Source organism: Strongylocentrotus purpuratus, unplaced genomic scaffold (genome assembly GCF_000002235.5).
Source record: "Strongylocentrotus purpuratus isolate Spur 01 unplaced genomic scaffold, Spur_5.0 spur5_scaffold_20, whole genome shotgun sequence".
NCBI lineage: Eukaryota > Metazoa > Echinodermata > Echinoidea > Camarodonta > Strongylocentrotidae > Strongylocentrotus > Strongylocentrotus purpuratus.
The window spans coordinates 48,893,158-48,965,246 of record NW_022145606.1 but is presented as its reverse complement, the minus strand read 5'-3'; the positions used below and the strand labels follow the sequence as shown (position 1 = coordinate 48,965,246).

General features: G+C 38.0%; 1 protein-coding gene and 1 long non-coding RNA gene across 2 annotated transcripts; both read left to right on the top strand.

The window, feature by feature from the left end:
- The first annotated feature begins 20,488 nt into the window (after positions 1-20,488).
- On the top strand, positions 20,489-36,680 carry LOC105439103. Its single transcript, XM_030994030.1, has 4 exons — positions 20,489-20,561; positions 30,613-30,918; positions 31,376-32,964; positions 36,429-36,680. Exons 1-4 carry the CDS (start codon positions 20,489-20,491, stop codon positions 36,678-36,680), a joined length of 2,220 nt encoding a protein of 739 aa, XP_030849890.1.
- Positions 36,681-40,200: 3,520 nt separating this feature from the next.
- LOC115927513 lies at positions 40,201-40,955 on the top strand. Its single transcript, XR_004065694.1, has 2 exons — positions 40,201-40,447; positions 40,848-40,955. It is a non-coding gene; the product is annotated as an uncharacterized LOC115927513 (long non-coding RNA).
- Positions 40,956-72,089: the final 31,134 nt, after the last annotated feature.

Sequence of the window (72,089 nt, the reverse complement as noted above, 5' to 3'; positions counted from 1 at the left end):
GGGCATTAAATAACTGTCAGATGAGCATATTTGTACACATTATTTGTGACACTGGCAGGAAACAAAATTGGTGTTTGGTCCAGGGGCGGAGCCTCCGGAAACTCAGGGGTTTGGGACAATACATAACCGTCAGATGAGCATATTTGTATACCTTATTTGTGACACTGGCAGTAAACAAATTGGTGTTTGGTCCATGGGGCGGAGCCCCAAGAAGCTCAGGGGTTTTATACATTAAATTATCGTCAGATGAGCATATTTTGATACCTTATTTGTGTCACTGGCAGGAAACAAATTGGCGTTGGTTCCATGGGGCGGAGCCCATGGAAGCTCAGGGGTTTCGGGCAATACATTACGGTCAGATGAGCATATTTGTATACCTTATTTGTGACACTGGCAGGAAACAAATTGGTGTTTGGTCCAGGGGGCGGAGCCCCCGGAAGCTCTGGAGTTTCAGGAAATAAATTACGGTTAGATGAGCATCTAGGGGCCCGCCTTAGGGCCATTGGTTGGGTTCGGGGGCAGAGCCCCAAAAGCTCAGGGCTTAAGGCATTTAATCACGTCAGATTAGCATAATTATAGCTTAATTGTGACACTGGCAGGTAACTGATTTGCGTGGGGTCCAGGGGGCGGAGCCCCTAGAAGCTCAGGGGTTTTAGGGATTGTATAGCGGTCAGACAAGCATGCAGGGGCCCGTCTTAGGGCCACTTGTGGGGTCGAGGGGGTGGAGCCCTGGAAACTTAGGGGTTGTAGGCATTTAATTACGGTCAGATGAACATATTTTGATACCTTATTTGTGACAATGGCAGGACACTAATTTGGCGTGGGGTCCAGGGGGCCGAGACACCAGAAGCTGAGGGGTTTTAAACATTAAATTTCCGTCAAATTAGCCTCCAGCCGTCCGCCTTAGGGCCCTAGGTGGGGTCCAGGGGGCAAAGCCACCGGAAGTCAAGGAGTTTTAGGCATTTAATAACGGTCAGATGAGCATATGTTGATACCTTTGATATCTTTCCTCTTTTATTTCCTTTTTTTCCTTCTTTTTTTTCCTTCTTTTTTTTGTTGCTTCTTTTTTTCCCCTTCTTTTCCTTTCCTTTTTTTCCCTTCTTGTTTTGTTTCCTTCTTTTTTTTCCATTACATTTAAGGTGAATGTAAATCGTCGCAATCGCAATAGATTTGGCTCTACATACCATTCCAGACATTTAAGTGTTAACATATTTTCAATAGCCTGTCTTAGGTCTTTTTTACCATGGAAAACGGTTGGGAAATTTCAAAAATGGTTTGGAGAATTTACTGTTGATCACTGTAATGAGGGTGTTGACCAGTGACGCCTTCAAAGAAAACCATAGATATCTTCGTGGTTTAAGAATTTGTTTCAGAATTGTTTGCATGTCACAGGCTAAGTTTAGTAGAAGGAATATAAAAACTAATATTTTATACAAAAATTAAGCATTTTTTTCATCAACCTTCAATATTTTTACCGAGTCACTTTAACAATGTTAAATCTGAGATTCGTGTTATCAGTCTTTGATATGGTGTAATTTTGAAGCCCTAAGAGCTTAAAATGAGCATGAAGTGCCTCAAGAAAGTAAAACAATTGATTGACCAGTTTTACCATACTTGTTTTTCCCAATGGACTGTAGTGTTAGGAAAACCGTTAGGAAAACGCGAAATTTGATTTCGATTTCCAATCATAAATATCTTGATAATCAGACAGGCGATCTGCTAGTAAAAGTCACGGGGTTTCTGACTGACCTAAAGGTTTATAATCATCATTGCAGCATGAGATAATTCCAGAATGTGGTTTCAGAATCATAGACAAATACCCTATCCTTTTTCACAATATTCATGAATGATTGTCTTCAAGTAAACCCTAATTTGCATCTTTCTTAAGATTTATTTGGTTATTTGGTACAGAATGATTAACATATACAAATCAAATATTTAAATCTAGCTTGATGTCCCATAGTAAATTTTAGCTGAATTTTAGCAGCAATCGTTCACAATTTAATACAACCATGACGTGGCAATTTATTCTTTCAGGTAGTACTCATAATAATTTATTTTACAGTTGAGTCCGCTTGGTTGATTTTACTGTTCGTAGTGCACGACGATGTGTGTTTTTTTCTTCTTATTTGTTCATCGTCTATCTACAAGGCTATTTGAATATTTTGATGACAATAAACGTTGCGGTACTATTCATAAGAAACCGTCCCATGGTTGTCACATGGCAGATAAAATCACCAGTACCAGGCTTAATAATTTGACAGATACCTGAACCATACACCCCCCCCCCTCTCCGATTTCTCTCTCTCTCTCTTGCAATGATGGCAAATTCAATTCAAAAGTTCTTGATTAAATTCCAATCAGATAGGATCATTCCCAATGTTGTATAACATTTGATATACAATTTAAAAATGACAGTGCAACATAAGTCATTAAGTGCGAAAGTCAAAATTACAATAACCAGGAATCACAAAGATTAACGAAATACTGCATGTCTATTCTGGAATATAATATAGAGATCAAAATAATGTTTCTTTCTTAAATAAACAGGAAAAAATACAACATAATAGTAAAACAATGTAGGCCTATGTTTTATGTTTACCAACCCCTCCCCACGGGAAGACACCAAAAATACGACCCTATTCCGAATTCAACCACGCGGGAGACAGTGAGCATGGGTTGACAATAAATAATGTTTTTTTTTTACTATACTAAATGTCAGCGAAATTATTGATATGGTAATAATTAATATTTTATATAAATAGAAAGAAAATAAAACATCAACAATAAAACAACGACAAAACAATCAATGTTCTACTAATCTCATATTGGTCGTATCTCTATTTTATTTTAGACTTGATATTGCAAAGTAAAAATATAGTTATAGTACAACGATAAACAGCAATGTAAATAAGAAAAAAAAAATCGTCCGGTTTCCGGTAGGATGGCGCTATTCATTGCTGCTGGTCTGTTGGTACCAATGAGAGCTTTTAATGTTTCCAATTGTAGGGATTCGGATAGGAATGTTTTGTAGCATTTTTCTATTGTTTTCATATCATTTATCCAGTATACAAGCACCTAAATTTTTTGATTATAAATAATTCGTGTCATATTTGAATCAGCTCTGTTAATTCCACTGTTGAGAGGATTTAGCAGAGAGATTTACAAGAATATTTTCACGATTATCCATGATGTATTATTATTCGTATTTGTTCATCGTTTTTTCAATAATATTTGAACATTTTAATGACAATACACATTATTGTGCTACTATTTTGACGTAGTCACATGGCAATCGCGTGACAAATAAATTCATCAGTACCATGTTGAATAATTTGAAAGAAAAATCAATTTGAACCCCGGGCCGACCCGCCCACCCCCTCTCCCCTTCTCTTGCGCAATACAATTGGAGAAATGCACGTACCCTCCCCCCCCCCCAATAGCTACGCCACTGACTTACAACAAGTTTGATCTAGCTTATTCCAAATAGTAAGTCTTTATAAAGCCCCTCTAAAATGTTGGGAGCCCCAAAAATTTGAGGGCAACATTTCACTTAAATTGTATCATAATGTGCAATGTGAAATCCTTGCATAGTTGTTGCGAATATTAATGAAAGAATACATAAATGTAAACCCAAATGATGTGTTATTTTATCGATATTTTGTCTTCAAACAAATTCGGGTGAAATATGTGCAGAAGAGTGTCTTAAATGACATCCTCTTTCGCATTATGATACAATTTAAGTAAAATTTTGCCATCAAATTCTCGGCGAATTTGGGGCTCCTAACACTTTAGAAAGGCTTTATAATAAAATAACAAAATTATCCTGGAAAAAAGGATGATTGAGTAAATACTTTTTTATGGTTACCTTTTCACATGATTTGCCACAGTGTTGATGAAAATAAGATATTTTCAACACGGATGTTTGCATAATTCAAGTACCTGTATATAATGATGATAATAACTAAGAATGTTTGGTTTACACACGGTAGCGTCAACGTTGTTAATATTGTTCTCTCCTTAAGGGCCCTACAATCCTTTTATTATCTTCTGGGCTTAGCTTTTTGTTTATTTAAATTAAATGTCTTCAACTGTACCCTTATAATACTAATGTACCGTTATTGTTCATCTAGGACCGAGTTTCACTTGGTTAGTTAGTGCTTAAGAATTTACGTGAAAACAAATATTTTGCTTACATGATCACATTTCTGTCTTATTCATTCTATTTCTATTTTTTTCTGAATGTTTTCAATTGCCATTGCTGCTTATTAATAAAACCATGACGTGGCACTTTACTCTTGGCAGCCGGGACTCACAATATTTCTTCTTTTTCCTTGCTTTCGCTTTCTCTCTATTACTTCTTATATGGACACAGTAGGCGGATAGTTTAACGACAATATGTTGACTTTTGTTATAAACAGTGAAATGTGCCCCTTAGTTTGGTGCCGGGCAATTAACATGGGAAGGAAACAAAAGGAAAACGCTCTCATAAAAGTATGCTTTATTCTATTCCTTATGTTTGTATTTAATATTTTTTTATGATGAAGTGCGAAATTTTAATTGCCGATTACAGTTTCAAATTACGTGGTCATTGCATCGTAATCTCAGCTAATTTACCTGCACGAAAAAAATAATTGTTTCTAATACATGTAAGTGCCCATTCAAATATGATAAATTCTCCTTTTGTGTTGTTATTGAAAAGTGTCCCTTTTTCTTTCTTTATGACTACCCTTTGATAAGGACCCTTTTTGACCTGTATATCAAATTGTTATTTACACAGTGTGCAGCATGTATACGTGCTTTGACGAGATTTTTTTTTATAACCCTTCATAACCCCTCATCTCCCCCAAAACAACGGAGAAATCATAGCCTCTTTAACATGTCCGTGTAATATAAAGCGACTGAGAGTAATTTTTCCCTAAATTTCCTACACATTTTGTCAGATTTGCAACCCCATATAATTTTTTTTTAAAGAACGATTTATGTCTTTCATTGTTTTGCGAGTTTTGTTCTAGAAGTGAAAGCAATAAATGATTCAAATTTGGTACCACCAAAGTGTTAACTACAGTTATTTCCCTAAGAAGAGTTAAGACTCTTTACATCATGACAACATTTGGCCTTTTTATGTCTTTTTTAGTTTTTTTTCTCCAAATAATTATGATCAACCATTCTTCAAGTCAACTGAAAATGTATTCTTAAAAGTATCTCGAGTAATCTTCGGATAAATAATTTGGGAAACAATTAAAGTAGTTTATCTCAACCCTGTGAAATATTTTGCTTTCTTGAAGTGATTGTGACTATTTTAAGTACCTGTTTAACAATTGTTTGATCGCCTAGCAACTCCTTGGTTGGATTTATTCACCATGATGACCCGTGTAATGCATTTATGTTATGCCCTTCACAGGACAATGGAGCCAATACCATGCTTACAGCAAATCGAGCTTATACGTCTGTCCAGAAACATACCTCATACCAGATACTCAGAACTGTGCGTCGCTCTAGGGTACTCCTTTGAACTTAGTCAATCAATTCTCTCAACTCATCTCAAAGAATACAACGAGGCTATGGTGGATATCCTGATCAAGTGGAATACTAAACAAGATACAAGTCAATCACGATCGACCCTGGCGAGGAAGCTTCATGATGTGGAGCTTGGTGGATTGGGACAGAAATTGATCGAAGGTAAAAAGTAATCTAGATGTAACTGAATGAACTATATCTATAATTATTGTATGATTGTTTATGATATTCAAAGTAAATTTGATCAGTCTAGCTGTATTTAGGTTTATTGTTTGATTTCTGAATTTATTAATATTATTCGTTTCAAAATATAAAATATTTTTTGATGTTGATCCTCTCGAGCCATGGATACATAAATCAAATTATAAATGACTTTGTGTACATTTCCCGTAGGTGAATATCTTCCAAAGCAGCTGCAGGACCCATATGATCAAAAGGCGACTCCACTGCAAAGTAGCTCAGGTATGATTGCATTGAAACAGTGATTCCTCTTAGTGGAAAGGGGGGGGGGGGTAATAAAAGAATAAGCCATCTAGACAATAACTAAATCATAGTCCCTAGGTTCTTTTGAAGAGAAAGGAATATTAATCATATATTAGTTATATTTTAATGTCTAATTCGAATGACAAATTCGCCGATTTGAGATTCACATATATCAGGCCTACAGATGTAATATAAGCTTGCGAAAGTTCAAATGACTTTTGCGATTTCTGTCAGACTTCTGTAAAAAAAGAGTTTCATTTTTTTTCTCCATTTATGCTATTAAACATTTTGCACTTGTTTTTGATTGGCTTATAAAAACAAATGTCATATTAAACAGATCATTAATTCAAAATTATTTCAAAACGATGATAAGAAAACTGCCTTGAGCATTTCCGTATAAAAAAGAAGACAATAGAAGGACAGCCATCCCCCCCCCCCCCGATGACAACTCCCCCCCGGACAATTTCCCCTATGACAATTAACCCCAAGGACAATTACCCCCTAAAACGATTGCCAAAAGACAATATATTATGACTCCTCCCTACACAACACACACATACACACGCACACACACACACACACACACACACACAGGGGGGGGGATTATCCTAGAGGGTAATTTCCGGAGGGTAATTGTCATATGGGCTAATTTTCCGGGTGGGATAGTCTTCGGGGGGGGGGATGGACGGTTGTCCTAGAGGGTAATTTTTCGGGGGTATTGTCCTTGGGGGTAATTGCCTCGCTGGTAGTTGGCAGGGGGGGGGTTAAATGTTCATGGAGTAACTGCCCTAGAACCGCACCTTCTCCCTTGGGGCACTACTCAAAATGTATTAAGGGTAGCATATAATTATATATCCTTTAGAAACGGGAATATCCGTGTGTAATTCCGTGCGTTGGAACAAATGGGAGTGTTGTCCTCCACTATACATTATAGTAACATTGCCGATTCGGCCAATTTGAAATTCCATTACGTTATGTAAATGGACATTCTAAAAACTAAAAAAAGGCTTTTATTGTTTGTCCGATTCTTTTTAAACTTGTACCAATCGGTTTCTCTATTTTAGTCTGCTTTGTGTCAGAGCAACTTCAAGTGGAAGGTGAAAAACGTTGAAACAATGAAACTTGATGTATTTGAACAAGAAAGAAGTTACGGAACCCTATTAGGTCGGAGTGGGAAGGGCTTAGTGAGAAGATCTCGGAATCCTTGACTGTTCAGCAATGTCGCGAAAAGTTGGAAAACAAGTACTTAAATCCCAATAAAGGCAACATGTGTTAGTTAATACAGTTCTCGAAGGAATGAATTTATAGAAACGATTGCTACTTATATCAGTAACATGTTTTGCCTTATTTGCCACAGATATGGAACTTTGTTTGCTTTTTCTTGTCTAGTATAATCATGCTTAAATTCTTCTTTTAAACTATTGACCCATACAGGTGGTATCGCTCGTTTAAGTCTTGCATAGTCAAACATTGCATTGCATTTTCGTTTGGAATGCACCTGCGATTTAATATATTCTGTTGACCGAAAGCCATCTGTCGTAAAAAGATCTCCTAAAAATTCTAAACCACTGTCGTACCAGCGTTTATAAAAGAGCGACTGTTTATCAGACACCACATGTTTGTTGTGCCAAATAATCTGATCTGAAACTTTAACTGGTTCATGTATAGACTAGCTGTTTGCGCCCGTTAAACGGGCGCTCTTTGCTGTGGCAGCCATTTTGCGTTTGTCTCAGCCACAGATCCATGGGGCGCTGCTACAAAAAATTTGAACATGTTTAATTGTTTGCGTCCATCTTGCGTACGCTCAGCGTAGTTGGTACGCAACTCTACCCCCGTGGACCCCACGCATACACTCAACTCGCTTCGAGCTACCGATCCCCCCCCCCGTCCCCCCCCCCAACCCGTGGACCCCACGCCTACACTCAACTCGCTTCGATCTACCTGATCCCACTCGCCCCCCCCCCCCACAACCCGTGGACCCCACGCCTACACTCAACTCGCTTCGAACTACCTGACCCCCCCCCCCCCACACACACTTTGAAAAATGTTTTGTGGGGTCTGCATGTAACATGTAAGATGCCGATTTTTTTTTTGTAACATGTAAGATGCAAACAAATATATTTTGCCCCCCCCCCCAACGATCTTATGGCACTTCGGCCTGCCCGCTGTTGTGTTCACGTGTAGGCCTACTTCAATGAATGGATAGACATAAATAGTCGCATGGATGGATACATAATAGTTGTCGAATATTGGCATGTTTGGCCCTTCATAGTCTCTTCGACTCTAAATAGCTTACTCACTCACTCAGTCGAGCAGCCAGCGCAGCTAGAGTGCATTGCACTACACACTGTATGCGTACGGCAGAGCTCTTGAAACTGAACGATGTTTTTCTCTGATTTTCTTGTGAAAACTTTCCTTTAATAAATGATAATCAAAACTCAGTAAACATGGCATGAATAATCTCAAAATAAGCTTTGATTTCATACCTCCACTCACGAAAACTATATCAAAATCCCGGCAATAATAATGGAAATAGGTCTCTAAGTTTGGACGTGGATGGGAAGACATCTGTTGCGCTGATTTTATTTATATAGGCCTAGATCTAGATCTAATTGATTTCATCATGAAATAAGCTAACAAATATCAAATAAAGACTTAACTCATTTAAATTTTAAATATTAGGTCTACATTTTAATTAAAATTAAAAAAATGGTAAAGATTACAAAATCTAAAATATATAAAACAAACACAGGGAAGAAAAAAAAACCTGTGACGGAGGCGGGATCGAACCCGTGCGTGCAAAAAGTGCAAAAGCTGCCAGTGAATCGAACGCAACCAGCGCCTCAGACCGCTCGGCCATTTTTATTTTATGCTAAAGCATGAAGTTCGTGACGGATAAGTAGGACGTGCGGACGCATCGACGACGTCGACGACGACCGGGACGTCGCACCGCGCTGGGACGTGGTCGAGCAGCTGGATTAAAATGCCCTCTGTCCGCTCGACCGCCCGGCGGCGCCAGGGGGCGGGCGGGAGGGGAGATTTGGGCGCTGTAAAATGGACCCCAGATACCCCCCTCGACGCCTTAGAGTATTATTATATAGAACTAGCAGGACCCGCGGAAATCCGCAGGATTCTAGAGGGGTGCGGGGGGTGTAAATAGATATTTAAAGACTGTCTAAATTAAAACCACCAAGAACTTTATTTGCCATTCAGGCCATTAAAAAAATATACATGTTTAGCGTCCCCGCCCGCTTTTTTTAAAAATATTTTTTTTTATTATTTTTTTTTTTTTGAAAGAAAAAAAACATGAAAAGCACTGCTAAAATGTATTTCTGATTTAAAAAAAAAAAAAAAAAATTGTCGGCCGCCATCTTGAAAAATAGCCTGAATGTCAGGGAAAATGTACGGAGCGGCCATTTTGAAAGAAAAAAAGAAAGAAAAAAAGGGCCTCCTTCCCATTTTTCGAAAAAACAGGACGCTAGACATGTTTTTTTTATTAATTTGGACTTATATAAAAAAACAAAAACGATCCAACTATACCGGTAGTTATTCTTTAAGCCACTGGAACTGCGTAGAGTTCCGTAGTGTGGCGTACCGACTACGCAGAAATTAGGCTGCGTATTAATGGGAAAATAGTCCCTGCGTAGGTTATGCGTAGGCTGGCGTACAGGTTTGCTTATGGTTGCTTACTGTGTGGAAAGCTTTTACTGCTTTGTCAATCTGGCGTAGGGTAGCGTACTGTTGCGTAGTCATGTAGCGTAGTGTTGCGTAAAAAGGCGTACTTTCTGCGTCAAGTTTCTACGCCGAAAGTACGCGAAAAAAATTAAACATGTTGAATTGTTTTCGTTCATCTTGCGTACCCCTTTCCGTCCCCCAGCATATAGTAACGTAGGTTAGCGTAGTTGGTACGCAACACTACGCAACTCTACGTATTGACCCCACGCCAAATAAAGTATTGAAAATATGCTCATCTGACCCTAATTAAACGCCTAAACCCCCCGAGCTTTCGGGGGTTTATGGCCCCTTGAAACCCGTGGACCCCACGCCTACACTCAACTCGCTTCGATCTACCTGATCCCCCTCACCCCCCCCCCCCCACACTTTGAAAAATGTTTTGTTGGGTCTGCATGTAACATGTAAGATGCAGATTTTTTTTGTAACATGTAAGATGCAAAAAAAAATATTTTGCCCCCCCCCCCCTCCCCCCAACGATCTTATGGCACTTCGGCCTGCCCGCTGTTGTGTTCACGTGTAGGCCTACTTCAATGAATGGATAGACATAAATAGTCGCATATGGATGGATACATAATATAGCGTATAGTTAACGAATATTGGCATGTTTGGCCCTTCATAGTCTCTTCGACTCTGTATAGCTAGCTCACTCACTCACTCAGCTCAGTCGAGCAGCCAGCGCAGCTGCACTGCACTACACACTGTATGCGTACGGCAGAGCTCTTGAAACTGAACGATGTTTTTCTCTGATTTTCTTGTGAAAACTTTCCTTTAATAAATGATAATCAAAACTGCAGAGTAAACATGGCCAGAATAATCACAAAATAAGCTTTGATTTCATACCTCCACTCACGAAAACTATATAAAAATCCCGGCAATAATGATGGAAATAGGTCTCTAAGTTTGGACGTGGATGGGAAGACATCTGTTGCGCTGATCATGAAATAAGCTAATAAATATCAAATAAAGACTCGACTCATTTAAATTTTAAATATGAGGTCTACATTTTAATCAAAATTAAAAAAATGGTAAAGATTACAACATCTAAAATATACAAAACAAACACGGGGAAGAAAAAAAAAACACTTGAGACGGAGGCGGGATCGAACCCGTGCGTGCAAAAAGTGCAAGAGCTGCCGGCGAATCGAACGCAACCGGCGCCTCAGACCGCTCGTCCACTTCCGTTTCATGCTAAAGCATGAAATTCGCGACGGATAAGTGGGACGTGCGGACGCATCGACGACGTCGACGACGACCGGGACGTCGCACCGGGCCGGGACGTGGCCAATTCCGTAGATTGAAACCCCGTCCGTCCGCGGGACCCCCCGGCGGCGCCCGGGGGCGGGCGGGAGGGGAGATTTGGGCGCCGTAAAATGGACCCCGGATACCCCCCTCGACGCCTTAGCGTATTATTATATGGATATACAAACATCTTTCACTGTAGTGCAGTATCTAATCATTTTCCATGCCTTTAAGATTTCTACGTAAAATGACAGAATTTTCTTTTGAACTAGAATATCATTAAGTGTGGTTATATTATAAGAGCAGTTCAACAGTAGCTTGCACTATGAACATGACTGACAAAGAAAGCGGACAAAATATACAGTTCCTCATGTAGACAAAGGAACATCCCTTCACTGCTATTATGTAAAAATTTGTAGAACAGGTGTCACATGCATATTCACCTGTTCTACACATTTTTACATAATAGCAATGAAGGGATGTTCCTTTGTCTACCTGGGGAACTGTATATTTTGTCCGCTTTCTTTGTCCGTCATGTTCATAGTGTTGATGCCTCCCAATAAGTTGAACCAGTAAGAAAACAATGTTTTCCACGCTCCATTACTCTCATAGAAAAATCTACCCAATCATTTCAGTCGGAAGCTGAACAATTGCCTTTTTATTCTCAAGTATTTTTATAACACCTTTACTGTAGTCTTCCATAAGAGAAACCCTTTTGATTGTTTTTGTTTTCCCACTCCAAATAAATTTGAATATAATGCCTTCTATCATTTTCAAAAAGTTTGGAGGGATGGAATCAACCATGATCAAGTGAGTAACTTGGCTAAGTGCTAGACTTTTCAGTACCGTGACTTTTCCAAAAATGGTTAAGCTTCTTTTTGTCCAGCTATCAAGAATTTTTCTCAATTATATCAACTTCTGCTCCCAGTCCATCTTTAGAGCTTCATTATTATTAAAATATATGTAGTGACCTTAATATCTTATAGGCTTGTGGGACCATTTCAGATCATGATTCTCTAAATTCCAACTTCTATCAGTGTCCCCTAGCCATATCATGGCTGTCTTTTCTTTATTTATTATTGGACCTGCTTCCACTTAATGAAGTTTTATCCGGAACAAAAAATGATGTATCGTCGGAATATTGCAACAACTTTAGTTTAAGGTCATACCCAACCATTTCTATTGGTTTAATAATATTATTTTTCTCACTTTGTTTGCAATGAGCTAGGCAGCTAAGATAAACAGCAGTGCTGACAATGGACATCCTTGTCGTATGCCTCTTTCAACATCAAAATTTTTGGAAATCCAACCATTAACCGATACCGAACTTGAAATATTTTTATATAGGGCAGAGATCCATTTGCGAAATGACTCACCAAAGTTAAACTTTTCTAGACATGAGTTAATAAATTGTATATCTAGGACATCGAATGCTTTAGAAAAATCTACTAGCATAATTGCTCCAGTTTGACCATTTTTAGTAAAATATTCAATGATATCTTTTGTCAACCTTACATTACTGGCTGCCAGACGACCTTTTATATAACCTGTCTGATTTCCATGTACAATCTCTCCAATGACTTTCTGTACCCTTGCAGCTAAAACCGCTGCCATTATTTTATAGTCATAATTAAGCAAAGTGATTGGTCTCCAGTTTTTTAAATCATGAGCATCACCTTTCTTAAACAACAATGTAATTAGACCTTTGGTTGTGTGTCCGACATCATTCCTGTTACATAACACTCATTCAACGCTTCAACCACCAATGTTTTTACCTGTGGCCAAAACACCTGATAGAATTCAATAGAGGTTCCATTCGATCCCGGTGTCTTATTTTTCTGCATTGCAAATACTGCACGTTTACATTCCTCTTCGGTAATCAATCCATCACACAATTCTTTGTTTTCGTTAAATTGATTAATGTTTTGATATTAATATTATGTTCATGAAAATGTATGATGAAAAAAGAAAGAAGATGCAGAAACCAATAAATCAAATCAAAATAAATCAAATCAATATAATTGCTCATATTCTTGGAATCATGCTTTTCTTTTTTATACAAATTTGAATAGTACTTTACAACCTCTTCCATAATCTCTTCATTTTTGCTAACGATTCGACTACCATTTCCACGTTTTAATTGTGAAATTTCCTTTTTCTTTGCATTACTCTCTTCTAAACCCAAAAAATATTTCGTACTTTTCTCTCCTTCTTCCATCCACCTAATACGAGCTCTGATTCTAGCTCCTCTAGATTCATGTCTATAAATCTTCTCTAACCTCTCCTTTGTGTCGGTGTACTTTTTTTCTATTTCTTCATCAGATATACTGACATCAATTTGTTTTCAAGTTCACACAATTTCTTGTCTAATGAAAATGTATCATTTTTTCCTATCGAGTGCTTTTGTTCTACAGAATTGTTGTGAAAATTCACGAATTCTAATCTTGAACATTTCCCACCTTTTTTGTGAGGAAGGGTATTCATCTTCACAAAAGGAATAGATAATTTAGGAAACTTTCATTTTGTAATTTACATCATCTAAGATATCGGTATTCATTTTCCAATACCCTGGTCCTCTTTCATTTTGTTTGATACAAAGTTTAAGTGTTATAGCATTGTCATTAGTTCTGATGGCAGGTCGGATATCAGTACATAATGTGTTTATCTTCATTTGTTTAGATGCAAGCCAAAAATGCAATCTCGAAGCCCTCTTGAGAGATATGTTTCTCCATGTGTATTGCTTGATATCTAAATGCATTAGTATCCAGACATCGCATAGAGCATATCTTTTAACACACTTTTTGAGATGTGTGCATGTGTAGCACACAGTTCCAATCACCCCCTATAATTAATTCACGGTCATGATTATAATGTTTATTCATTTCAGAATTTAACTTTTGAAAGAAGCCTTCCCTATGTTGCTTTTGGGTGGGCGCATACACGTTTATTAGCATTAAATACATATCATGAACTTTGGCTTGTAGCATCAAAAGTTGACCATTTAGCATACATTTTACTGCAATATTTTGTACATTTAATTTAAGCCATTCACTTCTTACAATTGTTTCAATATCTCTAGACCAGTAGGTTTCTTGAAGGAAGAGAATACCTGATTTCTGAAATATCGAAATATCTGGTTTCTTTTATCCTTATTTCTCAAACATCGTACATTTAAAATAAAAACATGACAATTTACCATTATAGAAAATAAGAGATAAACAAAATTACTACACACGATACTAATCGTAGATCTGCTCTATATTTTCTTTGGCATTTTTTTAAAAAAATGTCTTTTGCTTTCGTTTGTTTTGTTTCACGTTCTTTCTTTTCAGGGGATGTTTCAATATCTCTGGTGATTAGACTGATATTTCTGACATATCGTCCACTCCTTCTTTATCGCTCAATAATTGTGATTCCTCGCTTGACGTGTCATTGTGTGCGCGAGAATCGCTCAATGCCAGGCTATCAGCTGATTGATGAGTGGTGTTGACGTGTGCCGGTGCTGGAGTCGGGGTGCTGACATTAGACTGTCGTTGTGCGATGCATCCTGATCTTCAGCCAAGTACTGCGTAATCTTGGGTTGCGCAAGAGCTCGCGACATGGTGCGGTGTGTTTACAATCACTGCTTCCGCTGCTTTGCGACCTGCAGAAATGATTGATCGCTGTGCCGAAGGGGCGTCGGCGGCTGCTAGCGATGAAACAGCTCCGCTGGTATGAGCTCTGTACGGCGAGGTGGGCGGGGTCACAGAGGAGCGGCTGCAGTCCAGTTGCATGTGGCCTGGTTTTTTACAGCGCCGACAGACTACTGGGCCGCTACACTGTGATCGATGATGGCCTTCAGCAAGACATTTGGAGCATACAACGGCCGATCTGGTGAACGAGTCCGTCTGACCAAAATGGCGGATTTTGGCTCTGAAGATGCCAAAGGTCATGTCACGTTGGAGGGGCTAAGAGGGTTGCTCGATGTAAACAATTCTGTCTCCAGTAAGACAGTATGTAAGCCTCCCGCCCACCTGAAGTCGCTGGTAGGTCACAGTTCCAATGACCTTGTACTTGAGTTTTTCGAGTTCGTCAATGATTAGCGACTCATGAACAGACAGAGAAATGTTCCTAATGAAGACACGGAGACTGTTTTCTCTCTCACCTGGGATGAACGGGTTTTTGTCGTAGACGACTACAGTTACATTCCTTACATTCATGCCGTTTGAAAATGAGTTTGATTCCACTTTCTTGGGTCTCTACGTAAATTCTCCATAGACCGCCGATCTTTTGGATTCCTTTAATTTCTCGTCCATTAACGGCACCTAATACAAATGTGTACATTTCTTCGTTTGACATTTGTGTTTCTCGCACTGACGGGATTTCTTTATTTCTGATAAATACGGGCTTACCTCCAATAGCGTTCTGAGAAGGAAATTCCTTGCCCGCTTTCGCGGCGTATGTCGCTTCTGCTGACGCCGCCATTTTTCAAGTCAGAGTTAGGGCGTGGTTTCCTAAAACGCAGTCCAAAATATTCACCAAATAAATGTCCAGTCCGATAGATTCGTTACCAAAAGCTCCACTTTAATAAAACAATGTCTTCCTCAATATTCCTCTATAGCCCTCTACCTACATATATAATGCGCTTTTAGTTGTGCTGCCACAAAGCTTTGGAACCACCTAAAACAAGATATAATAAAAATCTCATCTGAAGCCGTCTTAACAACTTTGAGAATGACCAAATTTGTTCAGGAGCTTTTGAGCAATTTATAAGTCCGTAAAATGGCACTGTTGGGAGAATTTTTTCCCCCATCATTGTGTTATTTTTTATTACAGCGCAGTAGAGTTTACTAGAAAGTTATATAATAGATGCAACGTTGTAATTGATTCGAAGTTCGTCACGTGATATTGATTACGATGTTCGTAATTAGCATATTCGACTCATGGTAAATCTTTTCATGTGATATTGACCTTCCGGTCAAATGAGTATATATTGGTGTCAAACCGTATCCAAGCAACCCTGCAACCACCAGCTGAGCGGGGGAAGGGAAGAGGGGGGGGGGGGGGAGGTGTAGTTTATTGTAGGGTTCCTCTTGCCAGGTGCGTACACAGGGGGGGGGGGGGGTGTGGGATGGAACCCCCCCCCCCTCACATTTATTTTTGGTGTTTTGGAGGGAAAAAAAACCTTATTGTTTTTTGTATAAATTTTTTATTAAAAAATAATAATCCAATACAAACAAAAATATGCTAATCGGTGTCCTTAAAATGGTAACCTTACCCCCCCCCCCCCTCCAAACGGAACGAAATGTCGATCGGTCAAATTTTCAACAACAACAAAATGTGTCATCTTTTTTCGATAAAGAGGAAACAAATAAACTTGAAACTTGAAAACTAAAATACATTCACAAAATTGTAGTTTGATACCTAAAATGAACTTTGAAATATTTATCAAAATTATCGATATTATACCTTTTTTTTCTTCAATTTTTTTTACCACTTATCCTAGAATATCACAGAATTAATTTGTTACCAAATAAAAAAAAAAGGAGGTGGGCGCCCAAAAATGCTTGCGGGGGCAAGAAACAAGGAGTTATAAGAATACGAAAGCTGCAATGTCCCCTGAAAAGAATAGCTCTTCAAAGTGGTCACATATAATTGATTTCCTTGTTCAGTGTAGTGAGGTAGCGACAATATCGTTATATTGACACTCATTTGATAACTATTCGAAACATGACATATTTAGATTTCTTTCGCTTTAGGCATAAATAATAACTGGAACCCAATGACAGTTTAACTATTTCTTTATCCCTCCTTCAGCCATCCAATCATTCATTATTTTCTCTTTTTTTTCTCTCTCTCTCTCTTCCCCTCTTTTTCATTTATTATTTTTAATTTCCATCATAGTAACTATCCCTCTCTCTAACTCACATTCGCTCAAACACTGTTATCACTTAATCACTCTCTCGCTCTCACCCACTCACTTATTCATTTTGTTTTTGCTCTCCCACTCGCTTATGAAATTTCTATCTCACTATATCACTATCTCTCTTTCTCAATTGATCTCTTTCTTATATTGATACCTACTAATTCGACAAACTCGCTCCTGTTTTGGATGCAGCGGAAAAGATCTATGGATAATGACGTCATGGCCGTGGTTGAGAATATCAGTTATTGTCCGTTAGTTTTTAAATATTGCTTTATGTGTAATGGTACATTCTAGGGGAAAGCAATCTTAGCAACATGTATTGCTGAATTTAAGCAGCAATTGTTTAGCCATTTGATACAACTATCAACCATGACGTGGCAATTTCCTCTTTCAAGTAGGACTCACAATTCGTTTTACAGCTGATTGTGCTTGGTTAACTCCACTGTTCAGAGGATGTAGCAGAGAGGGATAGAAGTGAATGACGATGTGTTATTTCTTTTATTTGTTCATCGTCTCTTAATGCTATTTGAATATTTTGATGACAATAAACATGGCGGTACTATTTATATGGAACCGTCACCTGGCAGATAAATAAATCAGTTCCTGGCTAAATAATTTGAAAGACAACTGCATTTGAACCCCGGGTCAAACACCCCCACCCCCCTCTCACCCCTCTCGCTCTCTCTTTATCTCTTTCTTTCTCCCTCTCTTTCTCTCTCAAAGTACGATCGGAGAAATAAACGTGCGCTCCTACTTCTCCCCTAAAGCTACGCCACTAATTAACAACATTATCTAGCTTATTCCAGACAGTAAGTCTTACAATAAACAAAATAATAATACAAAACCCTGGACACAATTATAAAGAAGGAAACTCTATTTATATATATTTAATGAAGCAAATGCATACTTATGCTGATTACTTGGGGCAGAATATAGAGCAAACTCTACTTTGGTAACCAATAACTGCAGTTAAAATTAGAACCTAAGTTTTGCTTCAAAGAATTGTGGTCACGATAACCTTCTGGTGTAATTCATTAAAGATAGTGCGATTTCACATTCACTTGCAAATATGTCTAACTGGTCATTAGAAACAAGGCAAGGTTGCTGAATGTTAGCAACAGTCGGTCACAATTGCTACTCTTTAATAAAACCATGATGTGGCAATTTACTCTTTTAGCTATGACTCACAGTGATTCGGGTCACAGTTGATTCTACTCGGTTGATTTTACTGTTCGGGTGATTTAGCAGAGAGATAGAGATTGAAGAATATTCTCACGATTACCCACGATGTATTATTATTCTTATTTGTTCATCGTCATTTCAATGCTATTTGAAAATATTTTGATGACGATAACCGAAATTGTGGAACTATTTGTACGTACCATCACATGACAATCACATGACGAACAAATTCATCAGAACCAGGTTGAATAATTTGAAAGAAACTAGAAATTGAACCCCGGGCAAACCCGTCCATTCCTCTCTCTCTCTCTCTCTCTCTCAATACAATTGGAGAAATAATCGTGCCCTTTACCATCTCTCCCTTTGGAGCTGCGCCACTGATTTACTACAAACTTTATCTAGTTTATTCCAGAAAGTAGGTCTTACAATACCAGAAATGGAAACAAGAATGATGAAGTACAATGTAAATACCTCTTACTGCTACCTTTTCCAAGGTTTGTAATTGGCCGGACGTTTGAAGTGCATGATTTACCCCTGGCCAGTCAAGATGGAAATCAGATATATCTAATATGGATGTTTGTATCATTAGTTTGCATAATGATGATGGGGTCAACATTATTCATGTTGTTTTCTCCGTGAGGGTGCCCTGCGATCCTATTAGTATACGCATTATTTGATATGACCTCCCACAAATTGCAACAGAAAGTCTGTCAACTGTTATATACACAGAAATATGTCCTCTGTAGCATATCAAAACTCTTAAAGAATAAGACCAGTTATGGGCATGCGATTGCATTGTGAAAGAAACGTTGTGGAATCGATCAGAAAAGGTTGATCATCTAGCATATAAGTATTGGTGTTTACTGCAAGGTTATGGAATTATCAAAATTATAAGAAATTTGGCCCAGTCTTGGTAAAGTTTCAATTCAGCAAATATATCAATTAGTAGGCGGTTTCTCGGCAAAATTTGTATGCTCACATATTAGTAAAAACATATTCTTTCACATGATTGGTAATAAGAGCTTCCATTTCATTTTTTGAGATGGGGGCGTTTCCAAAACTGGTCTTTACCTTTAAGGAATCATGGTGGGAGAAAGTTCTTCAAATATTTCCCTATGTATCTGCTTTTAAAGAACATAGAGCTTTGATTTTAAGTGCTAAACATACATTTTAGGGACAAGGAATCTAATGGAAAAAATTCAAGAAGCTAAACCTAGCCAAAAAGCCGAAACGGCAGCCATTTTCCAAAATGGTTGCCATAAACCTGATATTTCCCAATATCTTCGCTTCTAAATGACGTAAGGGGTTTTATTTTCATTGCTAAGTATACATTTTCGGGGGCCAGGAATAAAATCAAACCTTTTTTAATGAGCTAAACCAGACCAAAAAACCTAAATGGCAGCCATTTTCCAAAATGTTCCAAAAAGGCTGCCATAAACCTGATATTTCCCAATATTTCCGCTTCTTGATGACCAAGGGCTGAGTTTTAGCGCTAAACATACAGTTTTGTTCAGTTAAAAATACGATGGCATACTGTATGCCTGATGGACGACGTACATGCCGATGCTCTACAGTTGCCACATGCAGCTGAACATTTTATGTCATGCTTGTTACATGTACACTTCAGACTGCTGCAGTCTGTCTGGCAGTTGCATCGGATAATCTTGAGGAGCTCTTCCGGAGCTGGTGGCACTACAGTCTGTCTGCACGGGCTCGAGTCATCCCATGCTTTCCCGCTCATCAGCTGCAATGCCTTTCCACTGCTGGACCTAGCAGTCGACACGAAGGCTATGGTGCTTCGCGGCTGCTGATGTGATCGGTAGACTTTGGGGTTGCACATAGGAAGTGCAGGAGGCAACCTTCTGGCAGAACCACTTATGTCACACCACGTTGAGTGACTATGCGGGCTTCTTATTGTACAGACATGCCAGAGCTTTCTCTCCTGCTTCCACAACATCATCGATCGGTGGACGCTGCCGGTCTGTCAAACACCTGGCTTGTTGAGGAAGCTCCCTTGCCATACCAATGTCAATGGCATACATGCGGGAAGTAGTATCGCATCCCAGGAGAGTGTGCATGAAGAAAATGCGCTGTGAAACATCTGGGCCTAACTGCTGTATGACAGACCTCATGTTCCAGACACGCGGTATCTTCACTCTTCTTTGGCTCGGGTTGGAAGAACAGGTCACATGACTCGAGGTTGGTGTGGTAGATGAGCAGGATGAGTAGATATGTGTCATCTCCGATCAGCACAGTATCAGTGGTGGCTGCAGACTTCACTGCCTTGTGCACTATGAGAAGATCAGCGTCACCTGCAGCATATGATGTGTCTGGCAGTTATGTGCCCGTAATTTGGGGCTGAGCATGTTGATGAAGTGCTGCTTGTTTGCCAAGAATTGTTCTTTCTTCATTGTGGCCTGCATAATGTCACCGTTGCCCCAGCATTCCCTCTCGTACGTCTTTGATGTGTTGTGTCCTTTGGTGATGTACCTTCATAGTAATCAAAGACGACTGCTGATGACCTTGACCTTCCTCTTGAATGTGTAGTCAGCAGCAATTCGTCCATTCATGTTGGTCAGGATTGCTGTTCCAACATTGCTTGGAAAATTGCAATACTGTGAGGTAAATAATGTTGAACTGGCTTGATTTGAGGATTACTTGATGAATGGAAGCCAGAGAACTGGCATAGGGGAAAATAGATCTGAATGGGGTCGAGTAAAGTCAGGGGTCCCTCAGGTATCTATCATAGGTCCCCTTCCCTTTACTATCATGGTCAACGATCTCCCTCAAGTTATAACTAAATCTCAAATCATGCTTTATGCTGTTGATGCAACAGTTTTCTGCAGTAGCAGAAGCCCGCTAGAAATTGAGAGTATCCTAAACTCAGAACTCAAAAAGATACAAGACTGGGTACAGACGAACAAATTACTATAAATCTGGTTAAAACACAGCTCATGCTCTTTGGATCATCACATAAACTAGCTCTTCTCTCAAAACAAATAAAATTATTTTTCGACGATCAACAACTTTTTCAAGTATATACCTACATATATCTGGGTGTCTGGTTAGACCCAACTTTCAGTTGGAAAGAGCATGTTAGACATACAAGCAAGAAGATTCCATTAAGGATAGCACTTTTACGTCGCGCTAAAAGATGTGTTTGCATCTAGACAGTTTGAAGGTACTTGCGAACTCATTAATATTGCCTCTGTTTGATTACTGCTCCACTGATTGGTCAACCTGTCCACACAATACAAAAGTCATATTTATAAACCAACATAAAAGGATGGCCAGAATTGTTCTTGGGGAAAATCAACTCACACCAAAAGTTCAAGTCTCGCCTCACTCAATCTCTCTCTCTCTCTCTCTCTCTCTCTATTTCTATCTCTCTCTATCTCTCTCTATCTCTTTTTTTGTTGTCACAATACAATTGGATAAAATAATGCACGTGCCTTTATGCACCCTCCTCCCTTTGGAGCTACGTCACTGACTTTATCTAGTTTATCCCAAAGAGTGTGTCTTACCATAAAAACACCCTGGAAACTAGGATGAAGAAAATAATACTTCTCATAGCTACCTTTTTCCATGTTTGTAATTTGCTGGTCGACTTACAATAGTGATGAAGAAAACGAGCTAAGTTCAACATGTATTTTAGTCATGTACATAATGATGATGACAAACGTTGGTTTATATACATACGGTAGCATCAAGAGTATTGTAGTTCTCTTCATCAGGCCCCTACAATACTATTATTATGCCTCAGGTTTATTTTTTAAAGGTTTTTGTATTAAATGTCTTAAAATCATCGTTTAACCATGTTAGATATGAGATGCAGCGCCCTCCGTGTCATCAGTGATTTTGAAATGTTTTAATATAGAAGCCCTAAAAAATGAGCTTAAAGATAAACTTGACTTCTGGTAATGCGATTGCATTGTGAAAAAAAGGTGTGGAATGGATCAGAAAAGTTGATTATATAGCATGTAAGTAATGGTGTGTAATGCAAGGTTCTGGAGTCATCAAAATCATCATAAATTTGGCAGAGTCTTGGTAAAGTAACGATCACTTACACAGAAAGATGTATATGGGGCAACACACATGGTATCGGGGCGAGTACTACCCTGATTTCCATATCTTTCTATGCTCATTACTCAGCCAGTATACATTTTCTTCCAAAATTGTTTGGCACATGACATTTATTTGTAATCTTGAACATTCAGTGTAACTTCCGTTAGATTCTGTGAGAATTCATTTTCTTTTTTTACCAGAACTCAAGTTTATCTTTAAAATGATCATGAAGTGCCTCAAAAAAGTAAAACAAATCGTTTCCCCAATGGACTGTACTGTTAGGAAAACCGTTAGGAAAACCCGAAATTTGATTTTGATTTCCAATCATAAATATATTGATTCAGACATGAGATCGGCTTGTAATAGTCATGGGTTTCCTGAGTGACCTAAAGGTTTATAATTATCATTGCACCATGAGCTAAATCCAGAATTTGGTTTCAGAATCTGAGACAAAGTTACCGAATCTTTTAACAATATTTTATGAATTATTATATTCAAGTATACCCTAATTTGCATCATTCCCAAAATGTATTTGGTTATTTGGTACAGAATGAATAACATGTACAAATAAAATGTTAACATTAAAGGTAAAGCAATCTCAGCAACATTCCTAGCTGAATTTTAGCAGCAATCGTTCACCATTTAATAAAACCATGACGTGGCAATTTATTTTTTTCAGGTAGTACTCATACTAATTCATTTTACAGTTGGGTCCGCTTGGTTGATTCCACTGTTCCGAGTGCACGTTCATCGTCGCTATACTATTTGAATATTTTGATGACAATAAACATTGCGGTACTATTCATTAGAAACCGTCCCATGGTTGTCGCATGGCAGATAAAAGTACCAGTACAATGCTTTAAATGATAGGGACTTTTAGATTCTGCACGACGAGAACGTGGACTGCCCTTTTAAGGCACTGGCAGTAACGTCACATTGCCTTAAAAGGGCAGTCCGCATAATCTAAAAGTCCCTACTATGACAGATAGCTGAATCTTAACCGCGGGCCATACCGCAAACCTCCCTCCCGTATCTCTCTCTCTCTCTCTCTCTCTCTCTCTCGCAATAAATTCGAATTCGTCTGGTTTGAGCTAGGATGGCGCCATTCATTTCTGATCTGTTGGTACCAATGGGAGCTTTACACAAATTAATTGTACGGATATGGGGTGAAGTATTTTGTGGCATTTTTAAAAAATTCTTTCGTATCATTTATCAAGTATTCGAGAGCCCATATTTCAGAATTATAAAGAGGTATTGGTTTTATACAGTTATTGAAAAGTTTTAGGTTGGGTAATAACGATATTTGGTCTATGGGGGAAATGTTTCGTTGTCTAAATAGGGCGGCTTTTCGATTTGTTTATTAGGTCTTTTATAGCGTAAACGTGCCTCATTCTTTGAAAATATTTCCTAAATATTTGTTTTCCTTACTTGTTTCTTTGTCGGTGCTATCAAATAAAAACACCTTTCTATTCAACATTCTTCCTGTCTTATTAAACAAATTTGATTTGTTTTTCCTGTTTTAATGTGTTTAATATTAAAGTGATTTAATGCTTTTTAAAGTCCAAACCCCGTTTCAGATACAAAATACATTCATTTTGTTTAATTAATTTTGTGACAATGAATCTATAGTATCTTAATACACAACTACCGAAGTGGGGAAAGATTGGGTTATTTTGTTTTGCAGTAAAACAGAAAGTCGTGCATCTGCGTATATATTTTTGATAATAACGTAGAATGGACTAGTTATATTATGAGTATTTTTTTTTAAGAGAAGAGCGTTTCTGTTCAAAAAATCAAACGCTTTAAAGAAGTCCACAAAGCACACGTACACATATTTCTTATTTTTAAACATTTATCTACCGTTTTTTTTTTTGGAGTGAATAAATGTTCACTAGTCCTGCAACCTTTTTCTAAACTTATCTGATCAGCGGTCATTATGTTGTTTTCTTAAAAGTATGTTTGAAATGTATTGTAGAGTATTCTTGAACAAAAAATTTGCAAAGGAGCTTGTTAGGGTTATCCCTAAATAATTGGAGGGGTCCTTACCGTCTCCTTCTTTGGGTATTGGTTTTATGAGATTAATTATAAATAGAGCCCGATTTCCTTCTTCTGAGAGTATTAATCGCATGCAAGACTTCTTTCACTGTGAAAGTAGAATTAAGTTGTTGTGTATCCAAGCTTGTTTGTTTTGAGTCTTTTTCAGTATCAAATTTAAGTTTGTAATCTGTATTCATTAGTTTTTTTAGATGAACGTACCATTATTTCGCTGTAATATCAATGGACGCATTATCTGTGTATTTTTCTTTTATTCTGTCTACAAGTTTCCCAAAAGATGGAAAGTCTCTGTTATCTAGCGAGAGTAATTTATCACGGGCATGTTTTTTTGTGTACGCTCTGTGGTTATTATTTGTTATTCTCCGAAGGAATTTTTGTTCGCATGAACTTTTTAGCCATAATACGTTTTTATCAGTTATCAAAATCAATTGTAGCTTGAATCTATATATCGAATAAAACAATGATTTTGTCCCTTTTTCTTGACCTTAAATCTCACCTTTTGTTTTACGAAATCGCCAGCAGCGACCTTTGCGTATAGGTGTCGACTGTTTTGTTTATTCTTCTTTTGTTATCCCTTTTTTGTTTAATTCATTTAATAAGATTTTTGACAAATCTAAATTGATTTGTTCAACATTTTTGTTTGTTTAATTTTGTTAAGAATCGACCTTCAAACGTTCGGGTGCATTTGCATGGCTGTATGTCATGTAATTCCCTATCGGCATAGGCAAATACAAATGATTGAAGGGTCAACGTCATTTGGCAATGATCGGATAATGGAGGGAAGAACTATCCAAATTCAATAAATAAAGCATTATTTACTAGTGAGGCACTACATACACAGTAATCATCGATTGAGATACCTCTTGTATTATAGAGAGTTGCTGTTTCCATTGTCTAACCGAATAATCTTCAGAGTTGAGCAGTTATGTGGATAGATCCAGATTTTGTTTTCCGTAATTAGTAGTGACTTGCTGTATCGACAAGTTTCGACGTTGAGGGGGTTGTCTCTGAAATGTAAGCATTATGTAGAGAGTGTACTAATGGATCAAATTAATCAAGTCTGATGTAGTCACATTTATCTTGATTATAGGGGACATTGAGGTATCCCATAATAATAACTGTTCCTTTTGCGTTGCATATTTATTTCTTTTATTTCGAGGTTTCCCAATATCTCTATATTTATTCCAGTTCTCAATGTGTGTGATGAATTAACAGTTTGAAATGTATATATTAGGCATTTCTGAAGCCGAAAATGTATGACTGAGCTTTAGCCACATAATATTCACTGCAGCAGGGGCGTAAATCCCGGGGGGATGGGGGCTGCATCCCCCCTGGCTTGAAGTAGGGGGGGATGGCCTGTACAATCATCCCCCCTAATATTACCCAAAAAAAGAGAGGAAAAAAAAAAGGAAGAAGAAGAAAAAAAAAATGTGATTGTTTCAATTTCAGCATAATGCATTAGAAATGAGTTCTTTTTTATGTATGTATAACTGTATAGCCTACACGTATACAGTATGTCACTATCATTAAGAATAGTTGCGCGACGTGCTCGAACAAGCACTTTATAAACTTCAGAATAATAAGAATCCCACTATATACACAAAATGCTTTGGGCCGCGCCCCGGCCGGCCACGCAGTCTTCTGCATATTGCACCGCATGCATGCTCCGCTCTCTCGCGCTAGCAATGCAGAATTTTTTTTCCCGCCCGCGCGATCTAGGGGAGGCAGGATGACAGTAGGTTACCGTGACGCAGGGGCGTAAATCCCCGGGAGGGGGTGGGGATGCATCCCCCTGGCTCGAAGGAGGGCGGAATGGCCTGTACAAATATCCCCCCCCCCCTGAGATTTCCAGAAAAAGAGAGGAAAAAAAAGGAAGCAGAAGAAGAAGAAAAAAGGGATTGTTTCAATTTCAGCATAATGCATGAGAAATGTGTTATTTTTTGAATGTATGTATAACTGTATAGCCTACACGTATACAGTATGTCACGATTATTAAGAGTAGTTGTGCGACGTGCGCGAACAAGCACTTCATAAATTTCAGAATAGTTTTTCGTTATTTTGAAAGGTATTATTATAGCCCAGACGTAAAGTGCGCCAGCGCGCGAGCGCTTAAAAAGTGCAATCATGTACAATAGATGCCCGACCCCCCCCCCCATTAAGTGTTATTTAGGGTACGCGTATGCTCGTTCCCTCCCTCTGAGAGCACGCCCCCCCCCCGCCCCACCCTATCTCAGGACTGCCAACATTTCTGAATCCCCCTTTCGCCGGCTTTTCGCTGGCTTTTCCTGCCTTGGAGACCCACCCCCCCCCCCCCGAATCCGGAACACTGCTAAATGTACCACACCCCCCCCCCCCACAAAAAAACAAAACAAAACAAATCAGGTGAGCTCTAGTCGATCGAGGGGGACTAGGGGCCGATGTTTTTACTTTTTAAAAATGAAATAATCCTGAATGAGCTTTCAACATTTCACCTTTTAACATTTCTCAGGATTCCAAAGAGAGAGAGAAAAAAAAGCACCCCCTTTTTAAAGAAACTAAGAGTCGAGAACGGTACAACGAATCGTCTTCTTTCTCTAATGATTTAATGAAAAGTAAAAGCTTCCTGGGGGAAGGGAAAAACTGAATTCAGATGAGGATCAAAAGTCGAGAACAGTACAACGAATCGTCTTCTTTCTCTAATTATTTAATGAAACGTAAAAGCTTCCTCGCTTCCCGAGGGAGGGTGGAGGGGGGGGGGGAAGGAAAACTGAATTCAGATGAGGATTAAAAGTCAAGATCGGTACAACAAATCGTCTTCTTTCTCTAATGATTTAATGAAACGGAAAAGCTTCAGCACTTCGCGCGGGAGGTGGGTAAGGGAAAAAACTGAATTCAGATGAGGATTATTTTCGAGAACGGTACAACGAATCGTTTTCTTTTTCTAATAATTTAATGAAACTTCAAAACTTCGACGCTTTACGTAGGAGGGAGGGGGACATCGCCACTCCCTGCCCCCCTAAGAAATCCTTGATCTGTGTATATATGCATGTACATGTATAAATTTATGTACATGTGTTTGGGTATATGTGTGTGTTTGTTGTTTGTTCGTCTGTGTGTGTATGCGTGCGTGTGTGTGTGCGTGTGTGTGTGTGTGTGTGTGTGTTGTGTGTTGTGTGTTTGTGCGTGCGCGAACGGGCGCGCTTGCTTAAATTAGTGTGGGCGAGTGCTCGTGCTAGTATGTGATGGCTATCGCCGATCCTCCCCCCCCCCCCTCCCCCACTCCTCGGTACGGATTTACGCCCCTGCACTGCAGGTTCTTTCAATAATGGTAGTTCCCTTTACAAGAGGTTGTTTAACGAGGACTCCTAATCCTCATCTCAGTCTGCTACATGTAGCTTCGTTTGATCAACGTACTATTTATATAGAGGAGGCGCGATGGCTCAGTCGGTAGAGCAGTGGTTTCGTTTTCCGGTGACCCGGGTTCAAAACCAAGTCGATGCGCTAGTGCCCTTTGGTAAGGCATTAATCATCATTAACAGGTCCCTCGGAGAGGACCTAAAGCCGTCAGCCGTCTGGTTGCTTACTAACAAGTATTTATGTTTTTTAACAGTCAGGTAAAATAACACCAACATCATATCGTTTATATGAGATGTGTTCACTATAAATGCGTCTCACTTATATTTGAAATACAATATATGTGATAAGTTTCTCCCCAAATATAGGAACACCCAGTTTACATTGTCTTGTTCCGTTCAGTCTTTCAAAAAGTCCATTTATATTCCATGAGCTTATGGATATTTGCTTAGATAATTTGGGTCGGGTAGGGTATGGTGCCAGGATTTCCATTGTCTATTCAAATAAGGTTGGAAACATGTACTTGCCCCCCCCCTACACCACTAATTAACAACATTGTATAGCTTATTCCAGACAGTAATTACTACATTAACCAAAATAATTAAATGAAGAAAAGAACAAAGATGATAAAGTAAACAGTACGTATAGCTATGTAATGAAGAAACAAATGGTGATTATTTGGGGCAGAATTTAGAGCAATCTCTTTTTTGAAAACCAATAACTCCAGCTGAAGTCAAGTTTTGCTAATTGATACCAAAAGGCTTGAAGTCACAATAACATTCCAGTGCATTTTTTGTACAGATAGTGCTCCCTATACTTAATAGTTACTGGCCAATATATTAAACAGGTCATGAGAAGCTGGCAAGGTTTCTTAATTTCAGCAACAGTCGTTCCCCATTTTGATTCTCTACATGTAATACAACCATGACGTGGCAATTCTCTCTTTCAGCTATATATGACTCATAATAATTCTTGTCACGTTTGATTCCGCTCTGTTGATTCCCCTGTTCGGTGGGTTTAGCAGATAGAGAGAGGGAGAGAGAAATAAAAGAATATTTTCAAAGCGATGTATTATTATCATTTGTTCATCGTTTTTTAAATGCTATTTGAATATGTTGATGGCGATACACGACATTGTGGCACTATTTGCATGTACCGTCACATGGCAATCTCCCTCTCTCTCTCTCTCTCTCTATGTCTGAATACGAATCAATGACACATGCTCCGCCGACGATTGCTCCGCCGACAAATGCTACGCAGAAAGCGACCATTGCTACGCGACATTTGCTCCGCGACATTTGCTCCGACGTCAATTGCTCCGCCGACATTTGCTTCGACGACATTTGCTCCGCCGGCATTTGCTCCGCCGACATTGCTCCGCTGACAATTGCTCCGCCGACAGCTCCTCTGACAGCTCCGCCCCAAAAGTGCCCTGTAAAATTCCGCCGACGTAGCAGGAGTGCCTCGTAATCGACAAATGCTCCCTTATACAGCGGAAAAAAAAAGATAGGCAGAAAGGAAAAGAAAAGAAAAGAAAAAAAAAAAAAAAAAAGATAAGGACAAGAAAACATGGAAAAGAAAAGGTCAAGAGAAGAAAAAGAAAAAGGTAAAGACAAGGGAAAAGGGATACAAAATAGAATATAGGAAGATTTAATTTCCATATTTTTGCGTTGGCCTATAACTTTGTGTCGGGACGGTGTCGATATAATTAATGACGGTAAATCCGCGACACATCAGGGAAAATGAGAAATGAAATGGAGTATTAAATATGAAAAGAAAGGAAGAAAAATTGCTTGATCGCTACGCTATAGCTTATACATTTTGTGATTCAGTGATCAGGGGCGGATATGGCGCGCCATTTGACCAATAACTCAGATAAACACTGTTTATCGCCGAAAAACATTGTTTATCGAGCGATAAAAACAGTTTATCGAAAGAAACTATGTTTATCTGAAATATTGGTCAAACGGCGCGGCGATAAACTCTGTAAACTCTGTATTTAGTTACTTTAAATGAGAAGAACATGTGACGGAGGTTATGATATATAATTTGTTTTAAAGAGAAGAGCGTGGCAAAACAACTTGGCTTGGCATGAATTGTGATTTTGTACGCAATTTGTAAAAGTCTCTCATTGCGTACACCTGTACGTTCTTTAATAAACAAAAGGAAAAACGATTGCCTTGACATTCTTTAAAGTTTAAAAAGGGCAAAGGAATTTAAGGATGATATTTGTTTGGTTGGAAGATGCCTCTTTTAGCAAAATTAGTAGACTGATAGTTTAAAGGAGCTATTAAACGTTTGAGCGTGAAAAGAAAATATAAATTAAGTTACCAAGATTTAACAATAGAAGGGGAACTTTATATCAATAAAAATAAGCACGTTCATATTGTTAAATGCGGAGCAATTCATTCCTATGAAATTTGGCATCGTGGCCCCCTGCCCCGGCTAACAGGAAGGGTACCTGTTAGTACACATATACCCAAAAATTTCGAAGCCTCCTCCCTCGCACACACACTGAGAGCGATGACTGCAGACCTGCCGTATCAACAAACAGAGTTGACAAAAGACTTAACTCCATTTTGTTGCCAATCAGCCGTGCGAAAGACTTCATGCATGGCTGATTGTCAACGAAACGGAGTCAATTATGCATGTCGTTATGGCAGGCACCCAGTGAAAACGAATTTGTTTGATAAAATTATGGAAATGCAAGCACTACTTTAAACAAACAGAACTTTGTCATTCCTTGCTCATTTTTCCTGATTGAGTTGTCATATGAGAGGCCAGAACCTCAACTTTATAGAAATGTGATTTTCTCTTTGAAATTCAGATACCGTCCGCCAAATGACTTTTGTTTTCTCTCATCAAATTCATTGTAATCACTCATGCGTAAAATGAAAGAGGAGGATCTAAGCTGTCCAAATATGTGTCATTTAGTAATCATAATGTGACTAAGTTATGATAGAACATCGATAATTCTCCGTTTCGTTTTTTTTTATGGGACGCACTGTATACAGCATTTATTTACTTTCCATTATAACAAAAGCTATATTTATAATAAGTTTCTTAATCTTTTCTTTTGTTTATTTTCCCCATAGGTATGGCGGCTCATGAAGGTATTGCCGATGATCTTCTCTCCAAGCTGGCTGAAGACATCGAGACGGGTGAGCAGATGGAGGCCTTAGGACGAACACTCGGATTCAGGGTCGAAGACATCAATATATACACGGAGACCAATAGGATAGAAGGACGGGTGACTTCTAAGGGAACACGTGACATGCTGTTTGACTGGAGACAGACCGTGGAGCCTTGCGACCAGCACCTCAGACTGGAACAAGCTCTCATTGACGCTAAGCTAGTAATGCTTGCTGATTCACATCTCAAGGGGACACTAAGGGATCCAGGTGGGTTTATCAGTGCTAGGTTCCTAACAATCACTTCCTTCACCCATTAATTGTTTTAAGAACGTAACATTTAGGGCAATATCCATTAATTCCTTTGGTAGTGAGCCTCCGGGTACTGACTAGGCATTGGCACTAAATTTCAAGATGATATATGACAGGGTAGGCCTAGTATTATTTCACCCGGCGTGCCTCTTTCTCCCTCAATTTTTGCTTGAAAAAGTCCTTTAATAAAAAGGAAAAAATATACCAAAGATTTTCAATATCGATTTGGAGAGAAAGTTTTCCTGACAAATAAGTGCGTTTCTAAGCCTTTACTCATGGCAAAGAGGCAAATCGTCGGAATTCATGTACATTGTCTTTCAACGATAACCCCCCCCCCCTAAACCCTTGCGAAGGGGTGATATATCATGTGAGTATAATAATATATTTGGTGTTATATATGCTTGTATCATTACAGGTATATACAGTAAGAAGATCTCGGCATCATTAACTGTTCAGCGATGTCGCGAAAAGTTGGAGAAAAAGTACCGACATCAATTGTGCAAAATTCAAATGAAACCGTGGGATCAAAGTGATTATGCTGAGTTCAAAGATATGCACACGGTTGTCACAATGGTGAAGAAGGATGCTCGTGGACAAGATACGACAAAGAAGGAAATACTCCAGGGTTCAGTTGCTGAAATATTTTCAACGAAAGTAAACGGAGAACTGCCAGCTCGAATCCTCATTTCGGCCCCGGCTGGACGAGGAAAGACCACGGCTGTCGCCAAGATGGCTTATGACTGGGTTCACAGAGAAAAGGGGTCAGCATTAGAACACCTGCCACTTCTGTTTGTTGTGAAATTCCGAAACACAACGCAGCTTACATCGATCGGAGAAGCCATCAAATCCCAGCTTTTGAGTGATGTTGATGATCTGACACCAGAGGGTCTGGAGAGTTTCATTAGAGAGAATCAGGGAATCTGTCACATCATACTAGACGGGCTAGATGAGTATGCCGGTATTTCTTCTTCAAACCGGAGCTTAGGGAGCAACATTGTCAGTGTCATCCGCTGGGAGGAATTTCCAGAGTGTAGAGTCCTTATAACAACGCGCCCTCACCTCGAGAACTTCTTCAATCAAGCGGAGCTTCCAAGGGTATACACTAAGATGTGGGTCGAAGGATTCTCGCAAGAGAGCTCACGAGAGTACATCGACAAGTTCTTTGCTTCGACTTCGAATCCTTGTCGCGGACATGGTCTGAAGGTTTACCTTGATGACCAACCACTGATTAATGAACTTGTTAAAACGCCTTTATTTTGTCTCATGGTCTGTCACTTATGGAGCAAAGAGCGTTTGAACACTGAAACTACAACGCAAACAGAATTATTAGACAGCGTGAATGTTTTTCTGATGCACCATGCCAATGCCCGAGCAAAATCAAAAGACAAAATAACAAAAGGAGAACTAATCAAAATCATTCGGAAACTGGGTAAGGTTGCTCTAGCTGGTCTAATCGACGACTCTAAAAAACTAGTCTTCACGCCCCATGATTTCCGAAGAGTTCCCGCTATCCTTGATAGGGCATGTGAGCTTGGGATTTTATCTAAGACGACGATTCCAACGACAATGCTCCCACTATCCCACAATACCACATCCACGACCATTGAGTTTTATCATAAACTCGTTCAGGAACACTCCGCTGGGAAATACCTTGCTGCTAAAACGAAGAAATATATGTTACGACTGAAGAGTTCTAAGTTAGACAGACTGCTGCGAAACATCAACGCAAACATCGGTGACTATGAGAATCTCATCCGATTTGCTGCTGGCACAGATAACAGCCTTTGCATACGAATAATGCAGATGCTCCTTAACAACTTCGGTTTGGATAAGAGCGAGCGATATCGAATTCTCCTTGACTGTTCATCAGAGACCAAGGGTACTCAACAAAAAGTGTCTTCGTTGGTTCAAAGATGTGTGAATGCAGAGAGTATTGTTCTAAAGTCACCGACTGTCTACACCGTCGTTGGGATGCAAAATCTTCCAAAGCAACTTAAACTTCAGGTATGCACGTTTTCATTTGACAAAATAACAATAATAATTTCATACAGATTGATTAAATTTTCATCCCTCTGCTATAACTATAAGTCGAAGGGGTAAGATTGATTTAATAGATTAATGATTATTAATTGACGGCATCTTCATAAAAATTAATGCAAGATAAAATGATCAAGACGTATAATTCATTATCATAATTTTCCATCTTTGCCCAATTACGACCTTGATCAAGGTACTGCATTCCAGAAACGAGAAAAATAATGCAAAAATAATACTAAGTCCTATTCATATAGGGAAATTGAAGAGACTAAGTCAACAATAGCAAGTAGCCTATGTAAAACATATGATCTGTAGATTTCACATGGAAGAAAAGGATCTATAACTTAGGAATGTAAAGAAGTAGAGAAGGGAGCTTTCTTTACTTAAGCGAATAATATTATCAGATAAGATCAGGCCGCAGTCTCGTTTGCTTGAATGATTACCACCGAAACAAGACACTAGATAGTTCATAATCTGGCCGATTTAATTGAAAGGGTGTATTTCTCTATGGGTGTACTAGTTCATTGATAACGCCATCTTTATAGGCAGCTCGAAGTGTGTGTAGTATAGAGATGAAATATAAGAACTGTCCCAGCTTCTGAAATAGATATCTTCATCAAATTTTCGATGTTCTGACTATTTGTCTCTATCTCTTTCTTTCTTCACCCTCTCTCTCTCTCTCTCTCTCTATATATATATATATTTATATATATGAACATCAGGTAAGGGCAGTAAAGCTTGAGGGGTCTACTTTATCCACCGACGTGACGATTAGACTATGGTCCTGCCTCAAAGCCTTTCCGATGCTACGTACTCTCTTCATCTCAGACTCGTCTCTCTCTTTCCCTCCATCTCCTCCGGAGCTTCGATCAGTCACAAAACTATTAGCTGAGAGAGTGACGTCACAAAGCTATGAAGATATTCTCTCATTGCTTCCTGGCTTGGAAGAGATCGATATCACTATCGGAGATGCAAGGATAGAAGACATATCTCAGATCCAGACTAGTCTACGTCGACATCTGACAGGACAATATCTCACACACATCGACCTTTCTTCTCTCCAATCAGAGGAGAATGTATCAAGGAAGGAAGGACTTGGTCTCCGTATCACAGAATGTCAGGCGATGTTGTCCGGAATACTTTTCGGACCCGAGAATGCAGTGATCGATCTTGTCCAGTCTTCAATGCGTTTAATGTCAGCAAGTCTGTTTATAGAACAGTGAGTAACAAGTAATATTGATTATTTGTTCTATTCTTCTATCCACTCATTTGTCAGTCACACACAACTTATACAAACCACGTCTAGAAAGGTACTCTTCAAACAGCAAACAACGCACTGTGGGTGCATATTATGCGCGCAGTCTGTACGTAGACAAGAATTTCTGATGCAGATAAATTATGTACAGTGATGTGCTGTTAAAAAGTAGCTAAGCTTGTCTGCATGTTAGGCGGTGCCGTCCTTCAATCGATTCCGCGTTAAAGCATCGAGTCAAACAAACTCTCTCGGGTCTTTTTTCAGAGATTTCTATTCTTTGCTGGTGCTATGAAAAAAGGAGAAAGTATTACATTATTGGATTTTGTTGTCTACAGAAATAATGCTGTGGATATATTTATTTCATATGTTTGAGATTTGGAAGGATGTTTGCATGACTTATCCTTCATGGATTTTGAAGATGAACCAAAATATTATTTTACAAATAATATATATATTTTTGTTATTCATTTATTTATTTATTTATTTATTTTATTTATTCATTTATTTTATTTTATTTTTTATTTTTATTTATTTATTTATTTTTTTTTTTATTTTTTATTTATTTTTTTTTTTTGGGGGGGGGGGGGGGGAGGAATTTATTTCTGCATTTGTTTCGTATAAAATATAACTGAATGACAAAGAATATATAAATGTAAGGTATAATACAACATAAACAAACAATAATTTCTTAATGTCAAAATGTTTTTTTTTACATAATATATATACATATAATAACGAAACTTAATATTTCCATAACATATAATCATAAATATAAAGTATTATCCGAACTATCATAAGCCTCGACACTAGGTTGACTTCGAAAATTATTATCATGTTTTGTGTACACAATGCCTAGCACTGAAAGTTGAGGGCCATGTATTCACTAAGCGGTATTCGTTGATTTCCAAGTAATCGCCTGTACTTGGTTTTCCAAAGCTTTTGCTGACTGTTTGTTATTGAAGTTGGTATCGATAGATCTTTTATTTCACTTGCTAGGCTCACGTGTTAAACCAGTCGATTAATTACCCCCTGAAGTCGATTAAACTTGGATAAAAGAGTCATTGAGTACCAAAGATGATATTAAAGTTAAGTTAAGGAAAAAGTAATGTAAGGTAATTTTCCCAAAGTTTTGAAGAAGCTGTCAAAACAGGAAATATATTTTGTTGCAATGTTCTAGAAAAAACAAAACGTTAATCATCTGATCTTCGAGAAAAATTGGTAGAATTTGTATAAACAAAAATTAGTTATGTAAGCTCATATTTCCGTGGTAATTACTCAAACAATCTTATGAAATATGATATCAAACTTCCAAATTTAGGACTGCTCTCTGCGAATGGATATAATCTTAAGGAAGAAGAAATGGCTTTCACATCCTTATTTGTCGGATCGAAATATTTAAAACTTTTTACGAAATAATATTCGTATCGTACAAGATTTGGTGTAAAAGATTTAAGGTGAAATAAGACTAGATCTGTCATTATTTGGAAACATTTTGGTCGTAATGTGTTATTCTCAAATGTTTAAAGTGACTTAATGTGTTTTCCCTTTACTCCTTGATCTCTCTTTGAAATGATATAGGTTTTTGGGGTCACTAAACTCTGATGCACGTGCATTGAATGTAAGTATGCTCTAATTGTACATGTCCATATATACGACTTATTTTTCTCTTAATATTTAAGAAAGCAATTCTCACCTCCTGCCGAACAGAAAAAAAGTATCATACACATAACACAGATTTCTACATCAGGTTTTGTTGATGTTGTTTCTTATTCTCCTTTCCTCTCAAAATCATCGATATATATTTCTCTTAAGATATATATTCCTACTTGTAGTTTTTACTCTAAAAAACAATCTTTGTTTAAATGTTGTAAAAATGACGAATCTTCCTTTCTGTATGTCATCATAGATTGAAAATATGACAATCAAGGACTGCCAGCTATCTACTGAGATGACCACAAAGTTGTGGTCCTGTCTCAGATCCTTCACCTCACTGAACCATCTCACCATCTCAGACTCCTCTCTCAATTTCCCTCCATCTCCTCCTGAGCTTCCATCCGTCACAAAGCTATCAGCTGTGCGTGTGACGTCACAAAGCTATGAAGGTCTGCTCTCATCGCTTCCTGGCTTGAGAAATATCGATATCACTATCGATGATGCAGAGAGAGACATACCTCAGATCACGGCTGGTCTTCGTCGGACCGGAGGACAGCAGCTCAAAGACATCAAGCTTATAGCACCGTTATCACTCCCATCAGAGAAGAAGAGTGTATCGAGAGAGATGATGAGAGGACTGGGCCTTCTGATCAGAGAACAAACCAAGAACCTGCAGCGGTTTTGGCTGTATGGAGTGAAGTGCACAGACAAGGAAGAACTTGTTTACCTCATCGAGAGCTGCAGACATGTGAATACGATGTCAGAGCTGTTGTAGGTTCTTTTTCAAATCTTGTATAAAATAGATTAAAATCCTACTAGATGATCCTGTTTAGTTAGTCTGCCGTGAAAAAGCATAATGATACGAATGCTTGAAGGGATGCAAAGGTTAAAACATGGGTGTAACTTCCAAGTGTTTGACTGAAAGTTAGGATGGGTTTTGTTTGATTATCGCTGTCAATTGTTATTTTAGAATTTTAATGTACAATCGCAATGAATAGATTGAATTTGAATACCTGTATTGAAAATCCACAATTTTGATATACAGTTACATGTTTTATTATAAACCGTCGGAAGGTAAAATAATGTAAGTCCATTTTGACTTTAAAAAAAATCATATCCTGATAATATTAATTATCATTATCATAAATTGTCATTATTATTATTATTAATATTATTAGGTCTATTATTATTGTTATTTTGCCACTACTATCATCATTATCATCATTTATTATTATTGCGTTTACTACTGTTAATATCATCATCATGTTATCATTGTCGCTATCTTATTAATTATCATTAGTATCAAATTAAAATATTAAAAAGTTTTGTGCTCTAGCTGCAATGAACCGTTAAAGGCAAACTGTCCTTTTTTAAATCATTCTACATAGTTTTTTTTGGATGCATCGTCTAAAGAACATCAAGTTCCATGAGGTGGCAGGTATGCCCCCCCCCCCCTCCTACCGACGTCAGCTCTTACTCTTCGACTCAGAATTTGTGAATTGTGAAGCTTAAGCAATGCCAAGATAGGGGCAGGGGCGGATCTAGCTTTTTTGCTAAGGGGGGGGGGGTAACCAAAATAATGACGAGCCGCGAAGCGGCGAGCCGATTTTTTCTGGGGTGTTTATTTGAACCCCGTAAGTGATGTTTTCCTGGCATCTATTAACACAATGGAGACCATAAAAAGCAGTGCATGATAACGTCTTGTTTTAAATCAAGTAACAGTTTAATACACAGTTATATCCAGAGTTATCATGTGTTTGGTTAAGTTACCAGATGAGTTGAATATCTTCTCACAATATTTGCACTTGAAAGGGTTTCTCTCCAGCGTGCGTTCTTTGTTCCTTTTTTTTTTTTTTTTTTTTTTTTGGGGGGGGGGCGCCCAAGGGGGATTTAAACCCCCTAAACCTCCCCCCGTAGATCCGCGCCCGAAGGGAAATGACTAATTTTCCCTTTTTCTCCCCCTGGAGGGTTTTTCATCAACTACAATCAATTTCGATTTAAAAAATCAACTTTTAAGGATAAATCACTTTTGGCTTAAAACTGATGCTCGTGAGCTGTTTCATCGACTCAAATTTAAACTAGAATTGATTTTGATAAATATTAGGTTAAATGTAATAGGGCTCTGTAATCAAGGCTAGTCGGTTTTGGGTCAATAAACCACAACATTGCGTCGCTAAACTACTGCAAGAAAGGTCCTCGAAAAGTAAGTAAATTACGTTCTGTTGACACAAAAATTGTTATTTTGGTAGAAGGAAAGTATTTCTCTCATTTGTAACCGAACGATATTTGAAATGAATATCAACTAAAAGCATTCCCCAACTGAGCGAAACTTAAGTTAACTCTTCGAATTGCACCGGTTCATGCATTTCCGTCCCATTCATATAGCCTACATTCATGCATATTTAAATGTAGCCTACTTGTGTAACGATGTTGAATATTTGGTTAGGACATGTATGTAAGAGATAGGCCTATAGTTTATTCTTGCCTTTGATAACAAAATAAGTCTACCACGGCTTTAGAAATCATCGTGTTGTATGGTCTTGCCGATAAGTCTAGTGCTTATAATTGTAGATTTAGGCTTACATTCCGAATCTAGGCCTAGATCCAGGCTAGATTACTTTTTGTTTTGCCGGTATGCAGTACGGTAGCCCTTGTTTTGTGTTAATAACATTAACAATCAACGGGATCATTGCTTTAACTTCAACATTTTATGCAAGAAAATTCGACTCCACAGTGTCAGACCAAAGACCAAGTTAGATCTTGAATACGATTTTGGTGTAGATTTATTCTTCATGATACTAGATCTAGGGTAGATGTAGACCTAGTCTTCACACTGCAACCATTGTGCAGGACTAACAGTTAGAGCTAGTCCCTTAGTCCTTGATCTTGACAACTTGTATTTTTGTGACATCTAAATTGACAGGAGTTAAATCTAGTCTACATCTGACATTAAAAAGTTAGATTTTAGACTAGATGTAGAATGTTATGTAGGTCTAGTACTAATAGGCTCATGTATCAAGCTCTCCTATTTTGTTTTTCTTTCAGAGTCAGAGATGGAGTGGACCTGGACATTTGAGTCATATCCAAGAAATAGACCTCTAGTCTAAGACTTTTCTCACCGTGTCTTCAACGTCTTGGACTAACTTCTCATCCTACCTCGGACCCGCTGAAAGGGTTTGGATCTGCATAATGTAATCTAGTTCAAGGTTCTGCATATTCTACCGTGCTAAGTGGCCTTTTGATGTAATTTTGTTTGCAGAGTTTGAACCCCGAAATTAAAACGGTGAGGTTTGTTTTTCTTCTTCTTCTTCTAGACCTACATAAATATGAATTACTAACTTGTTGTTGAGTTTATAGTCCTGATATTCATTTATGATAAAGAGTTAAAGATAAAGACCGGTTATGGTCATGCGATTGCATGGTGAAAGAAACGTTGTGGAATCGATCAGTAAAGGTTAATCATCTAGCATTAGTGTGTACTGCAAGGTTCTGGAATCATCAAAATGATAAGACATTTGACCCAGTCTTCGTAAAGTTACAAGCACTGTAGACATAAAGATGTATATGGGACTACGCACAGGTGCGCGACACGTGCGTTTATCTCTCACAGTCCAATAGATAAACTAATTTACCAAATATATCAATTAGTATGCGGTTTCCCGGCAAAATTGTTATTATCATGTATTATGTAATAAGAGCTTCCATTACATTTTTTGAAATTGGTGCGTTTCCTATACTGGTCTTTACCTTTAAGATACCGGATTTCGGATTTTACAATAACAAACTGAAAAGTATGTGTTCTTAATTTAAGAGGAAGCCAACCATGACAGGTAAAACACAAAGATAAATTACTAGCCAGACTTTTGATCAATAGTGTACATAGCATAGGGCAGCAGTTAAAGTATAAAGATGTGGTTGAACAAACTCTATGCATGATGTAAGTTTCAAACTGTTTGTTATGTACCAGTTTAGGTGTCTCTTTCTCTTCTATTCACTAGAGGGTATTTTTTTATCAATTCTCTGTACAATGGGGTTTGGTTCAAGATCAGATTATCTAAGATTAAGATTAGACTGCTGTAGAGTCAGATTAAAAATGAAAGCTAAAGTTTAAGATTAACACATTCAAGATCAATATTTTAAAGAAATGTTTCGGATCAAAATCAAAATCAAGATGAATCCAAAATGTGTATTATAAAAAAAAAGGTTCCACGTTTCATAGTCCAATTGATACAAATATCACATTTTCAAAAACTTTAAATGTGGTTAGTTACGTGACATAGTGGTTTGACTCAAATACATTTAAATTACAATTGATCAGTGATGAAAATGTACTTTTGTTCAGTTGAACACATTAAAGTGAAAACTATTTTTCTGTGAAATATATTTTCTGTGAAATATATTTGCTCTGTTTATGGTATATGTATATCTCTGTTTTAAATCTTAGGTTGCAAAGTAAAGATCTGTGGCATCTACATGAACTGCAAACTCATGGCATCTGGATTTTCATACCTAAGGTCTTGTCCATCTCTTCAAGTTGAAAAGGTAAGCGGTATCAGTTTACATAATTCATCTTATTATGTTTTGCCACGCCCCCTAAATCAATTAATAAGAAAGAAGAAAAAAAATAAGTACAGTTCTCATAATCTTTGTTAGAGGTCTAATTACGATTTTACCCAAACTATTGTATAAAACATACACAAAATGATTATGATTTTTTAAATTTTGTTTCCAAAGCCTAAAAATAAATTATTTATTATCTTTTCTAACTAAAACAGCTTTCGTATCAATATTTTAAAAATAATATTTATTATCCTTCTACTTGACGTATTTTCCAATCAAAGAAATTGACATGATTATAAATACAAAGTTTGTAGATAGATTGAAAAATTACACTAGTATTTATTAATATTTGTATTACATAACTTTCAATTTCAAATTCTAGACTGCAGAGCTTGAATCCCCTGCAACATTATGCTTCATATGAAACATCAGCCAGCCTACAGATTCAAGCTCCCTTTTCCAGCTCTAAGCAAGAGGGACCACAATGCTATTAGATGATGGACTAGTCGCTTTCTCATTTAACCACGACTACCAGTGAAACAGATTTTCAAATAAATTCATCTGAAGATATTAAAAGTGCTCCAGTCTGTGTACTAAAAGTTGCCATCGAGTATGGAGTATATTGGTTTGATAAGTTGAAGTAATTACAGTTGAAAGATAAAACTAAAGTAATAATCCATATTCAGTTTAATAGCTCTGCAACTTAAGCATGCACTTTCGAGAAATATCTTGCTAAGTGTTGTTGCTTATCTAAAAAGTTATGATTCTGTCATGGAGGCTGTTGTTTCTAAACTTACATTACATAGATAAATCTTAAAATATCAAATTGGAAATTTTAAAGTAGCAATTCATCTGAGCAACAGTGGACCAATTTGAGGGCCTTTTTGGAAATCTTAGTAGAGTTTATGTTGGCATAAATATGTGTCGATAATTACCTGTTGATACCTGAATTGGATATTCTTAGCAATTACACAATAACAAATACAAAAGAAATAACTAAACATTGTAATAGCAGTAAAAACAAATTTGTCCGGCAGGACATAATATATCAACTCGGATTCATGTTGTCCTTAACAAATTTTCAAAGCTGATAAAACAAAAGATTATTAACTTCATATAGACAAACTGTTGTATCAAGAAAAACACATTTTCATCAACTGCATTACCTTACATGACAAAGTGTATTAACCTTAGATTAACAACCATATTACTAGTTACAGCAATCCTTACCACAAATGTTACTCTTTTAATCTCCACCAATGTATCTCGACTACACAGTGGCAGATATTAGCTGCAATAGTTTTAACAACCGGTTGTCACTTAAAGAGCAGTACTTTCATCTGTGTCATTGAACACGTTTTTATTTTATCCCTTGAAATAAATTGTTATTGCTCATCAGTCATAAAATGTAGATTTTCATGCATTAAAGCATAAGAATAGCTATAAGACTTTAAAGCTTGACAAAATTGTGTAAATGTTTTTTGTGTTTGAGCAATGTATAGTTTGTCATTTAATAAGAAAAAATGAGTTATGCAAAAATTGAATGGATGAGATTGTGCGCTAACGCATAATTAGTAATTATGAAATGATGATAAAGGGCAATGATATATGATTCAATGATGGTGTGTTTGTTTGAGTGATCAGATAACCTAGCAATGCTTTTGTTAGAAGCCAGTGGTTATTATTTGTATTTTTTAAAACTTTATTTATTTATTATTATTTTAATCATTATAACTGTTTTGTTATTGGGGGAGGGGGACGTGGAAGAACAAAACAATCACTTTGAAGGGGACAGAAAGCAAAGAGTTATGATAGCAGTGTGGTTGTGTGTTAATGAGAGAGAGAGAGAGAGAGAGAGAGAGAGTATGAATGGAATAAGGGCACACATTTATAAACAAATAGATAATTAATGGCACAAAACTTGCCTTTAATTTTGTATAAAATTGTAGATTCGCCGATACATAAGAACACTGTTAGCCTTCATTTACGACTTGCAAGCAAATCAATGCTTGAACATATCGGATTAATAATGGGATGATTTTTGTTTTAATTCTTTTTATTTAGGGTTACTCTTTCAGTATTAAGACTGTTTCCTGGAAAACCCTGTACAAATACGCTGAAAGGAAATTGAACAAAGTTTAAATACATATCATTTAAATCACATATCATATCATGGATTATTTGTTTATGTTTTTGTTTTTAAATGTTATAAACCAGAATATAAACACGAAAGAAGATTAGATATTTGACCAGCTTATTAAATATAATATACTTCCTTTCAAAACGAAAATTAAAGCAGGAAAGCTGAAATACTCGTTTTTGTTTTTTGTATTACTGAAATAAACAGTCAGTAAATGGGATTTAAAAAATCCGAACATGAACATACTAAGAGTATTATATGTTTTACGCATTCTCTGTCTGTTTCTCTTTCTTAACTTCTCTGTTTTTTGTATGTCATTCTACTATATATATTCCTATCTCTTCTATATATATATGCCAACCCCCCCCCCCCCTATATCGCTCTCTCTCTCTCTCTCTGCTTCTTTTTCGTTAGTCTAACACCTAACGCACCTAACCTCCATCACTTTGTTTTCTGAACATAGGTTACAGAGGTGTGGAACTAGAGAGGGCGGCAGACTGGAATCTCATCTGAAAGGTCTTGATACATTTCCATTAGGCCTCCTCAATGTGTGGCTTCGTCATGTAAGTATCGCTCCACGTTTTGTGCACTGTACACGTTCACTGTTACTTGTTTTCATCTGCATAACAACTGCCATGACGCTAATATTGTTCTGAATTATCGTTTTTAATATTCAATTTGTAAATATTCATTCCACTTTTGGCCCATTTTCTTTGTTAACGTTTTTTCTTGTAAAATCATCCCCTTCTGCTTCGTAATTTGTTCAAACTGTTTTATATTTTGAGTTTCCTGGCTTGGGAGAAATCACTATCTATGATGCAGAGAGAGACATAGCTCAGATCACAGCTAGTCTTCGTCCGACGGGGACTCTTTTGTCTCTGTCCCGGGTGCGCATATTTTTTTTTACACAACTGTTTAGCCATTTTCGCGAAAAAAATCCAAGAAGTGCTCTGGTGAAAGAGTCTAAGTCGTCAGCGCACTATAATGTACAAGCACGTACACCTAGGGAAGGGAAGATGACAAAAAGGGGACAACAACGACAGTGGATAGGATATGGAGAAGGAAAAACAAGGAAATACATAAGGAAAGAAAAGAGGATAAGTCAAAGGAAGAACATAGAAATACATAATTGAAGAGGCTAAGACTGTAAGAGGATCATAGATCTAGACTAAGGAAAAACAGGGAAATACTTTAAGAAGGAAAAAGGGAATCTATCAGATTAAAACAAAGAAATAGATGCATGACGAAGGAGAAAAGGATAGATTGAAGAAGAAACAAGGAAATACATAAAACAAAAGAGAAGAGGTTATAATAAGGAGAACAAAAGAAATACATAACGAAGGTCGAAGGAGAACTGGGGGATAGATAGAAGGAAAATCAAAGAAATATATAGCGAAGGAGAAAAAGGATAGATTGAAGGAAAAAAGAAAGAAATACATGACAAAAGAGAGAGGATAGATTGAAGGAGAACACATAAATATATAATGAAAGAGAAGAGAGGATAGATTTAACCCGAAACAAATAACGAGTATGATTATGTACACATTTACAGCTCCAGCAATCCAACAAAACTGCCAAGGGTAGCGCTAGACTCTGTCTCTAGTCGTTTGCCCAGTATATTTGACTGAAGTGGCTAAACAGTTGTGTAAACAAAAATATGCGCGTCCCGGGTCTCTGTCTTTAGTGTTGTTGATGATTGTTATCCCATTTTCTAGACTCCATGCTCAAAAGAATATCGAAACGTTGCTAAATGAAATAATCTATATTCCTCTCTCCCATGTGTTCCTATTACGTTTTTACACGTAATTCACTTTGTTTCCTCTGTCTGAATTTGCACTTCAACATTCTATCAAATATTTCATCAAATATTATCCTTGTTTTCGGTGTTGTTTCGATCGTACGATTTTAAGTATGATTATTATCTTTATTCCTTGCATGAAATTGAGAAGTTAATTTCTTCAATCACTTCATTGTTGGCTCTTTTTTAGGGGGGGGGGGGGGGGTGCTAGGAACGTTATAACTGGAGCTCATTCACTTGACCTTGCTGTTTTCGGTTCATTTAACTTTTCATATTTTTTACATTAAATTGTTATTTTCAGTTGTGCTACCACTCTTAAAACCATTTTTAATTATACCATTGATTATGTCTGTGTTTAATGTTGTATGCTTTTTAATAATGCCCCCCCCCCCCATGTTGCTCTCCGGTTGTCTCTTTCTCTCTTTTTGGGGCGTTCTTTATCTGCATCAGAGTCGGCGCTCACGGGGAGGGGGAACAATGCCCCCTGTTTTGTCCAAGTACACCAGAAGCGCTTCCTTTTAAGAAAGAAAAGTGTTCATTTTTATAGTGCTGCAAGTGTCCCTTCCCCTTTTTTATGTACCCTTCATCAAATTTGCAAGGTGCCTTTAACTTTGACAAATGACCTTTTCCTTTTTTATGAATTCCCTTTTCCCGTTTTTCTAACTGCCCATTTTCATCTCTGATGTATCCCTTTTTTTTTACAACTGAATGATTGACTAATAGGTTTATTGAGAACATTAATCATACAACAAAATTGAAATGAATAACAATAACAATCATGCACGTGTTTTTAAAAAAATATATGCAAATTTTAAAAACGATATATATAGACCATGTCAATTTTTCAGCATTAATGAGAAAGAGCGGAAGCAAAAATCAGAGGAGAGAATAGAGAACAATGAAGGAGAAGAGAACAACGCTAAGCAGAACGACCGAGAAAGGAAAATAGTAGGAGAGACAGAGAGGTAGAAGAGGGTTGATAGAAACACAAAAGGAAGAAGAAAACTAGGAGAGGAATATGATGAGATTTGGAAAATACAGAGGAAGAGTTAGAGGAAGGGGAGGAAGGGGTTGAGGAAAGTTCGAAGTAAAAAAAGATTTGGGACATGGTGGATCTCTATGGATAATGATACGATTCGAGTGCAACCCATACAACTAATGCTTTACTTTTACAGACAATATGAATGTACGAAGCGGGGGCTAGGGTAGGGGGCAGTTTCCATAAATAAAAAAAATATTGCATTTTACCCCGGTTCCCAACTTTAAAAAATCCTCTGGACGGCCATGTATTATGGTTCAGGGCATGGGCACACAAAGGATTTTTTTAATGTTGGGAACCGGGGTAAAATGCAATACATTTTTGCAAATGTATTGCATTTTCTGTTTTTTATTTTATTTATGGAAACTGCCCCTTACCCTAGCCCCCGCTGCGTACATTCATGGTTCAGTGACAAAGCAATGGCCTCGTAACTGTGAGGCCCCAGGATCAAAACCGTCTCGATGTGCTATATTAGTGCCCTTTTGTGGGGCATTAATCCTCATTACTTTCATTTGTGACTTAAGGGCGTAGGTCCCCTAGTTGATAAGCATAATAGCATACACATGCTTTAGCAGTCACGCAAAACACACATTGGCAAATTATTATTCAATAAAATCTGAGAATGTATACTATTATATAGATCTATTATTTTTAAATTATTTTTAAAATAATTCCATAAATTGGGGTAAAACAAAAGTATTCCAACTTTATGAGCGACAGTGTACTACGGGCCCATTGTGACTCAGGTCCAGCAAATGCAAAAGTTATGATAACCTGGAAAGGAGGTTACCCATTACAGGCGCGTATGCAGGACTTTTTCAAGGGGGGGGGGGGGGGGGGGTTAAGAGGACATTTTTTTTTTTTTGGTCTCGAAATTTGAAAATTTGACATTTCGCTCCACTGGGGGGGGGGGGGGGGGGTTACACACATACAAATATCAAAGGGGTGGGGGGGGGGGACATTTATCAAGGTGGTCAGTGTAACAACCACCGGTATAAAAAACACTTAAACCTTTGGTCTTATCATTACCCTGAGGTTAACAAAAATATTTCTTCATTTTTTATGTAAAATCCAATGAATATTTAAACACTGCACTTCTGTGTCGTTAAATATTATTAATCTTATCATAATTCCACTATGTTTTCTCGTTCAGGATGGTGTGCATTGTCGGCATTACACCATTACTCACACTCATTGAGCCACAGTGCAGCTGCAGCTGACATAGTGCATTGCCTTGTACCTGACATCATTTTTTTCTCACATTGGATGAGTTCCAGTGATGACTACACACTACCCGGTCAGGTTCACAATCACACGCTGCGTTGGGCCGTATGCATAAAAAGTAGCAATTGCTTGTGCTAGCCTTTTACTTGAATCCGTATGCATAAACATAAGCAATTGCTTGCAAGCAAATGCTTTTGCTAGCAAGCACAAGCAATTGCTTGATGTCCGCAAGCAATTGCTTAAAAACGTATGCATAAAACGAACCTTTTGCTTGTTCTTATAAGCAATTGCTTACGTTTTTTCAAGCTCCGTCATAGCAGCTTGAGCTCTTGCTTAATCGGGACGTTCGCGGTTAAGCATCATGTTTATGCTCGTTAGAGAAAAACCAAAGTTGTACAGGAGTAGAATAAATATGTGTATTTGGGTGTGCGCTTGTGTGTGCATGTATCGGTGTTTTTTTTTCATTTTGTTCTGAAATATGTCATCCTGGAATGTTATACTGCCATGTCAGGAAAGGCTACCCCACACGCATGACATTTGAATACACTACTAGTATGCGAAACCCGCATTTGTTCTCCCATGAATGATGTTCGCACCGGCATGACGTCGCTATTGTTGAGATCGTAAGCAATTGCTTGCTGGAGGCAAGCAGAAGGTTTGAGCACAAGCAAAATGTTATGCATACGGATTTAAGCAATTGCTTGAGCTTGATCTTTTGCTTGACAAGCAATTGCTTGTGCTTGAAGCAATTGCTTGCAAGCAATTGCTACTTTTTATGCATACGGCCCATTGTCTCGTACCTCATATATACCTGATCTACTTCAGGGTATTTGTTAACCCCTTTTCCTACAGGAACCGGGCTATCTGCGTATTAAAGCTATGGGGAATATGTTACATCAGTAGTCAACACGTTAACTTCCAGGAGAAATTAAGTTCAATTTATTTCATCTTCATGTTTAGATAATGTAGGCCCCTGCTAACCAGCTTTATGCATTGTCATTGGTAATTATGTTATTGAATGTAACTCTAGCCTCAATTCCATCATCGTACTTGGAATAATTTCACTCCTTATTACAGTTTTTCAAATTATCTTAGCTGCATGTTGTTTTACATTAAGACATAAACACTTATGTACAAATGTGTTGTTTGCGCTTTTTATGAATCAAGTGTAATGATAATCGACATTGTAGATTCATAAGAGACCCGGCTGTTTAGGAAATGTTGTGAGAACTTGTGGAAACATACAAATTTGAGTTGTTTCCAAATGGTTTTAGGTGAACGTTTAATTCATTATTTGTTTTAATTTGTTTTTGTCTTTTCAATTTTTTTAGAAAGCTATTCGAATTTCGAAAATAACTTCAATCTGCAATGGGACTATTTCCCCAATCTTTGTACAAACATGATACTTGCATATATGGATTGATTTCGAATGCGAAATACTGCAGGAAATACATGCTTATTGTTTTGTGGATCTTTAAACACAATACCCCTATTCGATTGGGGGAGAGATGAAGGAAAAGGAAACAGAACGTGAAATAATACATGTAGTATATTGCTGTACTGCAAGGTTTTGGAGACATCAAAATCATAATAAATTTGGCCGAGTCTTGGTAAAGTAACAAGCACTGTACACAGAAAGCTATATATGGGACAAAACACATGGTGTCGGGGCTAGTACTACCTTGATTTCCTTGTCTTTCTATGCGCATTACTCAGCCAGTATACATTTTCTTCCAAAATTGTTTGGCACATGTCATTTATTTGTAATCTTGAACATTCAGTATAAGTTTCGTTTGATTCTGTGAGAATGAATTTTCTTTCTTTTTTACCAGAACTAGAGTTTATCTTTAATGACCTTGTATTACGCTTGTATTATTAATTATATTTTCGGAGCATTTATATCAAAATAATGCAATTTATGTCAGTACTTGACATCACCATTTAATTTTGATAGATTATACCCAATGAGTCCCATGGAATGCATGGAGCTAATTAATGTACTTGTTGTAATAATGTAAATATCTGTATTATTGTACATATCTTTATTATGAACCAACGTTTTTATTATATGTACTTTATATGTATTATATGTATATACATACATACATTATATCAATCAATATTTCGACAACTACACCTTGGATTGCTACTAGAGTAGCACTATTTATTGTAAATAGGTTTGTGTGACGAAAGAATTCACGAAGTTCATACAAAAGATGCATATATGTGTTAGAAGATTAAGTAATTGTAAGCTTTTGTAAGTGATAATTACATTATGTAAATCATTACAGGTACATACGAAACTAAATATTATTACTTTTTATTATTTCATTCTTTATTATGCAATTGTATCATTTATGGGGATAGCCCTATAGAAGACGTAGAATCCTTTACTTGTTATTCACACAAATACAGTACACATCTTACTCATTTAATGACTTAGATATGATAACAAAAAGGAATACAATAAGGTGAGGCTGGAAACTAATGGTTCTCTATAGTGGTGGTTTTATTGTCTGAATACACATTTGTATGTGTTCTAAAAAAGGGAAATAGAAAACAAAAATAGCAAAGAAATAAAATACAATGCATATAGTAATCATTGGTTTTATTACAACTCTACGACAGTTAAAACTTACATGTATGATATCTGTACAAGAAGATGTATATAAACATTGAGTTATCAGGTGGCAAGTGATTAATCTGGATCTTGATTCCTGAAATTGTGGTAAACGCAAAAATATGAATGTTACCACAGATGTCCGAACAATAAATATTGATGACTCTTTCATTATGAAGGGATGCGTTGTTCTAGCGCCACCTTGTGACTGCTTTAGTAATAAACCACATGAAAAACTGTGTAGTCGATACCCAGGAGACAACGTGTAACTGGTGTATATCTCATCGTCCCCAAGATCTCTCACTGCAATCATGTTTTTGGTGAACGAAGAGAAAATATCTATTACATCTTTATTGTCTAATCTCATTATATACAGTGCGTCCCAGAAAAAACGAAACCGAGAATTTTCGATGTTTTATCATAACATATAGTCACATTTATATTTAATTAATGACACATATTTGGAAAGCTTAGACCCTCTTCTTTTCTTTGATGCAACTTATATGATGCATATTCCACGCATGAGTGATTAACATCAATTTGAAGAGAGAAAACCGAAAAGTCATTTGGCGGGCGGTATCTGAATTTCAAAAAGAAAATCACATTTCAGCCATGCATGAAGTCTTTCGTCTACGGCTGATTGTCAACGAAACGGAGTTACGTCTTTTGTTAATTACGTTTGTTGATACGGCAGGCAGCCAGCGAAAACGAATTATTTTAATAAAATTATGGAAATGTAAGCACTACTTTAAACAAACAGAACTTTGTTTTTCCTAGCTCATTTTTCCTGATTGAGGTGTCATATGAAAGGACAGAAACTTAACTTTCTAGAAATGTGATTTTCTTTTTGAAATTCAGATATCGTCCGCCAAATGACTTTTTGTTTTTCTCTCTTCAAATTGATTTTAATCACTCATGCGAGAAAAGTGCATTATATGAGTTGCATTAAATGGAAGAGGAGGATCTAAGCTTTACAAATATGTGTCATTTATTAATCATAATTGTGTTTAAGTTATGATAAAACGTCGACAATTCTCGGTTTCGTTTTTCGGGGACGCACTGTATAAGGATTTTTCTTGACATTCCAAGTATCTAAATAATAGGCTATCTATGAGGGTCAAATCTGACTGACATGAGCGCTATACAAGAACCCACTATTATCATTATTATTATTATTATTATTGTTATTATTATTACTATGCATTTTTAGTAGTACCTCAAGGGAGAGGACATGATGGGAGAAAAATTGAAGAAGTTATATTTTGTACATGACAAACGGGACAGTTGTCCTTAACTACGTCACAATCCACTGGCAAAAGTGCCGACTTGAGAAACGCATATATCATATTTCAAACTTGCATAACTCTTTCATTATGGGTTATATTTTTTTCTCAAATTTTCGTCATTCAGATTGGTTTTGTTCTACTGTCATACAAGTGAGGATTTGATTGCCCCCTCCCTTGCCCATATTGGAGTGATGACGTAATACATACAGTTTATCCAGAGTGTGATGGGGGGGGGGGCATGCCCAGTCCGTAGATACTCAAGATTCATTCAAGATTCAAATGAGGTTTTATTCACGACTTGTCAACAAGTCCAAAGAATAAAAATGCAAGTTTACATCAAACATACAATCATATAAAAAAAAAGGCATTCAAAAACATATATTTATATAAAGAAAACATAGCAAATGGGAAAGGAAAACAAATATATATATATATATATATATATATATATATATATAAATGAATTGACTTATGTTTGTATTAAAAAAGTATACAGTTAAACAATCCATCGTTTCATAACGTGTAATTAGTTGAGTCTCCATAGACTGATGTAATATCAAAACATCAAAACATCAAGGGGTATCCAACAACAAAAAATAAAAAATACACGATATGAAAATATTGCTGGCAAAATTGAGTAAATGTTTAAATCAAAACAAATAAAATAAAATGTATACAGATACGGGAATTCAATTGAGTGTACCGTAGGCTAAACTGTGATAAAATGAAATACAAAATTCACTCAGATGGTGTAATGAATATTAAAAAGTATTAAAAAGTATTAAAATTGGAATATTGGCAGTGTGGTAATCACAAGTGTGACATGAGTACAGTACACGTATAATGATATTGCACATGAACAAAATTAGAAACCATTAGATAAGAATGGCAGTAAGAATGGCAGGTAATTAAAGAACGTTGTACTGTGAAACATCATCAGAAGGGAAGAGGTGGAGAGGAGGAGGGAGTGACAGAAAGTGAGAGAGAGGGAGAAACAGAGGGGAGGAAGGAGAGCCGACGGGAGAAAGAGGAAGAGGTAGAGAGAGCAGAGCAGAGAGAGAGAGAGAGAGACAGACAGACAGATGAGAGAGAGAGGGGGGGGGATGGGAGTGAAATAGAAATAGAGAGGAAAGACCAGAACTGAAGAAGAGAAAAGTAAATTTGAAAAGTAACAAGTTCAAATAGAGAAAAGGGATGAGAGAGTGAGAGGAAGGATACAAATTGGCGTCAAAATCTGAGGAACACTGTAGTCCTCATTATGGTCAGTCAGAATCTTGTCCAGGATAGCTGACTTACGAGTAGGATCCTTGACTATCTGAGACAACGAGGTATGTCTTTCAATCTCATCAGTTTCTAGGTCATTAAAATCTCCCATGATAATTAATGAAGCGTTGGTGGAATGAAGACGAGCACGGTCAACCATATTGATAATGTGCTCAATCATTTCAGCTCGATGTGGAGACCGCGGGGGATGGAGATGCACTGCAGCAGAGGATCTTTTGCGGACCCAGAGGGCTTCAAGATGCGGGGGACTGTGTCGCTGAAGACCTCCGTAGGGTTCATATCATCTCGCACGTAGAGTGCAACACCCCCTCCCTTCTGCCCTCTTTACGGTCCTTGTGGAAGAGATGATACAACGGCAACTGGCATGCTGAAGCAGGATTCGCATCAGAAAACCAAATTTCGGTGACTGTAATCAAATGCGTATCCTTGAAGTTAGTCTGTTGTATAGCATGGAACTGGTTGAATTTCTTGTTCAGCGATCGTGCGTTAAAGAGCATTAAGGTGGGAAGGCACTTTGGAGCTCGATGCTGAAGTTGAATATCAATCAAAGATTCATTGGTACGAGTAGCAAACACATCCACATCATGATGAATCCTGCCCCGGATGAGGACAGGAATTGGTGATTCGACTACAGTGTCACTTAAGGGAACTGACGAATCCCATGGTATAAATTCCTGAAGAGGTAGATATCGATGGCTGCATCTGCGGTGTTGACCACCTCGACTACCACGACGAGTTCGTAAAATCCCAAGGTCTTTAAGTCTATTAAAAATATCCTGTGAAACTGCACTTCTTGGGTATTTACTTCTCAGTTGATACAGTTTTGAGGCAGAATATTGGATAGAAGTGCTATGTTGCATCATGCTTGTCCAATGAAACGAATAAGAATAATTTCACGGGTACGAGTTCACTTTGTCATTAAACATGTACAAAGCCAATGACAATAGGGACTTTTAGATTGAGTGGACGAGAACACGACGAACGCCTATACTGATCATGCGTGTCAACGTACTCAACTGCCCATGTTGACTACAATTAAAAATCTATATTGCACTCGGCGATAAACATGCATGCAGGAAGTAACACTATGAACATGACGGAGAATGAAAGAGGACAAAATATACAGTTCCTCATTCTACCCTAAACAATTGCTGTGGTAGAACTGCTATTATGTAAAAATGTGTAGAGCAGGTGAATATGCATGTGACACCTGTTCTACACATTTTTACATAATAGCAGGGAAGGGATGTTCCTTTGTCTACCTGAGGAACTGTATATTTTATGCGCACGCGGCATATACTAGTACCGTACGAGATTTAGGAAAATCAAGGTTGACGCATTCTCGATCGCCCACTGAGACGACGTGACGCATGCGCAGTGCCTTAAAATGACGTCACACGTTGCAGTCAAAGCTGTCGACGTGCAAATCTAAAAGTCCCTAATGGTATGCAGTACTCACGTTCACTTTGTATGTGTGGTGCTAAGCACAGAAATCCACGCAATGACAGTGCAGTAACGAAAAGCACAGAGGTCCAAAACATGGTCAAAATTGACGAAAACCCGTAGTTGAGATAGCTAAAATGACTCCATGTAGTGCATAGAAAGAACTGAGATCCTTCTAACAGAGGAATACAAGCCGCAAAATAGTATTTAAAAAAATGATACCCCATTCACAGTGGTTTTGAAATTTGTAGCGGCGTTGTAGCGGAGCGGCGACACCGCCATAACACCGCTACAAATGCATTCACAGTAGAAAAGTTATCCCGCTGCAGCAGCGGGATAAATATCATGTACCCATTCACGCTGCAGCGGGTGATTTTTATTACCTCCGTAACAAACACGTGTATGCATGGCTCATGACCCGCGAGTGACCCCGATATGACCGGAAATACTTCAGCGCGGGGTTTTAGGGTAAACATGTCAAGTTGCTTTTTGTATCCTCGATCATATTACTTTTTAAAAAACTAGCATTTGTATTGCTTCCAGTCAGAATATCCTAATTTTTTGAAGTGTGAAATATTTTTATTTGGATAATTATAATATCTACATAATAATAAAATCAATTTGAATCCACTGGTTACTTTATTTCTATTTCACTTTATGTTCCCCATTGCTGGAGAAAAGAGGTCAGTGATAGGTAAGTAAACAAATCACACGTGTTTGTCGCGGTGTTATAGCGGAGAGCCTTCACACTGAGTAAACACCGCGACAGCAGCGGGACTGTCCCGCTGCTGTAGCTAGGCGAACCTAGCGATAGTTTGTCGCGGCGTTATCGCGAGGCGGTGTTATCCCGCGATAGTTTATAACGGGTCCGAGCCTTCACACTGAAGACAACACCGCGACAGCAGCGGGACAGTCCCGCTGCTGTCGCGGTGTTTGAGGCCACTGTGAATGGGGTATTAGAATCACAGCAATTACTACAGCAGCTCAATGTGGTGGCGCTATACGGTTATTGAGAACCGTTCTTCAAAAAACTGATTATTCGGAAGTGCACAAAGGGGGACTTCTCAATGTTTAAAAGATCTTTTAAAAGGATCAAAACCATCGATACACAGAGTTTGGCCAACTTGGTTTTAGTTAGTCACGACATGGCGTATTGTTTTTTGTTGTGTTAGCCCAACAAAACAGTTTTCGTCATATTCGGCCAAACTCAATCCGCGTCGGCTAAACTGTCCTACAGTCAAGGGCACTAACAAGGGATCGTTGTCGAGCGCCCTCTTACTATGTTCCTCGCTATAGGTTTACGATAAGAAAAGACATGTGACCAGGCACCACATAACCCTGAAATAACACATGGTAAGATTTTAAGCTCATCAAAGATATTTGTTGTTAGCATGTAATGCTCAAGTTTCAGTTTTGGGCTCTTCCTGAAACGGTATACTTTTAATCTGACAGCTAAGAAAGCCAGGTAAACAAGATTAATGCTTACCGTTGGGGACTAGCGCGTGGACTTGGATTTGAACCCTAGACCTCCTGGCTACTAGACTACTGCTTTCCTATAGCATTGTTATTAACGGGCTTTTACTGAACAGTCGTCGCAACTTTAAAGGCCCACTGCACTACTTGTAGCTACTTGCGCCCTCTATATGACAAACAATGCCTAATCGGTGACCATTGGTCCCCCATGATCCACTTTTCCTTAGGTTAACTGAGAGCTGAGTTGATGAGATAACCACCTGTCCAGTGACCTTGCAGGGCACTCTAATCCCTCCTGTAAACTACGGCAGATAAGCTTTAAGACTTCATACCTTAATTTTCTTGCTTTTAAATCTATATTTGAGGAACTTCAAAAGGGAAAATTTATCTCGGTATGATTTTTCTCAAGCGTTCCCGTGATGGAATTACATATTTAAAGACACCATACAAAAACCCGCGCATATTTCGATCAATGAACTCTACACTACGCATTGCGTGAAGTTCAGTGATTTCGGCTCACGAGATGCGAACTTAAAGGAGACCTCACCCCAAGAAATATTCAGAGAGATTCATTGCATTCTTACCCTTTAATCTACAAGCTCCCCCACCGAAGTGTATGAGAGATACATAAAGCAAGGTATTCTTAGCATAATGAACAGTTAACCAACACGACATGGGCATTGCCATTTGCATGATTACGTGACGTACTAATACGAAATCGTTTAATAAGTAAATGTTTTGACATGTATGGATGTTTCTTTCCTTTGTGTGTGTGGCGATGGAGCATTTTATTAACCTGTTATTATCTTTTGAACTAAAATTGTACAAATTGCATAAATACATTGATGCTCTTCTTCGGTGAAAATGTCGCATAAATAAAATAGATTTGTCAAGTGCTATAATTTTTTTTTGGAATGAATTATTCCCCTGTTATTTAAGCTATGATTTGTCCTTATTGAAAAGTAAATGGTTTGCAATGGAATTGAAAAGTCTTTCCCATTAGAGCTTTGTACAAGTTCGCCTGTTTTGTTACATTATCAAGAATATGGCTGCGCCCAAGTTATGCTATATTTTTTGGTGCTATTTTGAACCCCGGTAAGTGATGTTTTCCTGGCATCTACATGTACTAACACAATGAAGACCATAACAAGCAGTGCATGATAACGTCTTATTAAATCAAGTAACAGTTTAATACACAATTATCATGTGTTTGGTTAAGTTAAGGGGGGGGGGGGGTTCGACCCACTGACGATGACAATACTACGTGGATCTACGTAGATCCGCCACTGCAATGTTTCTTGAAATACGCCATCTTATTGTCAAAGTGTCGGGTGCAAGTTACCACTAATTAAAAAAAAATACTACAACAAATCTACAAAAACTCACGTTTCAACACGACAATTCCTAATCCAGGATACATTTAACAAGAGGTCAGCGATCGACCCATAACTTATGTCAACGTGCACTAGCGTGTTGGTGAAAATTCACATACGTCGGCATACGTTACTGCTATACTTCCCCTTCTTAATAATAGCTTCATCCCTTTCATTTTAATACCCTTTTACACCTCTGATAAGAGCCCCTTTCATTTTGACACGCCCCATTTATATTTCTAATATAATTATACCCTTTTGCCTTCTGTCAAGTGCCATTTCCATAAATGCCCCTCCCCCCTACAGCCCTAGTAAATGCCCCTATTACAATCTGATAAGTGCTCCTGTTTTAGACAAATCCCCCCTTTAAGGCCCGGTCACACAGCCCTCCACGGGCGTATCGCGGCCGAATCACGGCCAAAAATTTCTGCCCGTGAAGCAGACGCTGTTGGACGCTTTGAGGTCGCGATAAAGACGCGATACAGCCGTACTTTACCCGTCGTTACACGCGGTAAGAAATTCACACGCGGTTGGCCGCGCGAAAAAGTTTTGGGCTGCCCAAAAATTTAGACCGCGGGTAATCGCGGGCGGTACACGTGGTACACACGCGGTAAAGACGCGGTACAGACGCGGAACGAACGTGCTAGGACGTGCTACGGCCGCGGTTAAGACGTGGTTACACGCGGAATTGGACGCGAAATTTTAGCGGGTAATCGCGGGTGGAGCACGGTCATAGCACGTTTGTTCCGCGTCTGTACCGCGTTGTTATCACGTGCATTAGCGTGTGTACCGCGTGTAAGCGTGGTAGGCCGCGGTACCGCCGCGCTTCACCCGCGATAAGGACGCGGAACAGTCGCCGGCGTCTGTTCCGCGGGCATACCACGGGTAAACCGCGGGTAAGCCAATTTTGCACATTTTCCACCACGGGCAACCGCGGGCAAAAAAAAATCGCGAAATTTTACCCGCGATACAGACGCGAAAGGCTGTGTGACCGGGCCTTTACATTATCATAACTGCACTTTTTGCATCGTTGATGTACTATATGGAATCAGAGAATAATAATTATTAACGTGTGATAGCACAATTAGTAATACTATCTTCAATTACAACTACGACTCCGTAGAATCGTCTTTTTTCTGGTAGGTAAATTCTTGTGGTATGCACTCGATAAAAGCAAAGCAAATCACAACAACCAGAATCTGGTCTATTTTTTATAGGCTATGTAAAATCGAATACTTGTTTCTCGTCGTTTTTTTTTTGTCGAAAATGAGGCGTGGGTGTTGCATATTTTTGTTCATATTTGATATTTTGATAAGGAGGTCGCACATACAAATGGTATAAGGCATGGCTCCATATTAACTGGTGCTTATAGTCGTCTACGGCAAAATATTTGGGGTAAAGACAATAAATAAGGAAACCAAAGTTTATCAAATATTTGTTTAATTAAGTAGATCTATATAGCGTACAAACAAATAACTGGTTTTTTAAATAATATATTCTAGTCGAGTAGTTCAAAGATAGTCTTTAAAATGTTACAAAAAGGAAGCAAATCATAATAGTAGTAGTAGCTGTCTGTTGCGAAGCGACAATGACCGCCTTCATTTTCACTTTACAGCTGTTCTCCATATACAGCTCGCTGGCCTGCAGCAGTTGTCCAAGTCTTGATTTCAATTTGCCGGTTCCGCTTGATCGTGTCCTTGTACCGAAGCCGTGGACGACCAATCCCTCTTTCGCCAGCGGGTAGTTGCGAAAATAGTACTTGCTTTGGAAAATAGTACTTGCTTTGGTAAATCATAATAACACCACTACAATAGAGTACTTTTTATAAATGAGTAGCTACGATATAAATCAATATTATTAGTACTATACATGTTTATTTTAAACGATTTAGAATACTTTGTTATTTTTAGTTATTTTGAGTGTCTGTTTGTACATGTGGTTTTGGGAGGCAGTTACGTTTTACTGAATGTGAAGAAATCAAGGCCTCCCCGAAGTTCAGTCTGTAATGCCCTCTTGCGCACACCCTACAACTAAAGCATCTGGCGAGTCGTCGGCAACGCGATGCACTAAAAGTTGTGATATTCTACCACTTGTTAAGACTAATTATGGAGGAATTTCTGGCTAATTAAGGACACATATCTAGTTTGTATACTTGTTGGTTTATATAATGGCACTCTAGACAAAATACCCCACCCCAGGCCAAATAATAATAAATATATAATAATAATCATGGACATGGTTCAGTATGGAGATCTAGGAGATCTACTTGACATTACACCATTTGACACAAATGGGATTGACCACTCAAGATACCGCGATAAACTTTCATGCACGTGTTGAGACCTTAATGAAGTTCCCCGTTAACTACGCATTTATTTTACATCTACATCTAAGATATCACCGAATTAAATTTGTATCTGAAGCTAACATATCACATAACCAGGGAAAAGGCCCCAAAAGAAGGCGGGCGCCAAAACGATGCTTGCGGGAAAGAGAAACCAGGAATCATTTTTACTTGGCCTTAGTGTGGAAGAATACAACAGCAGCAGTGCATGTCCCCTGAAAAGAACAGCTTTTTGAATGGTTCACGCATAATGAATTCCTTGTGTAGTGTAGTGAGGTACTGATACAATCTTTATATTGACACTCGTTTTCATAACTATTCCAGACATGACATGACATATTTCTATATCTTTCGCTTTTGTTATACAGAATAACTGGTACCCAGTGACAATTATCCTGTCTCCCTGTCGTTCTCTCTCTCTCTCTCTCCCTCCTGCAGCCATCCAATCAGTCATGTTTTTCCTCTATGTCTGTCTCCTTGCCCTTGTCTCTCTTCTCTCTCACTTAATATTTCAATTTCCCTCTTAGTATCTACCCCCCCCCCTTTCTTACATTCTTTGAAATACTTGATCACGTAAATCACTCTCTCGCTCTCACCCACTCACTTATTTATTTATTTTTCGCTCTCCTATTCGCTCATTAATTGTTTTTCTTCACTTTCTGTCTCTAAATTTATCTCTTGCTGTTATTTATACCTAATAATTGAGAGAGAAAAACTCACTCCCGTTTTGCTCTCTCTTTCTCCCTCTGTCTCTTTTCCATTGACGCACACACTTAGTTAATCTCCCTCTCCATTCGCCCCTATCGAGCTTATCGTGCATGGTACCGGCTTATTACCCACGATGTGTTATTATTCGTATTTGTTCATCGTCATTTCAATGCTATTTGAAATATTTTGATGACAATAAACGACATTGTGGTGCTATTGTTACGTACCGTCCCATGGCAGTCGCATGACAGATACATTTATACCATACCCTTACCCCCCCCCTCTCTCCCTCTCTCTCTCTCTCTCTCTCTCTCTCTCCCTCCCTCCCCCTCTCTCTATCTCTCTCTCTCTGTCTATCTCTCTCTCTCTCGCAATACGATTAAAGAAATGCACATGCACCCCCATCCTTTGGAACTACATTTGTACGCCACCGACTTCCAACTTTATCTAGTCTATCTCAGAGAATGTGTCTTACCATTAACAAATAAATAAACTAGAAACAAGAATGATTAAGTAATTACTTTCATGGCTACTTTTTCTCAGGTTTTTGATTGCCTGGGTGCAGTGCATGACTTATGAGAGCCATGATTAACAGAGATATTTTCTATATGGATGTTTTTATTGTTCGTTTGCATATTGAAAAAGAAATAATATTAGGTTTACATTTTAAAAACTGAAATGTTAAATCCCAACTTAAAAAGACCGAGGAGTGACCACTCTTTCAAAATGTCAGATTGTAACTTTTAACATGCTGGATTCAACTTGTATAGTGTTGGATCCAGCATGTTCAAAATGCCCCCCTACCCCAAGCCACTTATTTACAACTTTATTTACCTTATCACAGACAATACATACAAAACTGAAAACTAGGATGATGAAGTCAATGCTTCTAATGGTTACCTTTTCCCAGATTTGTAATTGGCTTATTGTCTTACACATTCTATTTCCAATGTTTTCTTAATGACTTTGAAATACGCCCCTTTTCCTTCTCCCAAGTGCCACTTTTCACCTCTGATAAGAGCCCTGTTCAAAATCTAATAGGTGCCCCTTTTAATATGACAAGTGCCTCTTCTCATAAGTGCCCCTATTCAAATCTGATAGGTGCCATTTTTACCTTGACAAGTACCTCTTTCCTTTGCAATAAATGCCCCTTTCCTTTGTTATTAGTGCATATTTCCCAGTTTAATATTTGTGTCCCTTTACATCTCTAATGAGTGTGCCTTTTAGATTTGTCAAGTTCCCCTTTTTCTTTTTAATACATGCCCCTAACCCCTTTTTATTAGTACCCCCATTTCGGGTGCCGGAAGTGTCCATTTTCACCTCTCTGATAAATGCCCCCTTTACTTTGACACGTGCCCCTTTTCCTTTCTGATTGGACTTTTCCCTTCTGATAAGTGCCCCATTTCCTTTTCTATCAAGTGGTTCTTTTACCAATGTGAAAAGTTTCTCTTGATAAGTCACCCTTTCCCTTTCTATATAACTCCCGTTTAGTAAGTGTATTTTTCTCTATATTTCCCATTGTCGCCTACAAAACGTGTGCTTTTGCGGTCATATAAAAAGAGACATATCTAGTTTCAAAGAATTGGAGCAGCTTTTTGTACTAAAATGTACTCCCTTTCTACAGCCACGAAGATAGCCGAGGAGGCAGAAGGCACAAGCCCTTAAAGAACAAACTGTGCCCCTGTTCAGAACATAATCGCCCTCGTTTTCAACGCTATCAAATGTCCTTCCTCTATTTAAGTCGTTTAATAAAGAAATGTGTCTTTTTTACACTAAATATTTACCCTTCAACCTACGTTTGGATATGTTGAGGTTACCATTTGTATATAGGTTTCCTCTTCTTTTTAAAGAAAGTGCTCTTTTGTTGGTGCACCCCTAATCTGAAAGACTCTCCGCTACCCCTGTAATGCAACATCGAAATCCGACACGAATACTTATCTGCAAAGTTTATTCATGCGAGCGAGGTATTGTCAACATTTCTATTTATTTTTCTCGACCTGGTCACGTTTAACTAGACTTGGTGACGCTGTATGTTAGTACTTCCTCGTGGGCTGCTTTATGTCGGTCTCTTCGAAACAGGGATTCGACTTTTGATAACTGTCATACTTACTTTAATAACTAAAGCAGGTTACATCGCATTTGGAATGAGGAGATTTCAATGCAAGCAAAATTTGGCACTTAAACATTTGGCTGGAATTGTGATTCGAAATACTCTTGTTTAAGTTTTCTTCGTTCTCACAAGTTATACCAGTTTGAGCCATTTATAGAACGTCCTACGCTTTGAACAGGGTTTTAGTACACGAAATATTACCACGGACAGCAACCTTAGAAATCCTAACCGATTGTGTATAGTTCATTTATTACTCAACTAAATTTACATCGAAACAACTCATCCTGTACCTAAAGTAGGCAGTAAATGACGTCATTGACCTGCACTTAAAGGCCTACTGATTGATTATACAAATACAGTGAGTATTTCATACTGTTTTCAAAATGATAAATTGTGGGTAAAAGAAGTGCCCTTTTTCACCTCAATTTAGAGGGTTTTGTTATTGTTAGTCAATGTGTGTGTGTTGTGAGTGTTGGTTTGTACATTTGGTTTTGGGGAGGCGGTTGTGTTTTAGTGAATGTGAGAAAACCAAAGCATAACAAATCAGAAAAAGTGAAGGAAAATGTATTCTTTATGTCCATATACATGTAAAGTGGTCAAGTTTTATATGTTTGGTGGTGTTATTGTTACAATTCATGCTGTGTGAACATATTTATCTGCGAAAAAGTAACAAATTATCTTGACTAAATATGCACTCTATACCATTCGGCGCCTAACGGTAGGCCTACATATGCAGTTACTCATCACATTAGCACTTGCCATATAGTTTCTATACCCTCACAAAAAAGCACGTGACTTGAAAAAGGAGAACTACCCCAAATTCGGATCTCAACTTGAACTTTTAATTGTCAGTTATCTCACCCCAAAAATATGTTATGATAAGTTCATAACCATATATTAAATGTAGTACGCGTCGAAAATATAAAAAAAAATAAGTTGTTAATTATTACGATTGGTTTGTCAGATTCACACATAATGAAGATGCATCGTGTTCAGAATGCCTCTGCAAGACTTGTGTCCTTTGCATTTCTTGAAAATGTTCCCAGATTACACCCGTTTCCATTAAGTTACATTTAGAGGCGGCGGTGCCCTACATTTTTTTAAATACCCGGAAATTGCCCCTTAAACTTTGTAAGAAGTGCCCCTATTAATTTGTAAAGGTGCGCCTTCCACCTTTTCACCTCTGATAAGTGCCCCTTTTCATACCTGCTCATAGCCTCTTTTCAGGTGAGATATTTGCCCCTTTTTACTTTTGATAATTCCCTTTTAACAATGATACATGCCCCTTTTCCTTTCGAATAAGAGACCTATCCCCTTTTGATAAGTGCCCCTTTTCACCTCTTATAAATGCCCCTATCAAAATTTGATGGGGCCCCCTTTTGCGTAGACAAATGCCATTTCCTATTCTCATAAGTGCCTTTTTTAATCCCTGGTGAGCGCCTCTTTTTGAAGGTGGAAGAAGTGCCCAATTTTCACCTCTGATATATATATATATATATATATATTTTACTTTGACACGTGCTCCTTTTCTTTTCTGATAAGTGTCCCCTTTTCCTCTCATCAGTAAATCAAGCGACTAAGAGCAATTTCTCCCAAAAGCTCGATCGCTACGCTCGCTCGCATTTATAGATGATATAATTATGTCACTTATCAAAGGTCTTTTCAGTCTTCTTTTTATGAGAATATGCGTACAAACCAATCAGGATTGGTTTGGAGACCATTCCACTCGACTGCAAAGTGTGGTGCTTAAGCAATATCTTGTATGGTGTATGAAGTGAAACACATATTGAAATCATCCCTGATGATGTAATCACCATGTAGGGGTATACACCAATGTCTAAAAAAAATTGTTAATTTTCGCTTTAATAGAGATTTCCCTTTGTAGGTGCCCTTTTTTTCTCCAGAAATTGCCCTTTTTTTCTTGGTGCTCCCCTCCCCCACTTTGTAAGTCACTAGACCACCCCCAGTTACATTGGTTGCCCGTAAAGCATGATATTGTTTTTAGAAAAGTTTTGCTCGTTTAGGTAGTTGTCTGAAATGTTATCTAAATAAACACATCCATATTCAAATAACTTATGATGTCCACTTCTTAAGCTATACCTCGGAACAAGTTAACTGTTGGATAATGCGCGTTCAGTTGTGCTGCCCCAAAGCTTTGGAACCACCTAAAACATGATATAATAAAAACCTCATATAAAGCCGTCTTAACAACTTTGTTGATAACCCAATTTGTTCAGAAGCTTTTGAGCAATATATAATTGTAGGTCCGTAAATGGCACTGTTGGGAGATTTTTTTCACTATCATTGTTTTATTTTTCATCACAGCGCTGTAAAGTTTACTAGATAGTTATATGATAGATACAACGTTGTAATTGATTCCAAGTTCGTCACGTGATATCGAATACCGCCTTCGTAATTAGCATATTCGACTCATGGTAAATCTTTTCGCGTGATATTGACCTTCCGGTCAAATGAGTATATATTGGTTTCAAACCGTATCCAAGCAACCCTGCAACCACCAGCTTAGCGGGAGGGGGGGGGGGGTGTAGTTTATTGTAGGGTTCCTCTTGCCAGGCGCGTACGCAGGGGGCGGGGGTCGAACCCCCTCCCCCCTCAATTATTTTTGTTGGCGTGTTTTGGAGGTAAGCCCCCCCCCCCTCATTTGTTTTTATAAATGTTTTAAATAAATAATAATAATAAAAAAATATATATGCTAATGGGTGACCTAAACAAAGTGACCTTACCCCCCCCCCCCTCCCCCCCCCCCCCCCAACGGAACGAAATGTCGATCGGTCAAATTTTCAAAATTCGGAAGAAAACAAAAATGTGTCCTCTTATTTTCGATAAAGAGGAAACAAATTAACTTGAAACTTGAAAACTAAAATACATTCACAAAATTGTAGTTTGATACGTAAAATGAACTTTGAAATATTTTTCAAAATTATCGATTTTGTACGTTTTTTCTTTAATTTGTTTTATATCTAATCCTTAAATATCACAGAATTAATTTGTTACCAAAAAACAATACAAAAAGGAGGTGGGCGACCAAAAAATGCTTGCGGGGGCGAGAAACAAGGAGTTATACGATTGCGAAAGCTGAAATGTCCCCTGAAAAGAATAGCTCTTCAAAATTATCACGCATAATTGATTTCTTTGTTCAGTGTAGTGAGGTTAGCGACAATATCGTTATATTGACACTCATTTCATAACTATTCGAGACATGACATATGTAGATTTCTTTCGCTTTTGGCATACAAAAAATGGAACCCAATGACAGTTTAACTATCTCTTTATCTCTCCTTCAGCCATCCAATCATTCATTATTTTTCTTTCTGTCTGTCTGTCTGTCTCTCCCCCTCTCTTTCAGTTAATATTTTGAATTTCCCTCATAGTAACTAACTCTCTTTCTCCCCCTCTCTCTAACTCACATTCGCTCAAACACTAATATCACTTAATCACTCTTTCGCTCTCACCCACTCTTTTATTAATTTTATTTTTGCTCTCCCACTCGCTCATGTAATTTCTATCTCTCTCTAGTATTATCTTTCTGTTTCAATTGATCTATTACTTATATTGATACCTACTAATTCGACAAACTTGCTCCCGTTTTGGATGCAGCAGAAAAGATCTATGGAAAATGACGCCATGGCAGTGGTTGAGAATATCAGTTTTTGTCGGTTAGTTTTTAAATCTAGCTTTATGTCTAATAGTGAATTTTAGGGGAAAGCATTAGCAATATTTATTGCCGAATTTAAGCAGCTATTTGTAGCCATTTGATAAAACAATCAACCATGACGTGGCAATTTCCTGTTTGAAGTATGACTCACAATTCGTTTTACAGCTGATTCAGCTTGGCTGACTCCACTATTCAGAGGATGTAGCAGAGAGGGACAGAGGTGAATGACGATGTGTTATTTCTCTTATTTGTTCATCGTCTCTTCAATGCTATTTGAATATTTTGATGACAATACACATGGCGGTACCATATATGGAACCGTCACCTGGCAGATAAATTAATCAGTATCTGGCTAAATAATATGAAGGAAAACTGAATTTGAACCCCGGGTCAAACACCCCCCCCCTCTCACCCCCCCCCCTCTCTCTCTCTCTCTATTTCTTTTTCTCCCTCTCTTTCTCTCTCGCAGTACGATCGGAGAAATAGACGTGCCCTCTTAATTCTCCCCCTAAAGCTACGCCACTAATTGACAACATTATCTAGCTTATTCCAGACAGTAAGTCTTACAATAAACAAAATAATTATACAAAACCCTGGACACAATGATAAAGAAGGAAACGCTAGTTATATATATCTTATGAAGCAAATGCATAATTATGCTGATTACTTAGGGCAGAATATAAAGCAAACTCTATTTTGGTAACCAATAACTGAAGTTAAAATTGGACCCTCAGTTGTGCTACTTGATTTTAAAAAAGATTGTAGTCACGATAACCTTCTGGTGTAATTCATTAAAGATAGTGCGATTTCACATTCACTTGCAAATATATCTAACTGGTCATTATCATGGTTGCTGAATGTAAGCAACAGTCGGTCACAATTGCTACTCTTTAGTACAACTATGATGTGGCAAATTACTCTTTTAGCTAGGACTCACAATGATTCGGGTCACAGTTGATTGTACTCTGTTGATTCTACTGTTCGGGTGATTTAGCAGAGAGAGAGAGAGAGATGGAAGAATATTCTCACGATTACCCACGATGTATTATTATTCTTATTTGTTCATCGTCATTTCAATGCTATTTGAAATTATTTTGATGACAATAACCGATATTGTAGAACTGTTTGTACGTACCGTCACATGGCAATCACATGACGAATAAATTCATCAGAACCAGGTTGAATAATTTGAAAGAAAATAGAAATTGAACCCCGGGCGAACCCGTCCATTCCTCCTCCTCCTCCTCCTCCTCTCTCTCTCTCTCTCTCTCTCTCTCCCTCTCTCAAACAATTGGAGAAATAAACGTGTGCTTTACCATCTCTCCCTTTGAAGCTACGCCACTGATTTACTGCAAACTTTATCTAGTTTATTCCAGAAAGTAGGTCTTACAATACAAAAAATGGAAGCAAGAATGATGAAGTACATGTAAATCCCTCTTACTGCTACCTTTTCCAAGGTTTGTAATTGGCCGGACGTTTGAAGTGCATGATTTACCCCCTGGCCAGTCAAGATGAAAATGAGATATTTCTAATATGGATGTTTGTATCATTAGTTTGCATAATGATGATGACATAAAGTTCGGTTTACACGCGATGGGGTCAACATTATTAACGTTGTTTTCTCCGTGAGGGCGCCCTGCAATCATATTAGTATACGCATTATTTGATATGACCTCCAACAAATTGCAACAGAAAGTCTGTCAACTGTTATATACACAGAAATATGTCCTCTATAGCATATCAAAACTCTTAAAGATTAAGACCAGTTATGGGCATGCGATTGCATTGTGAAAGAAACGTTGCGGAATCGATCAGAAAAGGTTGATCATCTAGCATATAAGTATTGGTGTTTACTGCAAGGTTCTGGAATTATCAAAATTATAAGAAATTTGGCCCAGTCTTGGTAAAGTTTCAATTTACCAAATGTATCAATTAGTAGGCGGTTTCTCGGTAAAATTTGTATGCTCACGTATTAGTAAAAACATATTCTTTCACATGATTGGTAATAAGAGCTTCCATTTCATTTTTGGAGAGGGGGGCGTTTCCAAAACTGGTCTTTACCTTTAAGGAATCATGGTGGGAGAAAGTTCTATGGCGGCCATTTTTCAAATATTTCCCTATGTCTCTGCTTTTAAAGAACATAGAGCTTCGATTTTAAGTGCTTAATATACATTCTAGGGACAAGGAATCAATTGGAAACAATTCAAGAAGCTAAACCTAGCCAAAAAGCCGAAGCAGCAGCCATTTTCCAAAATGGCCGCCATTAACCTGATATTTCCCAATATCTTTTTTTTTAAATGACTTAAGGGGTTTGATTTTCACTGTTAAGTATACATTTCCGGGGGCCAGGAATAAAATGAAAACTTTTTTAAGTAGCTAAACCTGACCAAAAAGCCCAAATGGCAGCCATTTTCCAAAATGGCAGCCATAAACCTGATATTTCCCAATAGTTCCGCTTCTTAATGACTAAGGGCTGAGTTTTAGCGCTAAACATACATTTTTGTTCAGTCAAAAATACTATGGCATACTGTATGCATGATGGACGACGTACATGCTGACGCTCTACAGTTGCCACATGCAGCTGAACACTCTATGTTGTGCTTGTTACATGTGCACTTCAGACTGCTGCAGTCTGTCTAGCAGTTGCAGCGGATCATCTTGAGGAGCTCTTCTGGAGCTGGTGGTACTATCATCCGTCTGCACGGGCACGAGTCATCCCATGCTTTCCCGCCAACCCCAGTCGTCTGGTCGTAGCTCATCAGCTGCAATGCCTTTCCACTGCTGGACCTGGTAGTCGACACGAAGGCTATGGTGCTTTGCCCCTGCTGATGTGATCGGTAGACTTTGGGGTTGCACATGGGAAGTGCAGGAGGCAACCTTCTGGCAGAACCACTTATGTCACACCACGTTGAGGGACTATGCGGGCTTCTTATTGTACAGGCATGCCAGAGCTTTCTCTCCTGCTTCTACAACATCATCGATCGGTGGACGATGCCGGTCTGTCAAACACTTGGCTTGTTGAAGGAAGCTCCCTTGCCATACCAATGCAAATGGCATACATGCGGGAAGTAGTATCGCATCCCAGGAGAGTGTGCATGAAGAAAATGCGCTGTGAAACATCTGGGCCTATAACTGCTGTATGACAGACCTCATGTTCCAGACACGCGGTTTCTTCACTCTTCTTTGGCTCGGGTTGGAAGAACAGGTCACATGACTCGAGGTTGGTGTGGTAGATGAGCAGGATGAGTAGATCTGTGTCATCTCCGATCAGCACAGTATCAGTGGTGGCTGCAGACTCCACTGCCTTCTGCACTATGAGAAGATCGGCGTCACCTGCAGCATATGATGTGTCTGGCAGTTATGTGCCCGTAATTTGGGGCTGAGCATGTTGATGAAGTGCTGCTTGTTTGTCTTGTTTGCCAAGAATTGTTCTTTCTTCATTGTGGCCTGCATATCTTCATCAAATGTCACCGTTGCTCCAGCATTCCCTCTCGTACGTCTTTGATGTGTTGTGTCCTTTGGTGATGTACCATCATAGTCATCAAAGACGACTGTTGATGGCCTTGACTTTCCTCTTGAATGTGTAGTCTGCAGCAATTCGTCTATTCATGTTGGTCAGGATTGCTGTTCCAACATTGCTTGGAAAATTGCAATACTATGGTGTAAATAATGTTGAACTCGCTTGATTTGATTATTACCTGATGAATGGAAGGCAGAGAACTGTCATAGGGGGGAAATAGATCTGAATGGGGTCAAGTAAAATAAGGGGTCCCTCAGGTATTTATCCTAGGTCCCCTTCTCTTTACTATCACGGTCAACGATCTCCCTCATGTTATAACTAAATCTCAAATCATGCTTTATGCTGTTGATGCAACACTTTTCTGCAGTAGCAGAAGCCCGCTAGAAATTGAGAGTATCCTAAACTCAGAACTCAAAAAGAAACAAGACTGGGTACAGACAAACAAATTAGCTATAAATCCGGTTAAAACACAGTTCATGCTCTTTGGATCATCACATAAACTAGCTCTTCTCTCACAACCAATCAAATTATTTTTAAACAATCAACAACTTTCTCAAGTATATACCTACAAAAATTTGGGTGTCTGGTTAGACCCAATTTTAAATGGCAGGAGAATTGTGGCTGGCACAATAGGGATTAGCACTGTGGCACTGGGTGCATCGTATGGGTGGCAGCTTAAGAGTTAAGTGACCGGTTTTAACATAATAGTTTTCGCCAATGGACTGTAGTGTTAGGAAAACCCGAAATTTGATTTTGATTTCCAATCATAAATATATTGATTCAGACATGAGATCGGCTTGTAATAGTCATGGGTTTCCTGACTGACCTAAAGGTTTATAATTATCATTGCACCATGAGCTAAATCCAGAATTTGGTTTTAGAATCTGAGACAAAGTTACCGAATCTTTTAACAATATTTCATGAATTATTGTCTTCAAGTAAACCCTAATTTTCATCTTTCCCAAAATGTATTTGGTTATTTGGTACAGAATGAATAACATCTACAAAGAAAATGTTTACATTAAGGTAAAGCAATCTCAGCAACATTCCTTGCTGAATTTTAGCAGCAATCGTTCACCATTTAATAAAACCATGACGTGGCAATTTATTTGTTTGAAGGGGAAGTCCACCCTGAAATTAAGTTAGTTTTAATACGAGTAGAAAAATGAGAGAAACAAGTCAGTGAAAGTTTGAGCAAATTCCGATTAAAAGTAAGGAAGTTAGGATTTTTGAAGTTGTGATCAATCAAACACAAATTGGCAACTCTATGACGTATCATGCGAGCTCAACTTCCATTTGCTCAGTACTAAAAAAATCTAAAATTTTCATTTTCCCTCCAGAAAAAATTTCAACCATACATGCACCCTAAATATAATAATTGCAAATATGTTTCTATACTCCCCCTGCAAGGAACAAATATATATTCCGTCATCAATAACGAAGAAAACATGATTTTATGGAATATTATGCAAAAAGCAAATGAAGGAGAGCTCGTATAATAAGTCACAGAGTTGCCAATTTGTATTTGATTGATCACAACTTCAATAATTCATAACTTTCTTATTTTCATTCAGAATTTGCTCAAACTTTCACTCACCTGATTTTCTTATTATTCTGCCTCTATCGAAACAAACTTATTTTGGGGGTGGACTTTCCCTTTAAGTATGACTCATACTAATTCATTTTACAGTTGAGTCCGCTTGGTTGATTCCACCGTTCGGAGTGCACGACGATGTGTGTGTTTTCTTCTTATTTGTTCATCGTCGCTATACTAGGCTATTTGAATATTTTGATGACAATAAACGTTGCGGTACTATTCATAAGAAACCGTCACGTGGTTGTCACATGGCAGATAAAATTACCAGTACAATGCTTAATAGTAGAGACTTTTAGATTCTGCACGACGAGAACGTGGACTGAACTTTTAAGGCACTGGCAGTGACGTCACATTGCCTTAGAAGGGCAGTCCGCAGAATCTAAAAGTCCCTACTATGACAAATAGCTGAATATTAACCGCGGGCCATACCCCCCCCCCACCCCTTCCCTCCCTTCTCCTTCTCTCTCTCTCTCTCTCTCTCTCTCGCAATAAATTCAAATTCGTCTCGTTTCCGCTAGGATGGCGCTATTCATTGCTGATCTGTTAGTACCAATGAGAGCTTTACACAAATTAATTGTAGGGATATGGGGTGAAGTATTTTGTGGCATTTTTTTAATTCTTTCGTTTTATTTATCAAGTATTCGAGAGCCCATATTTCAGGATTATAAAGAGGTATGGTTTTAAACAGTTATTGAAAAGTTTTAGGTATGGTAATAAGGATATTTGGTCTATGGGGGAAATGTTTCGTTGGCTAAATATCAGTGGCGGTTTTTGGCTTTGTTGATTCGGTTTTGTATAGCGTTTTATTTTTGATGATAACGTAGAATGGACTGGTTATATTGTGTGTATTTTTTTCTTGAAGAGAAGAGCGTTTCTGTTAAAAGAATCAAACGCTTTGCAGAAATCCACAAAGCACACGTACAAACATTTCTTATTTTTAAACATTTATCTACCAGTTTGTTTAGAGTGAATATATGTTCACTATAGTCCTGCAACCTTTTTTAAAACTTATCTAATTAGCGGTCATTATGTTGTTTTCGTCAAAGTATGTTTGAAGTATATTGTAGAGAATTCTTGAACATAGTTTTGCAAGAGAGCTTGTAAGGGCTATCCCTCAATAATTGGAGGGGTCCTTATTGTCTCCTTCTTTGGATATTGGTTTTATGAGATTAATTATCAATACAGCCCGATTTCCTTCTTTTGAGAGTATTAATCGCATGCAAGACTTTTTTGACTGTGATAGAAGAATTATGTTGTTGTGTATCCAAGTTCATTTGTTTAGAGTCTTTTTCAGTTTCAAATTTAAGTTTGTAATCTTTGTTCATTAGTTTTTTGAGATGAACGTACCATTATTTCGCTGTAATATCAATGGACGCATTATCTGTGTATTTTTCTTTCATTCTGTCCACAAGTTCCCAAAAAGATGGAGAGACTCTATTATCTAGCGATGGAAAACAAATTTCTGTATTTATATTATGGACAATAAAATCTTGAATCTTGAGTAATTTATCAAACTCATTATTTTGTGTACGCTCTGTGATTATTACTTGTTATTCTCCGAAGGAGTATCTGTTCATATGAACGTTTTAGCCATAATACCTCGTTCCACGGTTTTTTTCTCAGATCTCTACATAGCTTTTTTTATTAGTTGTAGCTTGAATCTATATATCAAATACAACAGTGGTTTTGTCTTTTTTTTCTCGACCTTAACTCTCGTCTTTGTTTTACGAAAACGCCAGCAGCAACCTTTGAGTATAGGTGTCGACTGTTTTGTTTATTCTTCTTTTGTTATCGCTTTTCTTGTTTAAATCATTTAATAAGATATTTGACAAATCTAAATTGATTTGTTCAACATTTTTGTTCGTTTAATTTTGTTAAGAATTGACCTTCAAACGTTCGGGTTCATTTGCATGGCTGTATATCATGTTATTCCATGTCGTAATTGGCGAATACAAATGATTGAAGGGTCAACGTCATTTTGGCAATGAT

What these genes read in the sequence shown, in the direction of transcription:
- LOC105439103 (XM_030994030.1), top strand. Translation starts at nt 20,489, where the DNA reads ATGTCACCGTTGCCCCAGCATTCCCTCTCGTACGTCTTTGATGTGTTG. An exon ending in TTTGGTGATGTACCTTCATA is followed by an intron (nt 20,562 to 30,612) that starts GTAATCAAAGAC and finishes TTTTCCCCATAG; the next exon opens with GTATGGCGGCTCATGAAGGT. An exon ending in CAAAGCAACTTAAACTTCAG is followed by an intron (nt 32,965 to 36,428) that starts GTATGCACGTTT and finishes GACATACCTCAG; the next exon opens with ATCACGGCTGGTCTTCGTCG.